Source organism: Prosopis cineraria, unplaced genomic scaffold (genome assembly GCF_029017545.1).
Source record: "Prosopis cineraria cultivar Desert tree isolate PC_DT_omini unplaced genomic scaffold, ASM2901754v1 PC9, whole genome shotgun sequence".
Classification (NCBI taxonomy): domain Eukaryota; kingdom Viridiplantae; phylum Streptophyta; class Magnoliopsida; order Fabales; family Fabaceae; genus Prosopis; species Prosopis cineraria.
The window spans coordinates 16,183,782-16,238,042 of record NW_026555340.1 but is presented as its reverse complement, the minus strand read 5'-3'; the positions used below and the strand labels follow the sequence as shown (position 1 = coordinate 16,238,042).

General features: G+C 33.6%; 2 protein-coding genes and 1 long non-coding RNA gene across 12 annotated transcripts; 2 read left to right on the top strand and 1 right to left on the bottom strand.

Annotated features, from left to right (window-relative positions):
* The first annotated feature begins 11,871 nt into the window (after positions 1 to 11,871).
* Positions 11,872 to 17,768, top strand: LOC129320033 (probable aldo-keto reductase 2). Its single transcript, XM_054965163.1, has 5 exons — positions 11,872 to 12,112; positions 12,211 to 12,411; positions 14,031 to 14,203; positions 14,325 to 14,427; positions 17,203 to 17,768. Exons 1-5 carry the CDS (start codon positions 11,900 to 11,902, stop codon positions 17,539 to 17,541), a joined length of 1,029 nt encoding a protein of 342 aa, XP_054821138.1. The 5' UTR covers positions 11,872 to 11,899; the 3' UTR covers positions 17,542 to 17,768.
* A 17,157-nt stretch (positions 17,769 to 34,925) lies between these two features.
* LOC129320932 (uncharacterized) lies at positions 34,926 to 37,595 on the top strand. Of its 6 annotated transcripts, XR_008595853.1 has the most exons (5): positions 34,926 to 35,225; positions 35,390 to 36,729; positions 36,851 to 36,904; positions 37,040 to 37,167; positions 37,267 to 37,590. It is a non-coding gene; the product is annotated as an uncharacterized LOC129320932 (long non-coding RNA). The 6 variants fall into 6 exon arrangements; XR_008595856.1 differs by having other exon boundaries at positions 34,926 to 36,729; positions 37,043 to 37,167; positions 37,267 to 37,595; XR_008595854.1 differs by having other exon boundaries at positions 34,926 to 36,729; positions 37,304 to 37,595.
* Positions 37,596 to 46,060: 8,465 nt separating this feature from the next.
* LOC129320894 (protein TRIGALACTOSYLDIACYLGLYCEROL 1, chloroplastic-like) lies at positions 46,061 to 50,358 on the bottom strand. 5 transcript variants are annotated; one of them, XM_054966563.1, is made up of 5 exons: positions 50,284 to 50,327; positions 48,535 to 48,581; positions 47,620 to 47,682; positions 47,293 to 47,393; positions 46,061 to 47,198 (listed from the first exon to the last, which is right to left on the bottom strand). In XM_054966563.1, the coding sequence occupies exons 4-5, from the start codon at positions 47,337 to 47,339 to the stop codon at positions 46,181 to 46,183; spliced, it is 1,065 nt and encodes a 354-aa protein (XP_054822538.1). In that variant the 5' UTR covers positions 47,340 to 47,393; positions 47,620 to 47,682; positions 48,535 to 48,581; positions 50,284 to 50,327; the 3' UTR covers positions 46,061 to 46,180. The 5 variants fall into 5 exon arrangements, with proteins under 5 accessions (XP_054822538.1, XP_054822539.1, XP_054822541.1 ...); XM_054966564.1 differs by lacking the exon at positions 48,535 to 48,581 and having other exon boundaries at positions 50,284 to 50,358; XM_054966566.1 differs by lacking the exons at positions 47,620 to 47,682; positions 48,535 to 48,581 and having other exon boundaries at positions 50,284 to 50,320.
* Positions 50,359 to 54,261: the final 3,903 nt, after the last annotated feature.

Here is a 54,261-nt window from a genome sequence, read left to right as displayed (position 1 = left end):
CATGCATGTGTTAGCTTGATTGTGCTAAGACCTATTGTATACATTGCGATGATTTGATTGATATTGCATGATCATTTTTTAGGTAGGAGGTTGCCTTAGGAGGGGTCATATTTTATTCCCACGTGCAATGTAATCAACACCATGGGTGGCCCTGGTGATTTAAGTTTACTGTTAGATCTTCTTAAATCTCACTAGAAATTAGTGTAAGCATAAGTTGCCAAGACCTTTAGTCTTAACATTATCCTAGACTAGGTGAATGGTAGGATTTTAACACCCTAATAAATTCAAGAATAGGAGAATTTAAAGTTTGAGAGTGTGCATAGCACCTTTGGCTGAGTACTCCTCATACTTAGTAAGCTTGGGCTAGTCCATTCACATACTCAGTCATATTGAATAGTCATCTTATAAATTTAGTCGGCAGTATATAGAGGAAATAAGGGGTGTTTTGATCATGCATTAGTGATATTATATGATTTGATATTGAGTTATATGCTTGAATGAATTTTAAATGCCCCACTTGCATGCCTTAATTAATTTGACTTGCATGTGTATGATTTAGAATTTTTCTTAGTTATTGCGTAATTGTACTTACTCTTATTCTACATTTTTACAGGTGTTAGTTCTGGGAAGATTAGGGAAAGGCTTCGAAAAGCTTAGGAATTACATTCCTACTATAGGCCTCCTATTTTAGCTTTTATATGTGTATTTGATAATGTATTCCTCACTATGACTATTTTTTTGGTACTGAACCATTGCATGATTTATGTGCTATATGGTTATATTTAGTGCCTTAAGCTTATTTGTGAGCTTTGGTTGTCAAAACAGGGTCTAAATGTTAGTGCAAGTATATTTATAATTTTTTTGTTTTAAATGTATGAAATCTAATGAATTTGTACTATTATGCCTCCCCTATAGTTTTTGATGAATTGGGGTTAGGGGTTGAATGAATGAAATTTATTGTAAATTTGTGTTGTAGTGTATTATACAACGTTGTCCTAAGTCATTGTAGTTTAGTCTAGGTGGTTATGTAGGTTTTTGGCACTTACTTAGGGTTTTCGACACCTTAGAAGTTAAGTGTGAAAAAGGAGTGCTTTTAGTCTTAGGTATCCACTTTTTAGTATGATATTAATTTTGAAGTAAAAATTAGTGCCATTAGTTAGTTCCACTATATAAGCTTTTGTAGACATCTAAATCACCTTAATCAGATGTGGGATGGAGGCCCAAGGCATGTCAGAAGTTCACCCTAAAGCTATGTCATGACAGTATTTTTGCTACCAAAATTTTTGTGCAGTGCACTATGCAATATCTCCCTTATCTAATCACAATTTATCTCCAAAAATCTAAAGTAATCAAGGAATTAACTCAACTTGGATTACTAAATTTGTAATTTGAAATAATGGGATCTTAAGTTTTTCAATAGTTAAAATGAATCAAAATCATTCATTAAAACTTCTAATCAGAGTAAAAACAATATATCGGAAGCATGAGCTATATTAGAAGAGTGAAAAGATTCAAATTCAGTTGAAAAAAATAACAAATTATGCAAAAATGTGCAGTGTGCCATGGCTTATGTACACTCACCGCAGCTTGCTATTCTTTATGCCATGCCACAACATGTTGCACGCTTTTTGACAACAACTTTGTTGTCATTTGACAGCAAAATTAGGCTATTTGACATGCCCTATTCTCTATTTGACATCCAAATAAAGATGATTAAGGTGTTTATGAAAAACTCTTTTCACAACTAGCTAATGGCATGGATTTTATTTCCAATTAAGTCACATAAAGAAGTTGGACACAAAATAAATTTCCACAACTATCATAAATTTCACAACTAAAGGGTGTCCAAAAACCCCATACATGTGCAAATTGCCATTCCAAATACCCAGACCATACTCATTGGAGTTAAGACTACTTGTATAATACACCACATGCAATGCCTTCACTGACATACCATTCAACCTTCCACACAATCTACCAAACATATATAAAAACCATTTTCTTTGAAAGATTGGGATCCAATCATAAAACTTTTGAAAATAAAATCCCAATTGTTTAAATATACAAAATGGTACATAATGGAAGCATTCAATTAGGTATATATAAATCTCAAAAGAAACCATTCCAAAATAACAACTTTAGACAAAATATAAACCATGCACTACAGCTCGTGCCACATATGCCATGGCATGTGGTACAGATTTCATTGGCATTATGCTTTGCGCCATGTGTCGCGATGCACACATTTAAATTTGCTGTCAAATAACAGTTCTAATGTGAACTTCGGACGTGTCATTTTTGCATTCGATGTTCGATTGAGGTGACTCAAGGCCTACACAAAAACTTATTTCAAACTCTAACCAATGATACTAGTTTCATTCCAATCTGATACCCTAGTCGAAAGTTAGACCTCTAAGTGCATTTTGATCAATTTAAGTCAAAATTCACTAGTCAAGTATTACCATGTGAAACCACAAGTCATTGGCCACTTTAAAGGTTTAACCATATCTAATGGACAATATACACCTAGTTGAACCACTAATATATATAATAGTACACACATACACACATTTAGCCTATAAACTGCCCATTTCACTCATTTAAGCATATAGTCTTTCTCATTCCCATTTGCATAAATGGCCCAAATTTCATACCTACATCCCATATTCCTTATATCCCCACGACGTATACTTCCTTTACTAGCTCACATTATCATTTTCACTAAATACACACATATGTACACGATAGGGTAGAATACTAGAATCATGATCACATTTACAAACAAAATGCTTATACACAAATGCAACCATTCCTACGGCAACTTATATTACATTCATAACTACTAATATACAAATTAATTACACCATCTTACAATGGGCTTTCAAAGAAACCTTTACTCTCAACCCAATTCCTTTTCCTTTGCAACACTACTATCAGAACGTAAAAAATGTAAATAACCATGAGTGAAATCAAAATCTCAGTAGCTAAAATAGCTCATTTAATGTTCAATAATAAAATAACTGTATACAAGTAAAACAAAATAATAATAATTAATATTAATTATAATATAGCTTTCACATAGCCTTCTCTTTTCTAAACATTTCATGCAATCACATTCACTAACATGATCATCTATCTACTGATCCTCTAAAGCATAAGCTTTAATGGATCAATCACATATTGACTTGAGCATACTTTCAGTCATAAAAAACACCCGGCCAAAAGTATTCTATCCACGGACTATAGTTTCCCTTATCTTACATACTTGTAATAAAGGTGTTGTTGACTCTTAACTGCATTCTTACGAGCACTAGGGAGTTGCCAGACTGCTTGGATGTCCCCTAGTAACAAGCCCAATATAATACTGTATTAGATGTCCCGTAGTACTAGCCCGAATATAATGCTACACCCATGTCCGATGGTGCCAACCCCAACTATATGAAGTTGTGCACTCACATCTCTATGCATAACACATTCAAACCTACCCTTGGTGAACTGCCATCCTCTATGATCATGCTTTTCACACATAATTCACCACTTTTCACATTGTGCACCATATACATACATACCAGACATATACATAGAATAGAGATTATATATAAAACACATTCAAAACCAAAACATCAACATAATGTTTTCTAAAGTCACTTTTCATGCCAAACCATTAATGCAAGGAACTTTACACCATCAAAATCATAATTACATTACTTTACTTTTATACAGTTAAATAGCTAATAAAATATATAAACTATATGGTTATCTTAACTCTCTTGTCTAAAGAAAGGGCTACCTGTGTTCCACAACTTTCCTCAACTTTCTTTGCTACTCAACTCATTTGCACACAGAAATCTAACAATTAAAGCACTCAAAGTCAATTTTTCCATTTATTAAAAGTGTCAATTATAGCAATTAAGCACCTGATCATTATCATCTCCCTTATTCATGTTCATTCACATATATCACGACCAATTACCACTCATTCTAGAATTTACCACACTCGCTACCAAATTTATCCTAGTTTTCTCTCTCTAAACTAGGTTACTTCGAGCCTATAGGTTTGAAGCTTTATCGTTCTGACTTAAACTGGTAGTAAAATCTTAGTTTATTCCCAAAGAACCTTTCTAATTATAAGGTAAGAAATCATCTCCTTAAAACTTTCAAATTTAATTTCTCAATTATTTAAACTAAGAAAAAAATAGGGTAGATAGGAGGTTAAGGCAGTACAAGACTTACCTAATAAGCAATAGATCATAAAAGATGGCCTGCTGCCAAAATTTATTTCCTTAGGAAAGCACCCTTTCCTCCTTCACACCTACAATGCCTTTTCCTCTTTTCTCTATATTTTCACAAGCGGTGCCAGAACGTTAAATCCAAAAGGGTGGCCACATACTGCGATGCATCTAGTACAAGCTATAGCCACGTGGACACAGTGAGGAAACTCCTTACCAGGCTCACACGCTTTGCTTCATTATACCATTCTCCTACTCAAATCTATTCATGTAACATCTTAAAAGAGTCAAAATAGCATTCAATAATCAAAATCCTAGTCTTACATTAAATTACTAATTCACCCTTAATTAGTATTAATGTAAGATTAGAAAATCAAGCTATTACACCACATACATATATATACCATTATATCACATTTTCACTCCTCTACCCCTTTAATACTAAAAATAGAAGGGGGAGGTACTAGCATTACATTTCATAATAAATCTTCAACATCATGGTTATGTCAACCTTACTACATTTGCACTAGTATTTTAACCCTATAAAATTAAAGTTTATCATAAACAACATCTAAGGGCTCAAAATACATTTCAGGCATCATTAATAACAAAAGTGCAAGTATATGCAAATTATAACCTAGATAGCAATATCGAATACATTACACAAAAATAAATAGAATGAGGAGGTTTTACAGTAGGAATTTCACTAATTCCTAAGCCTCCGGAGTCTTTCCCTTTTCCGTACCAGAGCTAGAGCCTTAAAATATTAAAATAAAGGGGTGAATCTTGCCATTCAATAACTAAGGTACACGTACTCTATGCAATTGTATATCATATGTAACACAAAATTGTCATTCATCATTTAACTCATTTTCATAATATTAATCTCAAAACAAATGGTACATTGCCACAAGATACACAAACATGTGACAATGTCCCAATCTATTATCATGACTTGCCATAAACTTAAATAACCATGTGACACATCAGATAAACACCTCTGCATGACCATCCTTATACCCTACTTATTTTCTTTGACTGAAACTGTCGGCTATAAACAAATATGGCTCCATCTATATGACTGGACTACCCAAAACTTACCAATTATGAGATGTAACTTAGTTAAAGATCACAAGACTCACTTTCGAACCATGATTTTTCCTACTCTTAAATCTCTAGGGTGTCATATATCCCAAGTATTCTCTTTAATAAATTGGTGGAGATAGCTAGATTCTAGTCTCTCGACAAACAATAGGACAATTCTTTGACAATTATGGGATAAGGCTATACCTCATGCACTTGAAGGTAGCTAAAAATGCCATATGAATTTTAACTACTCCTCTCACTAGGCAATCTCTTGCCAATTGATCATGTAAAGTATGATGCTCACTCTTTTCATAATTCTTTTTACTCAATGACAAACACGTGTGGACTCACACTATAACACTACCTAAGTGAGCATCAATGTCATATTCACAAATTCTCTTTACTTCAATTCTCAATTTATAACAAAATTTAGTTACTCATTTAGCCACGCATATCATAATCACATATCAATTTAACCATGCAACTATCGCATCAGACATTACATATTTCTCAATATAATTACATGACATAATTAAAAATCATTTGAGTCCAACTACACATTTTAGTCACATGAAAGTTAATACAACATATAAGGTATATAGCATGCTTACACATTTACAGACTCAATTATACAAGTAAATAAACCCATTTTTCACATCATATTACAATTAATAAACAACTACCAAGATAAGTTTTCCCCGATTACCTCCAACCTTTGAGAGGTCAAAGGTTTACTTCTCAATATAAGCTTCCAAGCTTGCTTTCCTCAAGCTAAAATAGTGCTCTAATGATTAATCTACAATTAATCAAATTTGAATTCATCAACATTTTCAACTTCACAATTCCAACTCTCATTTTTCTACTTCTAAAACACCCATACTCTTATTTCTCACATTTAGATTTATCTATTAGGTTTATTAACTCTCTTTAGTTCCTAATAGCTTTATTAAACTCTCACATTGTCATTAATGCCTCAACCACCTATATAAATTCAAATTAAATGTTCATTTTTGGTCATTAATTAAGCTTACCAACCAAAAATGTCAAAGCCTATAATCTCTATGTTTAAATACTCTAAACAACTCTATTAATTCTATTTGAGTTAATAGGTTTAAAACTATAGCCTATATAGACCAAAAATAACTTCTATCACAAGCCTTAACTCTCAAAACCTTAGAAAAAATTGGTTGCAAGGGAGAGAAGAGGTTAGGAGTCTTACTCATAGGGCTACATGGCTTAGAAATACCTCCAATCTCCTTGAAATTAAAGCCCTAATAGAGCTCCCTTCGTCCTCTTCGTGTCTCTCATAATCCTCTTTTCTTTCATATATTTTTGCATCAAATTCATAACTAAATTCTATAGAAATTGTATCGTACACAGTGACATGTCCCCGCGCTGCGGCATGTAGTATAAAAAGGGGGGTTCGTGTGTTCTGGTTCTGTGTGCCGTGGCGCACCCACACACGAGCCACGACATGTGGCATAAAGATTTTTCTACTTATTTTTCTCCACTTTTTGATGCCCAAGTAACCCAATTTCACTTAAAACATAATTTATACTTGAAATCGCAACTAAAAAACTCATTAGTCCCTTCTGACAACACACCATGTAAATCTTACTTAATTACCCTTAATTAGGATTATTATTAGGGGGTAAATTTTCAAGACATTACACACTATGGCACACGACATAGAAAGGTCACATCGCATGATATGACATGTTGCAATGAATGTGGATGTAAAATGACATTTTTAACTTTTTTTACTATAGTAAATTGAATGGAATCTCATGCTTCTAAATGATTTTAAAACTCAAATTTGAGTATGTGTTAAGCCTTAAAAGGGCTTGTTATCTTATGATCTTAATAGTGGGCTTTTATACTTTATTATGATGATTGTTATGTTTTCTAGCATACTAGTTGCAATTAAATGATTTTAATCCTTTCTTTCATGATAGAATCTATTCCACCATGGTGAGGTCTATTTAGAATTATTTATTTAACTTATCAAATTATAAGTTAATACTAATAACCATAGTAAACCTTAAATGTGAGTCTTTTTCTTTTCTACTGTGATTAGCTCTTTTAATTATACTTAACCCTTTTTACCATGGTAAAGTGATTAGGGTAGTTGTTCCTTGATTACCATGGTAACATAAAATATGATGGTTAAAATTGTAGAGTAATTTGGGCATATTACAAATTTGGTATTTAAGATGATTGTTTGATGCTTTGGCACAACCTTCATGAATCTAACAAGTTAGATTATTTTGTTTCATGATTTGCAAATTTCGATGGTCCTAGATTATTTACATGGCAAATGGTATAGGTTGTTTTGCATTAAGTCATGTGTACTATGTAATAGGGATAATACATAACCACATTTTAATTCAAAATATTACTATGCAAGCAAAGTTAGACTATCCATTACATTCATGTACCAATTACAACTAAATTTTCAACACAATACATCACAAATAGAGTTCAAATCACTATTGTCGTCTTCAACTTGAAAATCCCTTACACATTTTATAACTATAAAAGGAAAAACCCTTAAAATAAATAAAGCTACTATTGCCATCTTTAGCTTCCTCTTCTTATTTTACATCTCCATTACAAAGGTACAATGTTTTTCCTTCAACTCCTTCAGGTTCCCCTTTAGGCATTAAGCATTGTTTTCATGTAAAGTAGCTAAGAAGGATCTTACACTTTGTTCTTCCTTTCAATGAGCCAATCTCTTCAAATAATGAGTCAATATGACCAAGCAGCTCCTACATGACCTCCTTGGACCTTTCTCCCAAATAAGGATTGTGCCATGTGAAGTACCTATATCCCCATCCTTGTTTCTCATTCACCATCATGAAAACTTGGACATAAATGAAGCAAGAAACATAAATCAAATGAGATTGAATTAAACATACCTTCTAATAGTTTTAACAACCATAAAACCTTATACCAAGGGTGTGCTTCATCTAAGAGATCTAATATGCAACCACTATGCCCCAGAGATAGTGCTTTAGTTTGCCTCTATAGTTTATCTCTACCTCATTGCCTATGATGTTTAACTTCCTTGTTGCTTATGACATTGTTGAAGTAGATTCATCGATAAAGCTTCCTCACAACATGATAGAGCCTTATCTCCTCTTTTAGATTGATGTGTAGGTTGTCGTGGGCACTCTTAAATGTTGTTTAATAACTTTCTTTAGTAGATCAACAACACATAGACACGTAATCAAATGGTCAAGCAGACTAGACTGCCACATGTCTTATTTAAACATCCATTATCTCCTATTTTAAAGGTAGGGTGTTAGTTAACCCATTTTTTAGGTTAAGGGGGACGAATAGATCAAATATGAGTTAGGACATTAGGTGTCCTTAAAAGAATAGTTTAAGGACAAAATGAGCATAATCCTTTAATATTCAATACAAGTTTTACATTATTAGTTATATGTCAGATAATTTAAACACCATTATAATATCATCCCTTTAAGAATAATTAAAATTAGAAGGACCAATGTTGGATATAGGAAACACTAGAGGGAACTTAAATATTAAAAAAGATATAAGAACTAATAATAAATTATGATAAAATCATATAGGGCAATAATGATATTTCCCTAAAAAAAATATAACAAGTGTTGAAATTAAAGTTCAAACTTTGGCAATAAGTCAATAATCAAGTCCAATAGTAAGCTAATAAGAATATGAACAATAGACTATAAGTTCCCTATTATAGAAGGAGTGAAGGACACGTTAGAGACATAACAAGCTAGAGCACTTTCTATATGCTATTATGTTGCTACCTTATATCACACTTAGAGTGGAAGCTCATCTGTTGTAATTTTTATATATGTGTATCAAAAGGAGAAGTTTCACATTGCTCACATAAGGAGAGCTCCTAAGGTATATATCTAAGGAATAAAATGGATAAGTAAATAGGCTTGGAAGAAACATGGGCTTGCGCAAATGAAATAGGCTTACGCGGGGCAATTATAGTTAAAAATAGCCAATTTGCTCCCATGTGTATTATTAGATTTATTATATTAATTATGCATAATGATAATATACTCTATCAAAATAGCTTAAGCTATTTGATTAGATACTTTCCAAGCTTTATATATCATGATCCATTTTCTAATCTTTTAGATGTGGGACTTTTTTTTACACTCTAATATTCTCTTTACTACTTTTTTTTTCTCCCTATTTTTTTTTTTTCATTTTTTCTTCTTCTTGTATGGTTTGTACTTTTTTTAGTCTTAGATGCTTTAGGTCTATTTAATTTCTTCTCCTTTTTTCTTCTTCTTACGTCATTTCTTTTCTTTCTTTTTTTAAAACTTCTTGTTGTATTTATTTTCATCTTTCATTTCTTCATTTTTTTTTCCTTTTTTTTCTTTTTTGTCCCTTAATTGAATGGCTCATGATACCATGTTAGATTTGTTAATTAAGTATGCATAAGGATAGTATACTCTACCAAAAAATAGCTTAAGCCATTTGATTAGATACTTCCTAAGCTTATATATCATGATCCATTTTCTAATCTTTTAGATGTGAGACTTCTTTTTACATCTAATATGCGTGAGGTACAGAGGCATTGGGATCTTTTTACAAGTTTATTTCTTGTAGAATTGTAAAATTAATTTTGTAAAATATGCTTATACAAAAATCTTTGAATTTGGCATTTTAGAATTTAAATTATTCATCTTCCCTTAATAACATTTTGAATGCCCATTAACAAGTAGATATTTTCCAAATTAAAAATCAAAACCAATTTCTTAAATGTTTTAATGTGCCAACATTTAGAAACCTCAAAGAAAATTCACATTATATGGCTTTATGTTTCTAAAATTTCTCCTTAATTGTGTGTTAAGGCTAATTGGGAGTCCGGCTAATTTGTGTCTATAAATATTGAGGAGCTCAATGAGTCTAGTGCCTGACTCTTGAGTTTTCTAGTTAATTTTCTCCTCTTCCTTCATGCTGTGTTGTGCTATGTGGGTTTATTTCTGTTAGCTTTTATTGTTTTATATCCCTATTACTCTTTATAGGATGAGAACAAACTAGTATGGTAGAATAGCTTTTAAAAACAGTGTCTTTTGACATGACTTAATCTTAAAAAATACCCATTACTTCCAACAATCTTAAGTGCTAATATGACATCTAATGCTGGAACATCATTCTTAAATGTTCCTGGTGATTTTGGTGGAGATGCATTCATCCCTATTATTGTTGTTGTTTCCCTTCTAAAACCATTCCCCAAATATTTCAAAGATAGAAATGTTTGATAGCAAAAACTATAAGAGCTGGCAGGAACAAATATTCATCATCCTTGATTGCATAGTGTAGCAACGTCTCTTAACCAAGCCAAGCTCCTTGTTGATAGGCTCATAGGAGTGCTTGGACACATGAAAATAAGGTATATTGGCATACTATCATTAGCTCTTTGTCTAATGATTAGTTTTATGTCTATTATGTCTACAAAGAAGCCAATAAGATGTGAGAGTCATTGGTGACAAAGTATATTGCTAAAGATGTTGGCAAGCAAAAGTTTCAAGTGGGGTTTCATTTTTTCACAATATACGTTAGAAATTTTTTCAAGTCTAGTTAGTGAATTACCAAGTGACGCTTTTTGTTAAACATTCCATTTTCAAGTGGGGTTTCATGTTTTCACAATATACATTAGTAATTTTCTCAAGTTGGGTTAGTGAATTTCCAAGTCGCGTTAGTGAATCCCACCTCACAAATTTCATTTTTTTATCACAATTAAGGACCATGGTCCTTAACTCGAATTTCAAAATTTCACGGTCCGTAATTGAGATTAATGTTCTTAGCAAGTCCTTAATTGTCATTCTCCCTTTTAATTAAGCCTATTTAGTTAAATAGGTTAGAGCTATTTTTTCAAGACCTACTCTATGAACCTAACAGATTAGCCTATATATATATATTATGTAATGTATCACAAATACATTAATTTCACCATTTAATTTTTAATCAATCTATTCTTTTTTTATTTCTAATTAAATTTTTAATCATGTTATACTTATATATTAATCTTAATGTTGTTATTTTATTTTTATATTATATTATAATTAGTAAGTCCTTTCAATTGTTATATATTGTAATTAATAAATCAGGTTATATATTGTATACTATAGTAGTCCTAAAGTATATTTGAGACATTTAAAACTAAAATACAAGCCTATTTAAAATATTTACTTTTAAATAAGCTTTTAAATAGGTTTTCAAGCCAAATTAAATTTTAGGCAGACTCAAACTTAAATAGTAAAAAATAGTTATACAAATTTTAAGTCAAGTTAAAGTCTCTAATTTATTTCATAAGTTTAGATTTTTTTCTTCATTCTTTGGTTAAAACCTAACTCACTCAAAACCTTGCAGACATGTAGATCTCCATGGCTTCAGTCTCTCTTATAGTCATACGTATGATAATTATGCTTTTGACTATGAGAGTTGAATAATAAATTATAGAGAGCTGAGAGGGGGTCCACAACAACTGAGAGAGCCTATGTGGCAGCATGGCACGACTCAGTCTTAAAAACTACCGCTGCTTCCAAGCATCATCTCAGTTCTCAGAAATGGCGATAGTGGGTAGGATCAAGCTGGGTTCACAAGGCTTGGAGGTATCGGCCCAGGGACTTGGTTGCATGAGCATGTCTTCTGGCTATGGCACTCCTAAACCTGAACCCGACATGATCGCTCTCATCCACCACGCCATCCAGAGCGGCGTCACATTTCTCGACACCTCCGACGTCTACGGCCCACACACGAATGAAATTCTTCTCGGAAAGGTATTGGTCGATTACAAGTCCTTTTGCAGTTTGTAGCTTCTTCGCGTTTGTTCACTCTGTGGGTTTATGATGAATTGGGTGTGAATTTATCTGGCCAGGCTCTGAAGGGAGGTGTGAAGGAGAAGGTTGAATTGGCCTCCAAATTCGGAATCAGCTTTGCCGACGGCAAGGCTGGTATCCGTGGCGATCCTGCGTACGTGAGAGCGGCTTGTGAGGCCAGCTTGAAGAGACTGGAGATCGATTGTATTGATCTCTATTACCAGCATCGTGTTGATACTCGTGTTCCTATTGAAGTCACGGTCCGTCTTTTATCTGCTTTGGATGATATTTTCTCTGGGTAAATTATAGTTTATCTATGTGGTTCGTGTTTGAGGTGAAGTTAATTTCACCTTGTGTTTTCACTAAAATTGATGCAAGATAGATAGGCCGTTGAATAATACACCTTTCATTTGTCCTGTGGGTAAATTTTAACTAAAATAATCATGCAAGTCAGTGCTATATGTCTGTTTCACTCGCAATTCGAATTTTATCTTGTTCCAATGGAGTTACTTAATCCTAGTAAAAGTCATAACAGACACACAAAACACTGATAATAAATTATCATAGTAACTTTTACATATTTACATGGGGGTCAGGTGTAACCAAATAAATCAAGAGCGCAGAAATGAGATATCTTAAACCAGGGGAGGCGTACAGATTTGGACCAAACACGCAAGTGTTAATTTGCCCGTATGTAATATTATTCAGAAAAACTTAAAATCCTTGATATAGCTAGCACTGTGTGAGATTACGGATGATTGAAAACAATCTTTCTTGGCTCTGGCTCTTCGATAATGTATTATTTATACAGAATCTTATTAAATGCTGCTGCTTGGTGATTCTAGTATGTTTTCTTATAAGGTTTACACCCTCATGAACTGGAAAACTATGGAGCATTATTTTAATCATATGAGATGATTTTCCTGCAAAATATTTATTAGGATTTGGGAACACTTTTGACATTTTGTAGCCTCAGTTTTCACTCATGTTTTTGAATCTTTGAAGTGTCATAGTCTTAAACCAATATTCTAGGCATTCCTTGTGGTTGTAGCTGAAATTTTTTCTTCACCTGACCTGATTTCTGAAGGCCAAGTGGATTATTTGGTACTAAAAGTTTCTTGTTTGGAGGAATTTAATCTGAGTTCCTGAAACAATATCTTTTCCCACCAGTTGTAAAATGCATGCTGCATGATCATATGGTGGTATATTAGGTTTTATAAAAATGAAACGCTGTATTCAGTTTTCTTTAAATTGCCATTTTGGCTATGCTAGATGGACTAAAAGGTTAAGGAGCATCTTTCTTTTCTCAATGACTTGCGAGATCAAGAAGTCCTTTCTTCTTCCTACCATCCATTCGTACGTTTTCTGTGTCCAAGAGTATAACAATTCACTCCACATAATCATATACTTTTTTTTGGATTACGTAGGAGGTCCATGACCTTGGGAGATACTTATAGGGAATGGGGTATGGGAACTTGGAAGGGATACTTGTCAAACCCAGACATATCAAGCTCAGCTAATCTTAAAGATTGAGTTTGGACTTTTGGTGCAAGATCTGGTCCTAGATCATTTGCTGTCTTTCTAGGCGTTACCATAGAGAATTTAAGTTTTGACTATAAAGGTTCATCTTGCAACTAAGAGTACTTTTGTGAATCTGCAATTTATCTTCCATAACTTATTTTCAAAGAGTTCCAACTTTGACAAATGGAACTGACAATTGGTCCATAATTGACATGCATCCTTTTCGTCATGCACATGGTATGGCTTATAGGGAATGAAAGATAAGATGTTAATTTTTTGATCCTTTTCACTCCCAAAAAAAAAAAACTACATGTATGATATCAAACTTTATACTTATTTTCATATTTTTTATTTTAAGATCGGGGAACTTAAAAAGCTTGTCGAGGAGGGAAAAATAAAATATATTGGCTTGTCTGAGGCCTCAGCCTCAACAATCAGAAGAGCACATGCTGTTCATCCTATAACAGCTGTGCAGTTGGAGTGGTCATTATGGACAAGAGATGTGGAGGGCGAAATAATTCCAACCTGCAGGTGAGGTTTGAACTGCTAAAGTTGCTAATTATAATATCTATCATTTCTCTCTATTGGCCTTTCGATAAACAATTAGGGTATAGCTTTGCGACCTTTGATTTTGCATTTGTTAAATTTTCAGAGAACTTGGCATTGGAATTGTAGCTTATAGTCCTCTTGGACGAGGATTCTTTTCTTCAGGAGTGAAGGTGGTTGAAAGTTTTTCAGAGAATGACTTTCGGAAGGTTTGCATACATTCAAATATGCATTATGCACTTTGGTTTCACTTGTCATGAAAAACTAGCTTAGCTTCTAATGGTATTATTTCAAGGGAAAATGACAATTAGGGACCTATAAGAACATTAATGACAATTACAAACCCTAAATCACTGAAATTCCAATAATAGACCATGGTCTTTACAACAACAACAGCAACAACAACCATGGTCTTTACTTGTAATAAATTATCTTTTATTGATTAGCTTGAGATTCACAACAAACTTTAGTAAATTATCAACTAATGCTACAAAAATTCCCAACTATCTTTTATTGATTTCTCAAGCGATAACACAAAATCACAAGTGATCAGCTTATAATTCATAACCAACTCTTGTAATTTCCTAGCTGATGTTGCAAATAATTTCAAGTTTATTTAGTAGATTTCCCAAGTAATTTATCTATATATTGATAGCAAAAAGATCACAAGTGATTAGCTTGCAATTCACAACTGATTCTTGTAAATTCCCAACTAACGTTTCAAATAATTCTAAGTGTATTTACTTGATTTCCAAGTGGTTTATCTATATATCGGCAATAAAAAATTGAGATTCACAAGTAACTTTCGTAAATTCCCAACTAATATTGCAAATAATTTTAAGTGGACTTAGTAGATTTCCCAACTAATTATTTGCATTTTTTTAATTACAAGTGAAGACAATGGTCTATTATTGAGATTTCAATAAAGGTATGTGATTGTCATATGGGGTCGCTAATTGTCATTTTCCCTTATTTCAAAGCCCTTCAATGTGAAAGTCAGTAAAGTCAGCTTTTTCTAATCTTTTGTGTCCTTCAAAATTTCAATTATAGTTTTACCATTCAAGATTAAATAGCTGTAGAGTGTTGTTGTTGAATTAATTGATAATCTTTCTTGTGGATTTTATAATCATGTTTGCATAATATAACAATTGCATTCATTAGCATCAATTTGTTTAAAAACATGCATAAACTGGATAAATCGTGAAGATAATAACACAGTTGTTGTTCAGGTGCTTAGCTCTCTTGACAAATCTCGAGTGATGGCAAGATTTTTTAAAAGAAAAACACAGTTAAACTTGCTCAGATCTTTTGTTTATTTCAATCCTGCTATTTCCCTCTGTATTTCCAGATTCTGTCCTTTTTTCCCTCTTAATTAGCTTATGCATTGAAAATTGAAGCCTGAACGCTGAGTAGGGATTGCCAAACTAAACCCTGACAGAGGAGACATTGACTGAAAATCTGTAAGATGGCTTGAGAAAAGTTTATCTTGATACATCTTTATTTGGATTTCTTCTTTCATGGGTTGATCAATAGAACAAGCTTGTCTCCATCCATCTAGTTTATGCCTTGGAGGCTTGTAGGTATCATGTAAGTTCTATCAACATGGGGTACTGCCGTCCTGGACATTGCCTTGATATATGAACTTACAGGAGAATAGAATTATATGGCTAGAGCCTTTCTTCTATACTGTCCTTGTTCCTCTCACTAATTTATGAGTTCAATCTCATGTGTATGGGTTAAAAGGACTAGAGTTTAAAGAATCCTTTTATGCTTTTTCTTTTCTGTTTGATGGGCTGCATGTTTTCTAATTCCTATGTACCATATTTGTTGCTGACTAGGTTATTTTTTTCGAAGGGGTGGAGGTGGGAATTTGACGAGCATTAGTGTCATGTTTGCATAGAAAAAAGTTCTTATGATATCAAGTTTACCACTTCAACATTGTCTTTTCAAACTTATAATTTAAAGAAGATATGTGCTTGACTCGATTACAAGTTTCCAGCACAAATAAATTCTATAAACCTGTACTGAGTCACTTCACTTAACATTAAAGGTGATAATGAAATTTGAGATAAGTACAGAGTTACTTGACTTAACATTAAAGCGTCATTTTTACTGTTGCTTTGAAACGTTGATGTCATGAACTTTGGAGGACATTCAAGTTTATAAGTAATGAAACTTTGTGCATAAATAACCTTCAAGGTAGTAGAATATATTTGGTTTATCCTCTTTTGTATCATGCAAGCTGGTAATAAACTATGAGTTTGAGCAGGTGTACAATTATACTCTGTAATTTGAAATATTGGTGATGATGGAGAACTGTTGGTATGTTTGCCTGAGCTGTTAGTAATAATTGAGAAATGGCCCCTAATTCTTTTTCGCTCTTAACCATTTTTGGTGAGGAAGGGTGAAAAGAAATTTTAAAAATGAAGTGAAAGGAAAATAAAAGTATTAAGCTGCTTTAAAATTTAATGTTTCTTGTTTCTTTCCCATTGTTAGAGCACAACGGCATTGTGCAATTCATATAGCTAATCCGATTTAGTGGGATAAGGCTTGTTATTGCATCTTTCCCAATTGACACCATGTGAGATGATTAATGTGCACTGCAAATAACATGTATTTTAGTTCAAAATCCCTGGTTATTATCATATGTTTGACATGGTACCAATTTACTCACTTCGTATCTATCATGTAATATCTTGCACGTTTGTGTCTATGCGGCAGTGGACGCAATATATAAAAACAATCAGATTAAAAAATTTAAAATGTTATGATATGTAAGACATGTAATAACATGCTGTGACAGGCTTGTGCCTTGAGTGTTGCAGCATCCTTCTTAAGGTTGAGATATAAAATTTGTCGTACCTGACACTTTGCTTCAATGTAAATGATGGACACAATTCCATATCCATGCTTGAAACATTCATTATTGATAGATTGACATCAAGATATAATCTTATTCGTGTATGTATTGTACATCATTTTAGCATCTGCCTAGATTCCATCCTGAAAACATGGAGCACAACAAGATTATATTTGAGAGGGTTAGTGAAATGGCTACAAGGAAGGGATGCACTCCGTCCCAGCTAGCATTGGCCTGGGTTCATCATCAGGGGAATGATGTGTGCCCTATACCAGGAACCACCAAAATTGAGAACTTGAACCAAAACATTGGAGCTTTGTCAGTTACTTTTACTCCAGAAGAAATGGCAGAACTCGAGTCTTTCGTTGCTGCTGATGCAGTCAAGGGTGAAAGATCTGGTCCTGGAATACCTACATGGAAGGAAGGTGACACTCCTCCTCTTTCTTCTTGGAAAGCTGCTTAAAGAAGTTCATTCCTTATACTTCATATATTCAGTACTTGTTGCTGCCTTTGGCAAACTGATTAGTACAAGAGGTATCCTTGCCTCAATGGTGGTGTTACATACTTATACTAGATTCTAACTCCCGTGCAATGCACGGGACAGTAAAAACATTGACAAACTCAAATTATAATTAGAACATAAATTGGGGTAAAAATAATATTTATGAAATTTTACTTTTTATTGTGAAATTAGAAGCTATTCTTTTCCTTTCAAATCTCCCTTTCATGTGGCCAGTGAATAATGAATTATCTTAGTAGTTGTTAGATGATCTCTTCACCAGTGTTTTATCATTGCACGCTTCTTTGACAATAGTTGATGATAAATAGTTGACAATAAAAATGAAGGAGGACATTGAAGAATTCGGTAGTAACTTAAAAGAACATTAATCACCCTCCTTCAATCAATTTAAGCAATTAGCTGTTATTGCAAAGTAGGTCCTAATCAACTTTAGCGTTTATTAAAAAAAAAAAAAAACAGTGGCCTCCTAATTTGATGGTATGCGACGACACTAGTTTTGTATCTGCTAAAGAGACGACCTACAGACAAACTTTTCAAAGCCAATAGATTTCTAATGTGTGAAGCAGCTTGAAAGGCAGAGACATAACAAAATGAACTCTGATTGCAGAGGATTTTTGAGTAGTAAAGTAATGATTTGAATTTGAAGCTTACTTCTGGTTTAATGTATGAACTATTGTCTTTATTCAAATGTGGGAAGTGCAAAATAAAAATATTGCATAAAATTTTTCTCAATATCCCATAAATTGTTACCTCTTATATTATACTACATTGTTAAAAAAAATAAAAAGCTCATAAGATGTTGCGTGCGGCGCACCTCTTACTGCCAAAGGACGAACTTCAGTACGATCACCAAGAGGATTTTATAAGAAGTTAGGATCATGCCTTGATAGTCAAAAAAGGAACTGACATGTCACAGCAGTAGTGTCTGGAAGCATTTGAGAAGGAGAGAACAAAGCATCCTGAAATTCAAAAATTATATTGTTTGATTAGTTGTAAGTCTTTCTTTTCAAATAATTGAGCTCCAGCTTGTTAGAGAGAGGGATGTCTTCAAATGAAATCTGAATTTGAAGTTGTATAAAGGAAAGACAAAAAATGGTATGGAGAAAGAGGGCAAAAATTCTTCGAGCATTGGCAGAAGTAAAAGCTGCAATGAAAAAAGTAAAAAGTGGACTAACATGAACCTGATATAGAGGGTGGAAAAGAAGAGAGAAATGGAGAGGGTGAGGAACTGACAAAAGCAATTAGTGAGTACATGGGGAAATAGGGGTGATTATCTTCATGTTATTATTATGATATACTATAATTATTAGTAGTATATAGCAGTTTATTGTGGTAGTTCAGGATAAATTATTATGCTGTAATTTAGATGCAGCTATTAGCAATTCCATTACATGTAATAGCAGTAAGATGCATTAGGATTCAGACTCACCATTTATTTGAACTTGCATTGGAGATTCCCCTTGATCAAAATATCAAACAGATTAATAATCAAGTAATTAATTAAAACTAAAAAAACATGCTTGGAAACATTTTGAAGAATTCCTCTTCATAAACAAAACGTTAGTAGATTTTCCATGGATTACAATGCTATTAATGATATATTGTTGAGGTTATTTATGAAAGAGAAACTTCAAGATAAACATGCAGCACCCAGTTCAAATTTCAAGAGAAGAGAAATGAATCTATAAGACAGTGATAAGTTGACTTTAGACAAAACCTTTGCTACCTTTTTCATCCCAAACCAAACTGGTTAGGGAATCAAATTATTTTATAGACTTGATATTGAAACCTTCATAGTCAGCAATGAAGTTGGAAACATGGAAGATCAATATTAATAGAGGATATCATATTTATAGATAGTTGGAAACATGGAGCAACAGTGCCAGCAAGCATTTTCATCAAGGCACCTGAATGAAGACTTTTGCACCTTCAAGGATTGGGAGCAACAGATGCGAGTGGGGAAGATACTTAACCATAAGCTGCAACAAAATAAAAACATATGCCGGTTGAGTAAAACCCAAGTCCATCACAGATCAAAGCCTCATATCTTGTAATCATTGTACAACAGTTGGGTAAAACCCAAATCCATCACAGATTAATTTCTCATGCTCAAAAGGATTAAGAGGTTGGATGATGATCTCACCTCTCTAGCCACTGGATTCCATAATAAAAAGGACATATCAAAGAGTTTGATACAGAGAAAGCCATTACTCGAACTAACAATCCTATGGTACATCTTCCATGGAGTGTTCTAAAATTGAACTACTCACATCTCGCAATCAAGCAAATATAATGGCAAAGTGTAACGATTCATCATTTTTCATGAGGTTAAAGAGCTCCGATACATTCTAGAACCCTCCAGAAGGCTCTCGAACAAGCTTAAGAGTGCTAAAGAGTGCAAGAACATTCTAGAGAAGTCTACACAAGTCTAGCCTCAATATTTTAATGTTTGCTACCAGATCTTTCCATGTAAATATCTAGATGTTCGTTATAAATATCTAGGAGAGTATTCTAGAGAATGAATTGTAACCGTAGGATCGATTCAATCTCCACCATCCATTAAGGAGGTGGGAATTTTCTAGATCCAAGGGGGAGGTCTATAAATACCTTACCCCTCCTCATTTGTAACACATAACCCTTGAGTTCTCAAAGTAATACTACTCTCACATTCTTCAAGCTCTTTTCCAAGTATCCTTTGCCCTCAAACTTTCCCTTCCTCAACTTAGCCAAGCATCCTCCTTTCATACAAGTTAGGCTTACTTAGCAACTTCCAGTGAAGATTGTCTAAATGCCGCACGGGTCGAAAGACTAGCCTCGTGACAGTTGGTATCAGAGCCAGGTTCTAACCTTTGTGCTTGAAGGAAGGTATTGCGCAATGGCAACTGAGGAAGGAAACATTGTTAGTATGGAAGCGCAAGAGCAAGCTTGCGTACATAAGGAGCAAGCTCATACCAAGTTCAAGCGAGAGCGAGGCCGGAATAGGGCACCCGCAGGTGAGTCCCTTGAACCTCGTGTTACTAGCTTGGAATCTAACATGGAGGAAGTGAAAACTACTATTAGGAAACTCGACGATCAACTCAGCAATCTCATGCAAGAGAATGCTGAGGTGATGTGTGTTGCCAAGTCAATGATTGCAAAACTTGGCAAAAATTTAAGGGAGGACATTCATTCCCTCACACATGATCTCGCCAATCTCCGCAAATACATTAGAGATGAGGTGCGAGGTCTACGCTCCCAGATGAATGAGATTCGTCATGAGTGGGAATCTCATCACTGTGTAAGCAGCCCTATTAGCGGTAGTACTTCAAACGCCACTTCTCAGGGTTTGAAAGTGTCCAAGCCGGCCATGTACAATGGGGCTCGTAGTGCCACAATTGTGGAGAACTTCCTCTTTGGCCTAGAACAGTATTTTGAGGCTATAGGAGTCTCTGACGACTTGATTATAATCAACAATGCTTCGACTTTCCTTTGGGATGCAGCCTAACTATGGTGGTGCAGAAAGCATGCTGAGAGAGAGAAGGGCCTTTGCACTCTCAACACATGAGAGCTGTTCAAGTCAGAACCCCGCAAGCACTTTGTTCCCCACGACATTGAGACAGAGGCTTGAGGTAAGCTCCATAGGTTGAGACAAAGTGGAAGCATTTCTGACTACATCAAAGAGTTTACTACCATCATGCTCGAGATTGAGGATTTGTCCAACAAGGAGACTCTTTTCCACTTCATGGATGGACTCAAAGACTAGGCTAAACTAGAGCTCGACAAGCTCAAGGTGTAAACTCTAGATGAGGCAATTGCGACTGCTGAGTGCCTCATCGACTACTCTACCAAGTCCAAGAAGTTTAATCCTGGTAAGAGTGGAGGAGACAAAGGAAGACAAAAGAAGAACTCCGATCATAAGGATGGTGGTAAATCCTCTGGTGGAAATTCTAAACAGGACAAGCCATCCTCAACCAAACGTGATGCCTCAAAGCCACCAAAACCATGCTTCATATGCAATGGTCCACACTGGACTTGCGACTGCCCCAACCGTAAGGCTATGAATGCCTTGGTTGCTGAGATGAAAGAAAAGAAGGACAAAGAGCAACAGGTTGACCTTGGTTCCCTCCAACACTTGAATGCATTGATTGGGCTCTTTTCTCCATCTAAGAAGGAAGAGAAGGGTCTACTTTATGCTGATCTTGCCATCAAAGGCAAGGTTACCTTTGCCATGCTCGATACAGGAGCATCTTACAACTTCATGGAGGTTGAAGAAGTAAAGAGATTGGACATTCAACTCAACAAGGGAGAAGACACCATCAAAGCAGTGAACTCCCTAGCCAAACAAGTCCTTGGGATCGCCAAGGATGTGAAGGTGAAAATCAGGGATTGGCAAGGTACGCTGGACTTTACTATTGTCCCTATGGATGATTTCAAAGTTGTGTTGGGACTTGCTTTCTTTCGCAAAGCACATGCCTTCCCTATTCCCGAAGCCAAGTCTATGGTAGTCATCGACTCCAACATGATTTGAGTAATCCCCTTGAGGCGCTTGGAGAAATCCAAACCTATGATTTCTGCCTTGCAATTCAAGAGGGGTCTCAAGAACTCAGAAGAATACGTTGCCACTGTACGTTTATTAGCTGAGGAAGAAGATGGCACAACCAATCCACAGGAAACCTTGCCCCCTTGCATCTAAGAGGTGCTATGGGAGTACAAGCATGTCTTGCCGGATGAGTTGCCCAAGAAACTACCTCCCAAAAGAGAGGTAGATCATCAAATCGAGTTGGAGCCTAGTGCCAAACCACCTGCCTTGACACCCCACCGTATGTCGCCTCCAGAACTTGCTGAATTAAGGAGACAACTCTAAGATCTCCTTGATTCTGGATACATCCAACCATCCAAGGCCCTATATGGTGCTCCAGTCCTCTTTCAGAAGAAGAAGGATGGTTCGTTGCGGATGTATATCAACTACAGGGTCTTGAACAAGATCACAATCAAGAATAAGTATCCAATACCTTTGATCGCTGACTTGTTCGATCAGCTTGGAAAGGCCAGGTACTTCTCTAAGCTTGATCTTCGATCAGGGTACTATCAAGTACGTATCGCCATAGGTGATGAGCCAAAGACAACCTGCGTGACAAGATATGGAGCATTTGAATTTCTTGTCATGCCCTTTGGACTGATGAATGCCCCAGCAACATTTTGCACACTCATGAACAAGTTGTTCCACCCTTACTTGGACCAGTTCATGGTGGTATACTTGGATGACATCGTGGTGTACAGCAATACTCTTGACAAGCATGCTCAACACTTGAAGAAAGTCTTCCAGGTACTCTCTGATCACGAACTTTATATTAAGCTGGAAAAATGCTCTTTTGCCAAACAAGAGGTGGACTTCTTGGTGTATAAGATCAAGGATGGAAAGCTCATGATGGACTCAACTAAGGTTCGAGCCATTCAAGAATGGCAACCTCCTACCAAGGTCCCAGAGTTAAGATCATTCCTTGGTCTGGTGAACTACTATCATCGGTTCATCAAGGGGTATTCAACTATTGCTGCTCTACTAACAGATTTGCTCAAGAAGAATAAGTTTTGGCAATGGTCACAAGATTGCCAAGATGCTTTTGAAAAGTTGAAGCAGATGGTCACGCAAGAGCCTGTTATGTCCTTGCCTGACCACTCCAAGCCATTTGAGGTACACACCGATGCCTCAGACTTTGTAATAGGGAGTGTGTTAATGCAAGAAAGGCACCCTATTGCGTACAAGAGCCGCAAGCTAAATGAGATAGAGAGGCGCTACACGGTGCAAGAAAAAGAGACATCTGCCATCATCCATTGTCTGCAAACCTAGTGTCACTACTTACTTGGGAGTAAGTTCACTATAATGACAGACAACGTTGCTACAAGCTACTTCCAAACACAGAAGAAGCTCAGCCCGAAACAAGCTCGTTGGCAAGACTTTCTTGCTGAGTTTAATTATCAATTAGAGTACAAGCCTGGCAAAGCGAACGTGGTGGGGGACGCATTAAGCAGAAAAGCCGAGTTAGCCACTCTCACAGCAAGCATGCCCAAGAACGACTTCCTTGAACGAATCAAGGAAGATATATCTCAAGACTCAACTACAAGCGACTTAGTAAAGCTTGCTGCAGAAGGCAAGGCTCGAAGATTCTAGTTGAATGATGAAATACTCTACACCATTGGGAACTGAGTCTATGTGCCGAAATAGGGCAACCTTCAAAGGGATGTCCTAAAAGAGTGCCATGATTCAATGTGGGCCAAACATCCAGGTATAACCAGAACGCTTGCTCTCGTACAAAATCACTTTTACTGGCCACATATGCAAGACGATGTCGAAGCATATGTGAGGACTTACTTACTATGCCAACAAGATAAAGTTGAACAACAACATCCTGCTGGTCTACTCGAACCTCTGTCGGTGGCTGAAAGACCATGGGAGAGTGTCTCAATGGATTTCATAGTTGCTCTCCCCAATTCTGAAGGATATGGGAGTATCATAGTGGTGGTTGATAGATTCAGCAAATATGCCACTTTTTTTTCAGCCCCAGCAGATTGCAAAGTTAATGAGGCGGCACGCTTGTTTTTCAAGTATGTCGTGAAGTTATGGGGGATTCCTCACAACATCGTTAGTGATCGAGATCCTCGATTCACCAGGAAATTCTGGAGAGAACTTTTCAAGCTCTTGGAGACAAACTTGAATTTCTCAACAAGCTTTCATCCTTCGAGTGATGGACAAATGGAACGGATCAACGCTTTGTTAGAGCTCTACCTTCAGCACTACATGAGCGCTCATCAACGAAATTGGGCTAAGTTGCTTGACGTGGCCCAATTCTCTTACAACTTGCAACGAAGCAAGTCAACAGGTAAGAGCTCTTTTGAGATAGTTACTGAACAACAACCTCTAACCCCCAATGCACTTGCCACACCATACAAGAGAGACAATCCAGCTGTCTATAAGTTAACCAAGGAATGGTAAGAAGCCAACATTACTCGTGCATGCCTGGACAAAGCCTCTCGTAAAATGAAGAAGTGGGCAGACAAAAAGCGGCGTCCCATTGAGTTCCAAGTTGGTGACTTAGTCATGGTCAAGTTACTGCCGAATCAATTCAAGTCACTACGCAAAGTTCACAAGGGCTTGGTCAGGAGATATGGAGGTCCTTTCCCTATCGTCAAACGTGTGGGAAATGTTACGTACCAGGTACAACTCCCTCCCAAGCTTAAGATTCATCCTGTCGTCCATGTTAGTCTCTTGAAGAATACTACAGAGATGAAGAAGATCCATCTCGAGGTATCTCTAAGAGTGCACCGACAGCGGTTGTCACTAAGTATGACAAGGAGATAGAAGAAATCCTTGCCAATAGGGTAATCAAAAAGAGAGGTGTTCCTAACTACACTGAGTACTTAATCAAGTGGAAGGGTCAACCAGACTCTGAAGCTAGTTGGGAATGAGAGGACCTCTTGTGGCAATTCACCGACCAAATCTAACATTATAAGGAGGAAGGCGCGATGAGGGTGTCACGAAATTAAGTGGGGGAGAATGTCACGATTCATAATTTTTCATGAGGTTAAGGAGCTCCGGTACGTTCTAGAACCCTCCAGAAGGCTCTCGGACAAGCTTAAGAGTGTTAAAGAGTGCAAGAACATTCTAGAGAAGTATACACAAGTCTAGCCTCAATATTTTAATGTTTGCTACCAGATCTTTCCATGTAAATATCTAGATGTTCGTTATAAATATTTAGGAGAGTATTCTAGAGAATAAATTGTAACCGTAGGATCGATTCAATCTCCACTGTCCATTAAGGAGGTGGGAATTTTCTAGATCCAAGGGGGAGGTCTATAAATACATCACCCCTCCTCATTTATAAAACACAACCCTTGAGTTCTCAAAGCAATACTAATCTCATATTCTCCAAACTCTCTTCCAAGTATCCTTTGCCCTCAAGCTTTTCCTTTCTTCAATTTAGCCAAGCATTCTCTTTTCATATAAGTTAGGCTTACTTAGCAATTTTCAATGAAAATTGTCTAAGTGTCGCACAGGTCAAAAGACTAGCTTCGTGACAAAAGGCTTAGGTTCAGCTGGGATATACCATCTATCATGACAAATGAAAAGAAGAAAAGGGTTTTGAGAATGTTTGTGATGATTTCTTCAAGAAGATGTGATGTTTTGCCATCCTTTACCATGTGCCCCATCATCGTGGGAGCACTCACATGTCTTGGCTTATCGAAGCGACATGAACGAAGCATATGGCAGAAATCAGAGGGTAAGAGAGAGATTAATTCAGGCAGAGAAAAGCAAGTTTTTTCTCCTTTTGCTACTCAGTGACAATGACAGAGCATTCTAGGACAGTAATATTATTTCTTTTTTGCTTGCACATACAAACTACATCACTATAATAAAATGAAAGGTTAATCTTTCTTGCTATCACTCCTCTCTGGCGTTGAAGGGAACCTTACCCGAAAGATCCTCCTAAGCTTGCAATTAACACAGTAGATTTTCTCCCACCATAGGTTAAAGACGATTCTACAAGAATCACCTTCAATCCTCAAGATTTACACAATAGACAACAGGTACAAGGCAGAACCTATCCCTTGTCTACTCCTTCCTAACAGAGATGTTAAACGAAAGTGAGGAGCGATATCTGGAAAAGCTGGGCACCGTTAACTTACTCTTTTCGAATTGTATCTTTTACCCAAAGTACCAAAAATAACTCAAGTCAGTGGCCCATACAAGTCTAGGGCCAAGGCTTTTGTCCAGTGGACATAAAAGAGAATTTATGAAGAGCCTAATTTTAACCAAGAGACATAAAGATAATCTATGAAGAGCCTAATTTTAACCGATGGGCATGAAAAAAAAAAAAAAAGATTCATGGATAGCCTAATTCAAGCTTTTAACCAGAGTACAAAAAATTAACCCTAGTCAGTGGCCCACACAACTCAAGGGCCCAATACTTTTGTCCAGTGGGCATAAAAGACAATATATGAATAGCCCAATTTTAACCGGTGGGCATAAAAGATCATATATGGAGAGCCTACTTTTAACCAGTGGGCATAAAAAATAGTGTATGCAGAGCCTAATTTTAACCATTGGGCAAAAGATTAATAAGACATTTAAGTGGCCGATTCTACGGTGTTCTCAAGTGTGGAAGCCCAAAGGAAGCCAAGGTAGAAAGCCAAGCCGCAACTGTTGACTATAATAGTGAAATGAGTCAGGAGCTAGTAATGTTATCGGCTTGGCTTGAGCAGAATTAGAGGAGATATTGATTTATCCTTCTAGGACTTCTGGGAGATTTGTTTATGCATGCATCTATGTCTAAGTAAGCCAAGACACTGTGCTGCTCGAAAATATGTCTTTTGATTCCCATTTTTTCCCTTGGCAAATTATCTTGGTTAACATGTCTTGCATTGAATTGAATATGTTGATCTATAATCTGTGAGCACTGTTCAGGGAGACTGTTGTATCCCCAAAATTAAGGGACATGTTAAATGGGAAATTGGCAAAAAGGATTGACTGAATTGGCTGGAAAATAGACAGGAGCATATAATGATTGTGAATGAGGAACTTGTAGAGGCCAGAGAATGGATTGCTTAGGCTAGTAAAAATAAATGGGAGTGAGGCCAGACTAATACTTCTCAAGAGTGTCAATTTGAATTCTGTTGTTAATATAAAGATCTTATTGGTAGGTTACTATATGTACTGTAAGTGCTATTTGAGCCATTAAGCCTATTTTGGTTAGTAGGCTTTAAATTAAATTTCAACGTATCTCAACTTTTGTTAAAATATTGGAGTGATGGCAAAGGGAGATTGATGGTATTTAGGAATTTGTTAGGGACATTATAGGCTCTCAACTTTTCCGTGTCCCATTTTCTTGTAGTGAATTCTTCTGTATTTGTAGTACATAATTGTCCATAACAAATTGATATCTTATCAATTCTTTCCAAAACAATAAATTTTCATTGTATAAAGCTAATGGGGAATTGGTTGGAAATGATGAAGATATGTGAGATAGTTGATTTCACCTACTGAAATAAGTTTGGCCAAAACAAACAAAAGCCTACTGAAATAAGACTTCTTGTTATTGATGAAGATATGTGGGAAGGAGAATAAGACTGAGAAATAAAGCATGAATAAGTATATTTTCTGATAGCAAATTATATTTTTATTCAATGAAAGTGTGATGTTATTGACTGTCTAATGTATAGCCTCTTTTACATTCGTGAAATGGGAGAAGAAAGTTACAAATCACATTAATCTCTTATAAACTAGCCCTGGCAAAATTTGATAGAGCTAGCTGGTTTTATAGGAAAGTTGTTAAACTTATTTATTTATGTATTCTAAAAATACATATCAAGTCGTTGGCTTATTTCTGCCACTTTTTTTTTTCAATTAAATTTCTTTTCTTCCATCGTTGCACAAGAAAAAATAATTACATTAATTTGGTAGACCCATAAAACTGGCAAATTAAAAAAGAAAGAAAGGGAGAAAGGGAGAGATCAAAACCCAATAATTTTATCCAAAACAAAACAAAGTGTCATCTTATGAGGGGTGTGCAATCTTGAAATTTCATCCCTCTCAACTCAGCCATTGGTCTGAGTGTTCTCCTGTAACTTGATTCACTGGCAATATCATCTGTTTCTTGTGTAAAAATTAAGAATGATAAACTTTTTAGAAAAAAAAATATAATTTATGATCCTTGAATTTATTCTTAATTATTAATTTAGTCTTAGAACTTTAACTCAAAATGAGCCCATCCTTATGTATTATCTCAACTTTTAAAAGTAACCTATTAATTTTTCTATCTTATAAAGAATTTACTTGGAAAAAGATTGAAGGATCTAAATTTCTTTTTCACGAATACTTCCATTTCTATCTTCTCGCTCCAAAGTTAACTGTCTCAACTAATTTCTTAAATTGAGATCTAGATTGGTATATAAAATTTTGAATAATGTAAGTTATTAAAAATTTTATACTCTCTCCATCTCAAATTATATGACACTTTTTAAGGAGTTTTTTTATTCCAAAACATAAAATATTTTGGATAGATTAAGATTTCATTAAATGTGCCAGTTTTAATATTGTTTCTCTATAATTAATTTTTATTCATTTTCTTTTCAATATATTAAATGATCGGTATTTTTAAAAGTTTATATTCTTATTTTAAAAAAATAAAGTTGTTAGGTGTATTAAATAAGGTTTATTAGTATGTGAAATTTTATATAAAAGTGTCTTATAATTTAGAATTAAAGAAGTATCATATTTAGATTTATGTTTTCCACTCTTAACCTCTATTGATTTGCACTGCAAAATTTTGTACCATGAATCAATAAATGTTGGTTTAGTTACTAAAAATTTAGCTTGTAATGTATAATGTGAACACCGTATTTTGTCCGGGCATTTTTTTAAAAATAATAATAAATAACCAAAAAATATATAAAAATACAAAAATTTTAATCCTTTTTAGGAAAATAATAATAATAATAATAATCATCATCATCTAACAAAAAATCCTCTCTCCTTTTACCTTAGATAACCCTTCTCTTAAAAGAAAATTAATTAAAAAAAAATACTATGAGATATCTTAATAATAGATTGAATAATAAAATAAAATAAAGTAAAGAGGTAGTATCACGTGCATGCCAATTTGAACTGCCCAGCTTCAGCAACAAAAACACAGCAGACATGAAACAGACAAAAAGAAGGAAAACGAGAGAGAGAACAGTCAGCCACGCATGCACGAAGAGAACGCCGGAAAAACGCACGAGCAGACGCAGAAAAAAGGAACTTTCAGCCATGCAGAGAAACCAGAACACGTCAACACACAGCCACAGCTACACAGAGAAAAATGCAGAAAAAAAAACAAGCAGAGACGCACAATGAAAGGAAATAGAAACACGCACGTACATGAGAAAGCAGAAAGAAAAACACAGCGCCAACACATACAAAACACACACAGAAAAAGTAGAGGCATGGACACGACAGAAGAAAGAGGGAAGCAGAAAGACAGCATCCACACGCAAAGAAAAAGAAGAGCCATGCAGAAATGAAAACAGAGCAGAGAGCTTTCGGCGCACGCAGAAAATGCAGCGGAAGAGAAGGGAAAAGGAAGAAGTAGAGAAAGGGAGTAATCATTCAGCTCTTCCATCCTCTATATAAGGAGTGACAGGGCTGGGAGAAAAGAGGAGGAGACGGAAGAGGTGAAACAGAAAAAGAAAGACCGAGAGGACTGAAAACAAAAAAAAACAGAGACAGAGGAGAGTCCGAAAAAGGAAGAGAAGAGAGAAAGAAAATAGAGCAGAGAGGAAGCAGCAGAAAAGGAGAGGAAAAATGGAGAAACGGGGCGAGAAAAACTGGAAGAAGGAGATCAGAAGTAAAAACAGAGCATAGGAGAACCGAGAGAGAGCACGAGGACGAACGAAGACTGGAGACGAAAAGAATAACAGAGCAACTGGAGAGAGAGAGAAAGTGTGGAAGGAAAGGGAGAGAATCACCTAAAGCTCTGCGTCGTTCATCATTTTTCTCTCCTCCTTCATCCGCGTGAGCATTTACCGCTGCTTCGTCAAACTCACACCTTCTTCATCCCTCGTCGTTTCCTCTCAGTTTGCAGGGGCTACTGCCATCACTGACTGTGCACTCCGTTCTCCTCTGTGTCTTCATCTCCTCTTCCTTTCTCAGTTACGGGCATCGCGGGAGCGTGGGTAAAGTTAGTTCACACTTTATTAATTGCTTCTATGAATTTTATATCCAGATGAATAAGCCTCGAATATACGTATTTATTTTTATGCTCATATGCTAAGCACATATATATATATTTTTTAAAACTTAAAGTAGGAGATTTTGAGAATTTTTACAGACATTTAAAATGATCTCATACCATAAAGATCAATAAGATTTTACAAGTATGAGGATCAATTTTGTAGATACTTATACGGGTTCTAAAGGCCCATTATTAAAATTAACTCTCTCTTTATACTAAATATTTAAGTTCCATGTGAGATTTTAAGAATCTTCGTAGGAACTTAAATTAGTCACATTATTATGTGGGACAGTAAGTCCTCGTAGATATAGTGATTTTCAATTTTTGTAATAAATAAGTGATTTTTGCAAATAATCATATAATATACAATTTAAGAAACTTAATTAACCAAATTAAATGTATTTAAATTGTAACCATATTTACCAATTATATCTTTTAGCCACGTGAAATTTTTGAATTTCCGTAGGCTTCTAAGATCATCGTATTATCGTGTGAGTCAATAAGACTCTGCGGATATAACGATTTAGTTTTTAAAATATATATACATATATATTATATAATTAATTAAATCAATTAATTAAATTTAATTCCTGTCTCGTGTGAGATTTTAGAATCTCCGTAGATATTTAGGATAATCATATTACCGTATAAGTCAATAAGGCTTTGCAGGTATGATGATTAAAATTCTTCAAAACATGTATATACATACTTAAAATATATTTTTGATACTTAAAATGTACATAAGAATATAAATAAATAAATTAAATTGCCAAACTCTTCTATCATGTGAGATTTCAGAATCTTCGCAGATACTTAGAGCAATTGCATTACCGTATGAATCAATAAGGTTCTACAGGTACTGCAATTAAATTTCTAATCATAAAATATAAGAAAAATAATTTTAAACCCTTTCATTTCTTTATTCAAAATTTAAAAATTGAGAAAATAATTAAAATTGAATTACCTTTTGCAATTTAAAACACACATATCAAAATTTCAGAAATTGTTTTATTTGCAAAATGGTGAGTTATTTCTAATTAATTTCTCTTCAAAAAATATTTTTAACCGACAAACTTTTAAGCCTGAACTACGTGGACTTTGATCCCCATCACAGGGTACGTAGGCCTCAGAGTCAGATTCTGAGTCAAGTCCGTCCTCCCTCGTAAATAAATAAACATTTCTCACTCAATTATCATCATTTTTATATCAGACACATGAATATAAAAGGGATAATTAAAATAATTTTAAAACCATATTAATAGAGCACAACAAACTTCAGGTAACTGTTCTCACGAACGGGTGTTGTGGGGTGCCTAACACCTTCCCCACACTCAACCGACTCCCGAACCTATTCTCTGATTTTGCAGATCACCCTTATCTTCCATTAATCGGTTTCCCGAGATTTACCTCAAAATCTTGGTGGCGACTCCTCGTTCGATCCGGTTCCCGCCGCGAAGGCCGGGACCTCCGCTCGCGCGCCGTTCGCGTCGCATTTTTCCGGGTGCGACATATAAGATAATAGATCAAATTTCGTTATCGATGTAAGGACTTTGTTATTAAGTAATCTGTAAATTCTTCTATAAGCATTTTTTAAATATGGAGAAATGTTGTCACCTTGGTAAGTTTTTTGGAACCAACTCATCTAAATTTGCTAGGGTAAAAAAAAAAAAAAATTGTGCCATGAGATATTCTATATATGTCTCTCATTCTAAACACCATTTGAGAAGAATCTATTCAAAATTTGATCTTCGATTACTATTAACTAGCGATGGACCCAAAAAAACAAATGAATTAGTAGGACATAATTTATACTTAAAATAAATAGTTATATTTTTTATAAAATTAAATTTAAATATTTATGAAATTATATTACGAGTATAATTTAATAAAGTTAAATACTAAAAAATTGAAAAAAAATAAAATTATAATAAAATAAAAAATTGTCATAAATTTTACAGTGAGATAAATGAAACTTTTAAAGGGACAAGTGAATGATTTTCTCTTAAATCACCAGATAAATGATTTTTTTTTTCTTTTGAGGTGATGGGAGCAATTGAAATTTTTTTGAGAGGCAACTTAATTCAAAAAAGAAAAAAAAAATCATCTTGCATGATTTTGTCTTGACGTATGGGAGCAATTGTAAATGTGAGTGCATCTAGGATTGATTTCTATGCTCATCACAGTGATGAGTATTATGGTGCTTTTCATTGTGATAAAATTTGGACTATCCAATTTAGACGGTCCAAATTTAAAGTAATATTATACATTTTTATTTTATATTTATTACAATAAAAATTATAAAATAATTTTAATATTTTTTATTTTTAATATGATCTAAATTTAATTTGGAGGATTCAATTTAATATTAAGAGTTTTATAATTTATCTACATTAACTATCTAGATATATTTTGCACAGTCCATATTAACACCAAATTAGATCTGGATAGTGCAGAGTACATCTAAATAGTTAATATAGATAATCAATGTACATCAATTATAAAAATTTTAATATCAATTGAGCTCTCCAAATTAAATCTAAATCATATTAAAAATAAAAAATTTATTAAAATTATTTTATAATTTTTATAAAATTTTATTTTAATAAACATAAAATATAATAGTATTTTAAATCTGAACCATTCAGATCAATATTTGAATGGTCCAAATCTCAATGCAGTGTTCATCACTGCACTGAGCACTAAAACCACATCCTCCTTTTGGTCTTGTAGTAGAACTACCCCCCTCAACTGTTGCCTTCACTTTGAATTTGGCAAGATGTTAAACTCTTCTTAATTTTTTGTTTTTTTGGTATTATGTTGTTTTATTAATTTTTATTTGATTTACATTAAAAAAAAGTGAGTATCAACTATTCCTTGTTGCTAGCCAGCTTCTATGACCATCAAGCACCATTTTCCATGGCCAAACACCAGCCATTATTGTCAAATGAGAGAATGATAAATAAGAATTTTATAAAAAATATTAATATCAAATTAAAATTATTCAACACGTAATTCTCAAATTTTAATACTCATATCGTATTTTAATATTAAAATTTTAATTTGACATTGACATTTTTACAAAGTCACTACTCATCATTCTCCCTTATCAAATATCTGACATCATCCAATTGTACTAATCCCACCGTCCTTTGTTACTAGCCCCCATACTCCGCCATGAGCGACCATGAATTGTTCTTCAGTGCCGATCACCATCCTTCAGCACCGGCCACTTTCATCTACTATCAGTCACCATCTTGCTTTGTTGATCATCATACTCCAGTGCCATCAATTATCAACCCTGCTATACCACTAACCACCATCAACCATTCTCCTCCACCAATCTCTTTTGCCACTTGGCCATTGATCTCATTTGCCATCTTTTGTTAATAGTGTTTACTCTCAATCTTTTTAATTTTATTTTTGTTTACTTTAAAAATGAAAATAAATTATATTTTAAGACATGCCCATTTATTTAATATTAAAAATAAGTGATTTTTTTAAATAGTTTATAGATTTTATAAAATGATATTTATTTTGTAGAGATTTTATAAAAAGAAAAAAGCATTATTTTATGTTTGATTACAGTATTAAAAAGGTGATTATTAATTAGTTATTTTTAAATTTTACAATATCTTCTTTAATTTTTGTTTTATGAAAATGATATATTATTATATTATTTTAAAAATTTTATTATATTTTTCTGTATTTTATCTTGTTAAAATATATTTTTTTATTTATTATATTAGATTATTAAAAAACTGACAGTAAAATCTTTTCAAATCAATATATCCCATAAAGTAATTTCACCAAGCCATTGAAGTGGGGCCAGCTTCTCTCACAAAGTTAGTGTTCACAGTTTCAAATGGCTCTGTGAACAGTACCAGCTCTTTGTGCGATTGCTTTTAGTTCATTTTATAACATTGGGCAGCGTGTAGAAGAAGATAATGGTTATAAAATAATATAAGTTTTTGAGGTATGCATGTGCGATAAAATCGGGCGTGGGGTTTCTCCACTTTCCAAATGTGCTTTTCTCCTCCACTTCATTAAAACGACTGCGTTTGGTTTATTAAAGAGAAAAAAAAAAACAAGAAAACAACTGGGAAGGGGGACCCTCTCCTTGTCGGCCTTCATTCGATCATTCCCCTTCTCAGCAGCTGGCACCGCCGCTGTTCTTGAGTTCTTCTCCCATCATAATGCATGGACTCATTTAATTAATCTAAGAAGGATGTTTGCCTCAACAAAAAGAAACTAAAAAATTAAGGATATGTTTGAAAATCTATTTTAAAAACAGTTTTTTATTTTTTAAAATAAGAAAACAAAAAAAAATTATTTAATAATATATTTTTAAAAAATGTTTTAAAAAATAAAAAAATAAAATATTATTCTGAAAAATAAAAAAATAAAAATAATTTTTAAGTGTTTTGTGATTATTGTTCTAAAAAATAAGAAAGAATTAAAAAAACACATATTTTTATTATTTTTTTATTTTTAAAATATATTTTACAAACCATTAATTTTTAAAATAATAAAATAAAAATAATTTTAAACAGTCCCTAAATCTTTCCCACATCAGAAGACTACTATACTCCTCTCTTCACCCTTTTTTTTTTTCTTCCCGACCTTCTCAGCTCCGGTGGCAGTAATAACGACGAACGACGAGAGCCAGGGCTCAGGTGCTCGGAAAAGCACCTTGGTGGCGGCGATGCAGGTGAAGCAAGGGCTAAAGTGCCCAAGATGTGACTGGCCCAACACTAAATTCTGCAAAGACTTGTCGAGGACACTGGACAAAAGGCGGAGCCTTGCGTAACATTTGGATTGGCGGCGGTTGCCAGAAGAACAAAAAACTTAAATCATCCTCCTCCTCAAGACTTTCAAATGACGGTGGCTTCTTCCCTTCCCTGGATTTTCACCTTACTAGCTTCATTCATCATTTTGGCATCTTCGAAGAAGAGGGGTGGTACTAACAAGGAGAGGGTCCCCCTTCCCAATTGCTTTCTTTTTCCCCCCTGTATTTTTTTAATGAGTCAAACGCTGTCGTTTTGAAGGAATGGAGGAGAAAAAGAGAATTGGTAAACGGAGACATTCCATGCGCAGCCCCAGACTCTATCCTTACTTTTTACATGTTAAATTGTGTGAGTCGCTACTTCAATCTCCATGCACCGTGAGTCAATATATACCAGAAAGTAGTTCCACCCAGCCATGCTTTAATAACCGGCTCCTGAGGTAAGATGTCATTGTCATCAAGCTGTCTAAGGAAAACAGCTTTGTGAACAGTGCCGGCTACAAAAATGGCTAGGGTTAGCCATTTAAAATTTTTGGGGCTTCGTGTTTAATGCTTTGTTCTACAATACAATATGAATGAAGAAGATACATAGATAACAGCACTACAACCCATCTCTGTTATTCTCTCACATCTGCACATCGGTGGAGCCGTCTTTCACTTTCGTGGAGTCGCATGTTCTTAACAAAGATCCATTTGAAGTGGTGTTAATGCTTCAACATGGCTACCCATTTTTGGGATGCAATCCATTAGTTTCTTCGATCTCGGGGGGGGGGGTTTATGAATGCAAGTTTAAATATAATCAACGCATGTTCATTTTCTTCAAACAAATGGAAGGATCAAAGTCGTTCATTCTTTGTGTAAGATGGCTGTTATTAATGCTTGCGTTCATAAAGGAAGATGAACGTATTTTATTGTCTTTCATTTGTTTTGTCTATTCATATTAGGAAGTCAGATCTTTTGGTTTATTTACACCCATACACAGCGGTTAGTTAAATCCATTAAATGCACCATTCGTTTTGTGTAAATAGAAGAGACGCTCCATAACTTTTTGGACAATGCTTTTCTTTGTTTTGTGTGAGCTTTCTTTGTTCTTCTTCACCAAGCTTATGCACGCAAGAATGGAGATGGATTTCGGGGACTTTGCCAGTCTTGATGCTTTAAGGCCTTCCTCTGGTGACTATAGGATCTTCGTGAAGGTGGACGGGGCTTACTTGAGGACAGACTTTGACGTGTACGACAGAGATATGGGGTGCCCAAAGAGGGTTCTATCTGAGGATTCCAATGTATTCGACCCTGCAGTGAATTGTTTCGCCATCTTTTTTCAGTCATGTTAATCAAATATCCTCACTTGCATTTAAAAATCTTCATCTTTCCAAGGGACATGCATGATCAATCTCTGTTTTTGGAGATGCCAACATTAGGAGGTTTGTAATAGGCTTGAAGAGACAAAGACCTACTATATTCATTTTTTCAGTTAGGTCTGAAGGTCTTGGAGTGCATCGAAAGATTCACTTGGAGTTGGACGAGCGCACCGAGATGGTGGAGCACTCTGTAATTCATTCCTTCCCATTGCTTCAAGGTGAAGCCTATTCGGGAACTCAGGTATGAGTGGTGGGCTGAGTTGTGAGCACGCGATTAGTACATTCATTTAATTTTTTCTGTTTCCTTCACTGTATCAACAATGTCACTTCTGTGAAAATACTCTATTAATTCTCTGATGCAGATGTTTGTGGTTTCTTGAAAGAGATGGTTATATACGATTGGTATGAAGATGGAGGTATGCTGACCTAGGGGCTGGAATTTGTAGTAGAGGACAGTCGATTGAGTATCTCTTTCAGGAATAGTTTTTACATTTTTCTATTAACATCCTATGGAGCTTTGGACATGAAAGACTGTATCTTTCCATTTTCAGCAGCGATAAGCTCGAGTGCACTCTGTTTGGTGATCCTGCAATTGCTGCGTGGACCAGTTTTGAAGAGAAGAAAGATAAGCCTGACCTCATTGTGGTTGTTCAGTACGATCTTGTCAAGAGAGACTCCGGTAAGGTATTCCGCATATGGAAAAAGATCACTTGTAGTTTTACAATTAACTATGCTTTTGGTTCATTATTCCTGAATCCTTCTCTTCCATTTTCGCAAGACTGACCTCCCTCACGAATTTTGCTAATGCAACGAAGGTATATTTGGACAAATTCCTAAAACTTCATGATGTTCGAAGGGTCTTGTAGGCGAAGGTTAGTAGAGGTTGCCATATCATGTGAGGCATATAGAAGTCATATTCAGATTCTGTATATACCAATGGATGTTGGCTTTAAAATCCATTACAGACCATCTGTGCTTATGGATCGTGCAATAGCTTAATGTTTTTTTTTTTTTGTTATAGCTGGACTTATGTACATATTTGATGTTCCTTTTTTCGATAATGTTGAAATTTGGATCGGACTTGCTTTTCTTGGTTGGCGAAGCTTGTATGTGTTAACAGAGATGGTATATCTCATCATCTTTGTTTAAAAAATAGAACTGCTATCTCCATGAAATTTTAACCCTCTGTTTTATATCCACCAATTTTAAAGAATAGCAACGGATTTTTTTTTATTGTTTAAAAAAGACGTACCAATTTCTGATCATCTCTAGCCATGAATTGGTTTTCTTCAATGCATCTGAATGATAATATTTCTTTTAAAAAATATTGAAAAGAAGCAAGAAGCAAGTGCCTAATTTCAATGAAAACTTAACATCCATCTGATAATGACTTATCTGTAAAAATGATAATGACTACTCATTATCATTTTTACAGATAATTAATTCAATTGATATTGTTTGCAGAAAAAAAATGAAATGACTATTCATTAATGAACCATGCCAAGCAAATTTGAAATAATAGTTTTATAATTAACAATCTGTCCAAACGTTTGCCACGTGAAATTAATAGAGTCGAGCATTTAGTTATTATTTCAATAAAGCCAAAAATATTATCCAGATATATATGAGGAATTAACAAAGTGCATGCACGTTAATTTCATTTCAAAGCCATTAATATGCGAAACATATGTATGTATGTATGTATGTGTTTAATTGAGACATAAGATACAAGAAAGGTCTAAGCTAGGAATATGTGGAATGTGTGTGTGTTTGTATTTAATAGAAAACATAGATCACGGAAATGGTCAAATTTCACAGCTCAAAATTATATCAAGAATGGTATTTGGAAGGAATAGTCACATCATGTTTTTTTTACATACATCCATATTGTACCTTTATAAATAAATTAGTAATCAATAATATTTGTTTAAAAATTATTGTCGAGAAAAGAAAAATAGTACAAAAATTTGGTTGCTGACAATGAGTTCATTCGTTCTCATTATCATTTTTGGGCTTAAGACATTCTCTCACACACAGTTTTTCTTTAAAAAAAAAAAACTTGCGGATTGGAGTGGGTTCCTTATTGCTCAAAATTATTTATTTTAACAAGGTTGACAAGTGAATTATATGAAATTTTATTTTTGTATAGTTGACAGGAAAATGGTCTCACATTTATTTATTTACAACCTGTTGCACAATTTGATTATGACTAATCATTATCACTATTGGGTTTAAGCCTCTTCGTTCATACACACGGATATTATTAAAAAAGGCTTTATTGAACTAGCTTTCTTTGTTGGTCAAACTTATATGCATATAGTGATAAAGATCTTCACTTATGCTGACTTACTTCATTAATACCACTTGTATAGATATAGTAAAATGCAGTGCCTACCTACTGTAAAGTCTGTCCGACGACGACATAGAGTATAAAGTTTACTTCATAATTCTTTTTATTTCAAGGCAGACTCTGTAGAGGGAATCGATTCTTTTTTCACACTTTGATCTACTTTTTCTACACCATTAATTTTGTAGTGCCATGCATGCACCATGGGATGTAGACTAGACATATAATTCTTAACAACAATAAACAAAGGTGGCATAATGGCATGGAAATCTGCTACTCGTAGTCTTCGTATATCATTCGTCTAGGTTTTTTTCTCATATACCTATCTACTAGCATTGCTTCAGAAAGCAGACTGACTTCTCAGAGTATCTTGCCTAAATGCCTTTAACAGATATTTGCGCTCCTATCATTTTAATGGGAGAACAACATTTATTTTCTCTTATGAACGTAAAACCAATATATACACCAATATTGCTTATAGCTAACTTTTCCTAACACGTAGCACAAGGCTGTATATCTTATAAGTGAATATAAGATCCTAGAAGGTTAAAGATTGACCGCACTGCTTTACCAACTTTCTCAATAGAAGTTTTGCTGTCATGTTCTTCTTGTGAAAATTCTTACACCATCCTTGATACTTTGCATGTGGTGTTTGATATTTTATCCTGTCACTGTGCATCATTTCCAATTCTAGACAACTCATCCTGCCACCATTAGTAGCATGCATGTTTTGTTATCAGGCTTTTTACGTGTTGACCGATGATGTTAAGGTTATTTCACGTTTGAGGATAATTTCATTACCATATATATTTTTGCTTCAAATAATAATACTGAGTTATGTCATCAAGAAGGTAATTTCCATATTTTTTTGATTCTCTGAACATGTTTCTTTTTCTGTTTTCGCAGCTCATATGCTGTCCTTGGATGAGACTTGCTTTCCACCTTTTGTTTTCAAGAGCCATTGTTTCTCACGCCATATTCATTTGACATGGTTTAGCACTTCGGGGATCTTCTTCATGCATGCTTTCGGTTTGGTCTCTCATAATAATTTGGTCAGACCGTAAGATATCAAACACAATACTAGAAATATTCTTCATGTTTAAAGCCTGTGTGGCTACCTGAAGTATTACTTTATTAAATGCACTTGTTTCCTATTTTGTGTTAGTTTCATATGTGTACACTGAATTTCCCATCTTCAGGTTTTGGTTTTGAGAAACCAACGTTCTCTTCATTTATATTTCGCTTTCTTTTTTCACTTCAAAAACAGTGTCAAATCAGCTATTTGTGTTCTGTGCAATGGTGCAGCTTTGATTGATGTGTGGGTCAACAATCAAAAGTATACATGCATAATTAAAGGCAAGAACTCATATTTCATAAGGACTCATTTAGGTTTGCGTCATGTAAGTAATGTATCCAATATAAATTACTTATTAATAGAGGACATGTCATGCACTTCATGTTATTTTTGCATGTGTTCCTACAATTGCTGACACAATTTCGTATAAATAATTAGTCATATTTTCCTCAACGATTCTCTGTTGAGTTAATTGAGTGTCAATGAAATAAGAAAATTAGATTCTCATATAAATTATTCTCATTATAGCTTCTCTATGTGCTCATACAAATGCTTACCAAAATTCATATAAATAATGTCCAAAATATTTGACGCCATTCACTGTCACTGTATTTTAAAAATCTATCTATTACGATCTTGTAACTTTAAAATTAATGGTTATGTTCAGATGCAATATTCAAGTTGATCATAATATATGCTGAGTCAAATTTATCATAATTGTTGGTTCCACAGATGACTTAATTTAAAATATTCTTAATTCTCAATAAATTCTCAAAGCAAAATTGATGATGAAAGTGAGATAAAAAAGTTTTCATCTATAGAATGGATATGAATCTTTTCGAGAGCAAATGGGTGTTTCACATGCAAAGATAATAATTCCTCATCACTCTTTCATTTGCAATGACTATCAATAAAAGTCAAAGTCAATCACTAAGTTATATTGGCTTGTATTTGCCAAAACCTGCTTTCACTCACGGTCAGTTACATGTTGCTCTTTCTAGAGTGAAGACCATGGATGGTCTTAAGATTTTGACACATGATAGTGATAAATAACCAAAGTCTAAAACTACAAACATTGTTTATAAGGGGATTTTCTAAGACCTAACAAGAGGAGGAGGCAGATTGTAGTCCATTTTGTTATCGTACATGTTAAACTAAAATTGATATGCCAAGTTATGTATTATGGTAATTTAAATTCATCAAAAATGCAATTCTGTTTATGAATTGCCGTGTACTGTATTATAAATTAACAATTGCATATATGTTGGGTTTTTTATAAAATGTAATATTTTTGTCTCATTTGTATGGGAGAAAAAAAATGGTTAAATTGTTCTTAAAGTTTTTTCTTCTCGTGCAACGCACGGAGAGTAATTTCTAGTTTTGGATAAAGTAAGCAAGGTGTTAAACTACTTGGGATCGTATACGGTGCCATGAAAGAGTCAAAAGGCCGTCAACTTAATTTGAGTTGATAATAAAATGATGTAGGCAACTCTGTTTTAAATGTCCCATTTTGAAAGGAAAAGTAAAGGAAGTGAGAGGAAATTAATTCACTGCATAACATGATTCATGAATCATGAAGAATGACTTCTGTAATAATTAATTTAATTATCATATATTGGTTTTATTATGGCCAAAACAAAACAATACGACTTAACATTAGATGAATTATTCATTTTAATCTTGAAAAAAATATAAAAAATATTTTATAATGTAGCAATTGAAATATTGAAGTTCAAGTAAAAATAGAAGGTTATAAATTATTTGAATTTTTTATTTTAGTAATGGCCAGTAATAATCATACATACTGAAGCACCAAAATAACGAGGTAAGTTTATGAGGAAGCAAATAAAAAAAATTTAGGTTGAAAATAAAAGAAATAAAGATGAAAAAGAGAAACTTTTGATACTTTTTGAGTTGAATTTAAAAAATAAAAAATAAAGATAAAAAGAAAAACTTTTGATGATTGCTTAGTTGAATAAGTGAAGGGATAAAATTAGATCATAAAAATAAAAGGGATAAAATCATAAAAGGAAGGTGAGTATAAAAATAGTATCATACATTGAGTTGAAATATTAAGTACCTTGCATCATTCAAGTCCATATTAGGTGACAAGAACAAGTGAAAATGAGTGGGTAAATTTTATTTTATTTTTTTTACATTAAACTTTTTGAAGGAAGACAAATGAAATTTTCTTATGTAATGTGAAGGGTATAATTTATTTAGGGTAGTTCTATTCTTATTAGCTTACTAAAAATTATGTCACAGAAGACGTACATATAGCAAATCCTTCTTTGTTTTTTCCCCATGAGAGGGTGATGAGCAAACATGATTTCAACATTTAGTGGTACAAAAGTATAATATTATTACATCTTAAATGTTCATCTCATTTATAACAGCAAAATTATTTTCTCATATCATTTGTATTAAGTTGTTTGGGCTAAATATAAAATGTCGCTCAAATAAGTCACAAGGTTAATTGGGCTGAGTAATTGAAGCCTCAATTTCAATATAAACGAAAGGGGCCTCGAGACTCAATAAAGGCCACAATAAGTAAACGTGTCAAAATCTCGTCAATTGCAAATATTAGATCGTTAGTACGAAGACACGATCTTAAGTAATACCAAAATCTATACCCAAGTATCTCGATGAAACAGGCTGGTTACCAAAATAGAGCATACAAAATAAAGACCGTGCCATGAGTTTTGTGAGATCCCTGATTCTTCGGCAAAATGTGCTAGGTTTCAAGGAATAGGCTACTGCTTCTCTGACACTATACATAAAAGAAGAAAATACAGAAGAAACTAGTCAATACTCAATTAAAGACTAGCAATTTTACATTCGTTAGTCCTTTTTACTTTTCAGTTTTTTAGGTCTATAGTCTTTTCACATTTCAATAGCATTCAACACTTGTTTTATTAAAGCCTTTTATCTTTTTACATCCGAGTAAGTTGTGATAAGAGAACTTGGGATCCTTTTATTATCAATTGAGACTTAACATTTCTAGCACGCTTGGTATTTGTTGTTTACACACGAATAATTTTTGGCACGCCCGGTGGGACTTATGTAACAAGGATGACAATGACGTGAAAAAGACATAAGGACTAATGAAACAAGTGCTGGTTCTCACAAACCAAAAGGGACCTCTGTATAAGCAAGTTTAGAACACTTATCGCCTGATACTGAAGTAGCTGAACATCGTGAACATGTAGTGCCAATTTTTGATAATTTTTTAGTTGAATTTAAAAAATAAAAAAAAGATAAAAGGAAAAATTTTTGATGATTGTTGAGTTGAATGAGTGATGGGATAAAATTATATCGTGAAAATAAAAGGGATAAAATAATAAAGGGAAGGTGAGTATAAAAATAGTATCATACATTGAGTTGAAATATCAAGTACCTTGCATTATTCAAGTCCATGTTAGGTGACAAGAACAAGTGAAAATGAGCGGGTAAATTATATTTTATTTTTTTACATTGAACTTTTTGAAGGAAGACAAACAAAATTTTCTTATATAATGTGAAGGGTATAATTTATTTAGGGTAGTTCTATTCTTAATAGCTCATCAAAAATAATGTCATGGAAGATGTACATGTAGCAAATCCCTCTTTGTTTTTTCCCCATGGGAGGGTGATGAGCAAACATGATTTCAAAATTTAATGGTACAAAAGTATAATATTATTACATCTCAAATGTTCATCTAATTTACGACAACAAAATTATTTTCATATCATTTGTATCAAGTATAGAGATAATTCAAATACAATAATACCATATGTTAATTCATCTTGAGAACATTACTTCTTTTATGGTTATAGTTATTGTTATTCGTTATGTATTTTTAATTGATCATGATATAAATCATGATGTTTAATGACTATTTAAATATATTTTTCCTGAGTAAATGATGCTAAACAACCATCTTCATATATAGATTCATGAAACTTAAGTATTTTCAAATATGAAAGTAATATAATGCTTTATTGTTAAAATCATAATGTAAAGGCTCCCGTGCAACATATAGGGAAGTAAATGAATGATTAATTAACATTATCAACAATGGGAAGTAAATGAATGATTAATTAACATTATCAACAATGGCGGAAGGAGGGGGAGACTAGTAGGGCCCGTGGCTCCTCTAATTTTTTAAACTTTTTTTTATACTATATAAGTTATATATATTTTCGGCTCCTTTAAAATTTATAAAATATATTTTTTTTAAATTTTAATTTTCTTTATTCTTAAATCTTAACTTCGCCTCCTATTATCAAGCCCAAATGGCAGTTATGAATATGTAATTCTAAAGGCATTTTATTGATAGTCAATATTTAACACAATAAACTATTGTTAGCCCAATTGTACAGTATGAGTCATTCAAATAATTCATAATGATTTTATTTTGTACATTCCAAATGCTCATCTAATTTATGATAGTACTATTATTTTCATATTTCACTTGTATCAAACACAAAAGTCAATCAAATGCAATGTTCTCATACTTTTGTTTAAAAGAATTGCATGTAAGGAAATGCTTAAATTACAAGAAGTAAGTCCAAAAAATTATTTTAACTCTAAATAATTTAAAATAATATCTTAAAAGTATTAGATATAAGGAAACGCTCCTGTGCAACACACGGGAAGTAATTACCAATTATATAAATAACAATATGATCATTTAAAATGTTATAATTTCTATAAAATTTTTAAAGACTTCTTTGTTGATGAATTTTAAAGTGAAAAATATTATTTTACTTTTATTGAAAATAACAAATTTCAATTATAATTTTTACTTAAAGAATAATAATTTTTATTTTATGAATCGTAAAATTTGAATAAAAAATCACAACTTATCAAATATAATTTCTATTATTGAAAATCAAGTTCTAAAAATAATAAACCCCCAATTACAACTTTTGTTTAAGGAATAATAATTTTTATTCAAAAAATGATAAAAATTAAATAAAAAATTACAACTTATTAATAAAAGTAAAATGGCCTTTTCATTTTAAAATTTATTAACACAATTTTTTTAAAAAAAATTCAATGAAATTATAGCATTTCAAATGACTAAATTATTATTTATATAATTTGAAAAAATTTTATTATCATTTTTCATAGATTATTTTCATAAGCTACTGAGTAGCTTTTAAAAATAACCTAAAAAATATATTCTTTTTTTATTTTATTTATTTTTAAAAGTTTAAACAAACATAATAAAAATTTACAAAATAAATTTTTGTCTGAAAAAAAAGTTTTTTTTTTAATAAAATAGGCTAAAACAAACGGACCTCATATCACGTAAGCATTTTATACAAATAACCAAAGGGGCCCACCATCTTCAATTTTTTTTGGGCCACCCCAAATGTTGAGCTTTAAGCATATACACAACATCAGGAACAGCCCTTAAATTGTGGTTATTGATTTTGTGCTCTCTCATAAGAAAAAGCAAAGTTTTTCTTTCTTTCTTTCTTTTTTGTAAATCTCAACAACAACCAACTTTATCTTACCAAGCAAGATACGCTGCACAGATTACATAATATCACTATAATCTATCATTAACTAATCCCAAAAAAAATTTATAAATGTAAGATTGATGTTATCCTAATAAAACGTTTTAATTTTTATGTATAAAATTCATTTATTAATTAGCTTTTTACCTTCGATTATATACATATAAAAATAAATGGAAGAACAACAAAAGTTGAGTTTAGCAGGATCATCCAGTGCTTTCCCTCAAAAGAAAGCATGGAATCATGGTTCTTATATCTTACAAGTATCATGCAAATAGAACACAGATCTGCCGAGTACCACCTCTTCTATGATTTCTTGGCGTCTTAAAGCTACATATACAATTTCGACTTCCAGGAGACTTCAAGGTTTTGGATTTTAATGTACATAAATACTTTTACCAGGAAAATATTATACTCACAGAGCACATCTCCATTTCCAAGATTTTGTTCAGTGAATCTTCAAGCTAATGTAATCAACAATTAGAAACCCAAAACATAACATGGAGCTCAACCCGTGAATAAATAGTGCCGTGGGGAAATAGATATTATCTTAATTGCTTCCAGAATAGAACATGATTCATGAAACCACAGTATATCTTTCTAAGGAAGGTTCTGATAAAAGACAAGAACTAATGCATGATATAGCAGGCGAATTGAATAGAAGATTCACTTTGTATAAGTAAGCAAAGTCGCAACAGACCCAAAAAAAAATAATAATAATAATAACAAGAAGTGCAGAGTTGCAGGCATACCGATAACAACTTATATGCAATTCTTTAGCTGATCTCCTACTCCTTGGAAGAAGAAACAAGAAAGAGCAAAATCAGCAATAAATATGCCTACAAGAGAGATAACCACAGCTGATGTTGTTGATTCTCCAACACCTTTAGCACCACCTAAAGTGGTGACTCCCCATGCACAACTCACTATCGATATGATGGCACCAAAAACTTGCGACTTGATCATTGCACTAATGATATCCCATGATCTGAGAGCTTTCCGAGCAGAATCCATGATAATGTTAATGCTCACACCATAAACACCTTCAGCAAGGACGCAACTAGAGGCCAATCCTAGTGTAAAACATAATAGAGTCAAAAGAGGTAGGGCAATACATGTGGCAACCACTCTTGGAGTTATCAGGTAATCAACAGGGTCAGAACCAAGAACTCTCAATGTGTCAGTTTGTTCAGAAACCTGCATGGTGCCTAATTCTGCTGCGAAAGCACTTCCGATTCGACCAGCAACCACAATTGATGTAATTACTGGACTTAGCTCCCTTGAGAAAGCCAGAGCTAAAACACCACCAACTGATCTGTTTAATCCTAACCTAGTGAATTCTCTAACAAATTGTACTGCAAATGCCATGCCAACAAATGCAGAAGTTAAGAGACAGACCCCAACTGATTTCGGACCAACTCTCTCCAATTGTTGAAGAGTATTCACCCAATGAATCTTTCCCTTTAAAATCTTCATGATTACCTGTCCTGTAATGATAGGAACTGATAATCCCCTCCACAAGTACCTTGGAGGAGACCAATTGCTGAGAATTGTGTCTGATCTTCCATTAGGAGCATGGTTTGAGTTTATTTCAGCATCTGTTCCAGAAGCAGATGGGTAGCCATCGCTTGTGTTTGGAAGAACCAACAGCCTGCTCTGTTTCAAAGGAGTGGGAAATGCATGATTCTGTGTTCTCCTATTGAATGCACATTCGGGAAAAAGTTGAGAATGATTTGATGCATGAAAGCTTAATGAACTAGTCTTCACATTTGAGAAGTTTCTGCAATATGTGTCATATGTAAGCCAATTACTATAAATTGAATAAAACAAACATCATTGCAAATAACAAAGAACTAAGGAATGGGACTAAACACCTGCAAGTGATATAGAATAAAGGATGGCTATATGATGCTGTTTGCATGGTTGGATTCTTGATTTACAGACTCTAATTGAATTTGGAGGATAGTCCAATGTCCTACATTGAAGAAATGAATGAAAATCCCACCAATAAGATCAAAGGTCTATAATCTGTAGAGCACATTTTAATGACATTAATAAACAGGTAAAATCAGAAAAAGGGACGTGTAATAAGAGAAATAGCAATTAAGGCTGGTTCCAATTATTTTTCATAAACTATTTTTATCCAAAAAGCAGGCAAAATGTGCATGCATGGACATACTGTTTGCAGAATACAATCTGACCTAGGAAAGTTATGAATCGTGAGTGTCTTGACACATTAGAATGCTCTGCATCCTACATCCCACCTGAAAACATAAATCATGTGACAGGTTTTGATGTTGTCTTTACATGGATATAAACAAAGGCTATGTCAGTCTTTCATGGGAAATGGAATCATTTAATAGATTTTTGTCATAAAAATTTTCATGAAGAATTTATTTTGACAAGCTTTCTGTTCCATTCTTTTGATTAAAAAGGGAAAAAAGAAGTAGAAAAAGGAGGGCGACAACACTACTAACACATAAATATAAGAAAGAAAATACACAGAAAAACATAAAGGAAAACAAAATGTCTACCAATAGCACTATACATTGATAGAATAGATAAAAAAAAAAAACGAAAGGGAAAAGCTGAACTGAAGGAGAAGCCAAATAAAGCAAATGGATTCTCTCATTTTACATCCAATAATGGGCAATGCTGTGGTTCTGAAATCCAGCAGTTGTTGCTATTATTAACCATCTTCAAAAAAAATTTATCAGCCTGGCTTCTCCAGCCCCATCCCTTTAAAAAATCCATCGCCAAAAGTCCTATTGAGTGTCTAAACAAATACACGATACATGTAACCTCTAATAAAAAATAATCTGCCCTATATATTCAAACTACTAAAAATGACAATTAGTTTGAAAACTATTAAACAGATTATCAGTAATTATTCTATAGAAATGAATAAAAACATGTCAAACAAAAGCTTTGACCAGTAACAGACCCAGGGCACAACCATTTGTGAACCAGATTTATTCAGTAAAATTATTTCTTAAATTTCCTTTGTATTGTTTGCTTGATTGAATTCAGAGACAATTTCAATGATACTTGTGACCTGTTGTTTAATGACACCATTATAGCCATGGCATGAAATACAAGAAATTGATGACTTGAACCTGAACCATTGGATTCAAGATCCCACAGTAGCAACTCCTCAGAGATGCTGCCAAAACCAAAGAACAAAAGAACAAAAAATGCGTCATAGATAAGAATTTTACTACTTCTATCAAATAAATGTCCATATTGCACCAGTAATTCCTCAATAGTATTATTTTCTAACCATCTTTTCTCTCAGCCTTTAAGTTTATACAGAACGAACAGTAGACTAGCCTAGATATTGAAGGTAGGAAAAATGATAATCAATTTTGAAAGTCAATGACTTCAATTAATGATGCTCATGAAATTATGATCATGATTGTATCATTGTAAGTCCTTCAAAACTAACTGGACCAACAATTAATCTAATCAAACATTTAAAAAAAAAAATATTTCAATGATCAAATTTATCTGAATCCTATATCCTATATTCCATTGAATGAATTAAAGAGCTCACTATTTCCCAATATTCCAAGAAATATGGAAACATGTAATGAAAATCATCAAGTCTCAAATTTCAGCATCTCAGGTATAATCATCTTATGGGCCAACACATTGAACACTGCAGTTTCTACAACTGTTACCATTTTAAAGAGAAGATCACTACATCACTCTAAAAGGTTATCTTCATTGACCTGCCTGTTCTGTCAGGTCAATACTGAAAACTAAGTATAGCGAAGAAGCTTCTTATATGATGTTGTCATCCAGTTATTAGCTCCATAACTTCAAATCTATGCATCTCTTGCCTTTTATGACCTTTCAATCACAGATCTCAAGTATTATATAAATAACATGGAAAAAATTCAATAAAATACAGAAGAAAAAATTTGTATGTAAACGTGATGAATCAGAATTTTTTATGGTACAGACTTTTAAAGAATTCACTCTATGATTCACTTCATAATGCTTACATTAGTATTACGGCCCATTTATAGAGCCTCGATGGGCAGTATAGAAGCATTAACAGCTACTAACCTAACTAGCAACCTCACAAACTACTAAACCCACACCCACAATCCTTGCATGCAAATCATCTGTACATCTAAATACTACTATATTATGTTCAGAAGATTATCTGGGAGCAATTAGGACATTCAAATTTAAAGCAATAGTTGAAGTACCATATTAGTTAGATGAATAAAAAATGAAAATAAATGAAGAAATTCACTCTGTCAAAAAAAGTACAAAACCATAAACCTAGAAACTTTTTCAGTTTCCTTAATTTATCCGTCACGGATGAATTACTGTCAAAATTCCAAATCTTCATCAAATGATAAAAAAAATTATGACTGGTAACTCCAACAACATCTGAAGCGTAGTATAATTAACAGGCATAGAAGAAAGAAAGAAAGAAAAAGTAGAAGCCTATGAAACCGCCCCAAACCCATAAAACGTAGAGTTTGGGAACCCCGAATAAACTTTTCCAGAACTGAACAATAATCTAACTGCAAATTGCAAACAAAACATATTAATTATCTAGTTTAATCAAACAAGAACATCAACGAAAATATGAAAAGAGCACAAGACAAAGGCCAGAAGGGAAATTAAATCATGGGTATTTCTAATAATTCTAATTCGCAAGTCCCTAAACTGCACCCTTCCATTAAACCCGTCCTACAAGTGAAAATTAATATATATATATATATATATAACAAAAGAACTTTACCAATTTGCTCTAACAAGAACCAACCAAATTGCAAACTCAAAAGCAACACTTCAGTGAATTGCATAAAACAGTGAGGGATTCGTCTTGGAATAGACTGCATTACCTGAAAAGGCATATCACGGAGATTAATAAGAGTTACAAGTTATCTTCGACCTCCACAGTATCGACATGAATTGATGAAAGGAAGAGTGTGGAAGCACAAAAGGAAAACAGTGAAAAGAAGAATAAAGAGATGCTTTGGTTTCTTCTCGCCTGACAAAGACGATTGAAAACAGCGAAGGGCTTTTTTGCAGCTTGCACCTCAGGATGTAAGCAGCACGAGATGCGCACCGCGTGATTATTTAAAAAAACATCACAGCCGTCAATTAACAATGAATCTGCACCGTCCATTGAAAAACAACAAAAGAAAAATCACACACTTAGCACCATCGAACTTTCTCCAATTCTATTGTGCGGGCACTGGCGGACCTACCTAGATAAGCAATTGATGGCTTCATGGATGAAAATTTGAGTCTTCATTTTGGAGAGAGGGATAGTTATTATCTGAGAATGAAAACTTGAAAGCCATATTTAGAGAAAACAAAAGGAGAAGTAGAAGAAAGAAAGACACGATAAATTGGAAGCCTATCAGGTTGCATAAGACTGGACCGCCTATCTCTCATTTATTCTTTACAGATGATATTATACTCTTTGAAGAAGCTTCATCGGAGCAAGTAGGGATCATAAATAATTGCCCGAAGATCTTCTGCGAGGCATCAGGTATGAAGATCAACTCTTCTAAGACAAGGGTATTTTCCTCTAGTAATATTAATCATAACAGGCGCAGCGAGCTTAACACTTCCTTGGCATTTGTTCAAACCGCAGACTTGGGTAAGTACCTCCTAGGCGTGCCTGTACTACATGCTCCTTCCGTCCCTGTATGGACCTCTTTGTCCGAAAATATAAAACATTTTATAAAAAATAAATGTTAAAAAATATAAGATATTTTAAATATTTTAAGATATAATTATTTTTTTTTCAAGACTGCTGCTATTAATAATAACTTTATATTTATTATAAAATATTTAATAAGAGTAAATATGAAAAAATAAGGTTAATTTAAAAGTAAGTAACTACTTTATTGGGGTAAGATTTGATTAAAAATGCTTTACATTTTTTAATAGAGAGAGTAAGATATTTTTAAGCGAATCACACAATAAATCAATAAAAGTTAGTTATTTAATTGAAAGCATAACAATATTCTAATTTTGTCCTTAATTATTATAAATAAAAAATGAATCTCTTTTTTAAAGTAAATTAACGAGAGTATTTTTTTTTTTCAATTTAATAAGGGTATAAAAAATGCTAACAACCTTTTATATTTATGAACAAAAAATGGTTCTAGAAGTTATACATGAAGACAGAGAGAAGGATTTGAATTCAGTAACTGTACTTAATACAGGTATTGAATGTTTGTATCATCTGAATCATTAAAATTCAGATTAACCAATTAAAATAAATTTATTTATTTATTAATATTAAGTGAAGTATCAATTCATGACTATTGATCTGAATTTTAATGGTTCAGATGATACAAACATTCAATACATGTATTAAATACAGTCATTGAATCCAAATTTATAAATAGAGTAAATAAGTGACCAAGGAAACATTTCTAAATACGCTTAACAAGGTGAAGTCTAGATTGAAAAAATGGAACCCGAGTAGGTTGTCCTTGGCTGGTCCTCAGTTACCTCTGCCATACTTGAACACATCATGCAGACTTCTCTACTTCCCGTGAACATGTGCAATGCTCCAGAATCGTAATTTTATTTGGGCTAGTGCTAGTGTGAACGGAAAGAAAATACATTTGGTGCTTGGGATGAAATCTGTAAAGCAAAAGAGAGGAGGTCTGGGGCTTAGACATGCACAAAATCAAAATCATGCTCTGCTAATGAAAGTTGGGGGGGTCTTGTTGAAACGACGAGATGAATTTTGGGCAAAGGTTGTTCGATCTAAATATCATTGTGGGATGACGTCATTCCTAAAATTAATCAGGACCGTGCGGGCTCTAATTTCTGGGTGGGATTAAAACAACCTGGGAAAATGTCCAAAATGGGGTTGAAATCAACGAAGATACTGAGGTTCGCTGGCGTTGAAAATGGAGTTTTTCAGCGTTAATCTGCCTACGAGAAGATTAATCAGAATGAGTCACAGAGAGATGTATGTTGGGAGAAGATTGGAAGATATAGGCTACTCAAGTTGTAAGACTTTATATGGGTGGACTATATAAAAATTACTCCTTTATAAGTTATTTCTATCAATTTCATCAATATTATACAACATAAATACAAAAAATAATTATAATTAAAAATTTTAAAGTAAACTCTCAATAAAAAGGACAAAAAGTACAATCAATATAATATCACTTTTTGAATATTTCTCTCTCCCTTACTTTACATATATTTTAACCAAAAAAATTGCTAAATTTTTGTTGAGAGTTAAAAAACACTAGCAGGTGAATTTTGCATAAGTTAGCTCCCTTTAAGAGGGAGTCAAACCATAAAATTGAAAAAGAAAAAAAGAAAAAGAAAAGCACAAATGTTCGTCTCCACTATGGAAAAGTGATTTTCTCTCTTTTAATTTAAATGCCCCAGCCAATGAAAAAGATAGTAGAAATAGCAGAATCATTTAGTTGGACTTAAATGCTCTCCCTATGTGTGAGAATGTCAAGCTAGACAACAATAAAAATGAAGCTCAACATATTATAGCAATGAAGAAAGAAAGGAATGGTAAGAATATCTCTTTTTATGAAACTTATAAGTATCTCCAAAAAACTTATAAAAAAAGATGAATAATAAAAATATGAAACTTAATACCTTTAAAATCACCAACAAAGAAAGAAAATCTTCAACTCAAGCAACATAAAGTCAGAAATCATTCTACTCTTAAAATTAGCATTTTGACCTCCAACTTTAAACTAACCATATGAGATGTTCACAATTCATATAGCGCTGGATTTGAGTCTATTAGGAGTCTTTAGCCACATGCAAATAGGTAAGCTGTTTGACATACAAAAACTCATTATCACACTGAAATGAGGTGTAACAAAATTTTTTTTTTTTGAAAGATGTACTCAAACATTTGAATTATAGTAGTAAGATATTGATGCAGATGTGGAAAAAATATATTTTTTAATGTGATTAATTTTTTATCAAAAAAGTTTAGCCTCTTTAATCATTATGGATATGTTTGATGTCTAAAATAAATTATATAAACCACATAAGTGAATACTCATCTTGCTAACTCATAATATAGTTAAAAATAGGGAAGTGAACATGTATGTATTCTTCTTGTCCCTTATAGTCAATTGTTACAAGTTGTTATTGTACAGAGTCATAGATATATAACTAAATGGATTATTGAATTTCACTCTAACTTATTTCTTTTGTACAATGGATTTCATTAGAAGAAATAAATATGAAACTAGAGATGGAAGTTTCAAAATGATTTTCTTTCTTTGTAGTGAAAGATCATTGGTGGAAAAAAATTGACCTTGGAATGCAAATTTTATTGAGACAGGTTAGTGTGTATTAACCCTACCATCTTTAGATCATTGAGATAGATTGGTTGCATTAACCCTACCATCTCTTGTTAAGAATGGATAATCAATTGCTCACTTGTTATAATCATTGGTGACATTTAATTGTATGACCACACTCAAAATCTCAAGAATTCAACGCCTAAACTAGTTCTATGTAGGCTTGTGCTTTCCACTAAAAACATTGATTTTCCAAATTTCAATGAAGACATTGCCCCATCCCACATCCTGCCAAGCATCTCAATTGTAATTCAAAAAGTTTTTGCAAAAAATATGGGAATCTTAACTTAGGTTAGAACAGTCACTTTGGTTGGATGTCAAATATGCATGGTACTTAAAGTTATAAAAATAGTTTTTGGGTAAAAATATGAGGAGAAAATACTATTAGAAAGTAATAGTAATGGTAGAAAATAAATATTCTAACATGCAAAAGTAACCAAATAGAACCAGCAAAGAGAACAAATACATCCATGCATAAAATCAACTTAACCCTTTAAAACA

Excerpts from the sequence above, each read along its gene's own strand:
- LOC129320033 (XM_054965163.1), top strand. The coding sequence starts at position 11,900 with ATGGCGATAGTGGGTAGGATCAAGCTGGGTTCACAAGGCTTGGAGGTA. Across the intron at positions 12,412-14,030 it reads GTGTTCCTATTGAAGTCACG|ATCGGGGAACTTAAAAAGCT; the intron begins GTCCGTCTTTTA and ends TTTTATTTTAAG. Across the intron at positions 14,428-17,202 it reads CAGAGAATGACTTTCGGAAG|CATCTGCCTAGATTCCATCC; the intron begins GTTTGCATACAT and ends ACATCATTTTAG.
- LOC129320894 (XM_054966564.1), bottom strand. The coding sequence starts at position 47,339 with ATGCAAACAGCATCATATAGCCATCCTTTATTCTATATCACTTGCAG. Across the intron at positions 47,199-47,292 it reads TTATTCTATATCACTTGCAG|AAACTTCTCAAATGTGAAGA; the intron begins GTGTTTAGTCCC and ends CACATATTGCAG.